Genomic DNA, 72,089 nt, shown 5'->3' with positions numbered 1-72,089 from the left:
ATTTGCTATACCGTCTCTTTAATCATCCCCTTGACAGAGAAGGATTTAAACATTTTGTCATATCAATGATCTCTGCAGAAAAGTGGGAAACCATACTGACCTGATCCAGTTCCTATGATGTATATGTTTTTAAGTTCCAGCAGATGAACAATTCTGCTTACGTCAAAGACCCCACTCATGCTTAATTTTCAGCATGTGTTTTAAAAGCTTTGAGTAGGACTATAATCTTCAGGCATTTCTTTCACTGTCAGCTTTTCCCCTCTGCTGTTGGATTATAAAACAACTAGAGATTAGCTCTTTGTGCTGAGATTGGATTCTGCTGCCCTTACAGAATCTGAGCAAGCCTTCCTCTGGTGAGGAATTCACAGGAATCAGTGCAGTCAAGTGGTAGTCAACCTTGAAACTCTTTAATTATAATTTTCAAAGCTTTCCAGACTGGTAAACAGGCTGCTGAGAAAACACTAACCCTTGCAGACTTTAAAGGATGCAAGAATAATTTTTCTTGAGACAGAGTTTTGGTACGACACAGGCTGGAAATGTGAACGTAATCTCCTTCATGATTTTGAATGCCTCTTAAAAACACGCATTGACCACACTGAGAGAATCTAGGAGGAACCCCTTCACTTCCAGTTTAGGTCTTCCAAGCACTAAATATAGCTAGTAGTGAGCTATAATAATGGACAACTACAAGCTGTCAGTGTCTCGAAGGTTTCAGGACACTTACAGGACCCGGTTGCTGTTAGGCTATGAATTAAAGCAGATGTTGGCAGCTGTTACTTGCTTCTTCTCTGTTCTTGCCTGTCTTCTCTGAGGTTGCTGCCTGAGAATTACACAGTAGCTCTTCATCTTGCTGTGTTCAGCCACTCCTTTGCTTTGTCCCTCTTCGATCTACCTTGCATTCCCGAAACATTACAACTCCTCTGTCCATTTAAAGGTCCATTATTAATCGAATCATGGATTTCCATATTCCTTTTGCTTTGATTTCCACACTTTGGATCTCCTTCACTTGCCCCAGTGATTTTAATTTACTCTTTTAATTAAGGAATTTGCTTTGCTGTCTCTTACTTCCTTTCACTAGTCCCTTCACAGAACATCACCTAATCTAATTCAGCATAGCTTTCCTAATCACAAAACGTTTTTTTCTGGAATACTGCCGCCTGGTAGGAGGCTGTGGACCATATAAACTGGTGCACATTGCTCTGGGAAAACAGTGCAGCATCCAGTTTGTTCATGGCAGCTTGGCATCCAGGAGATGCTGTAACCAGTATGACCAGAAATGGGTAGGACATAGCAGCCCTGATGCTTTCTTTCAACCCTCCCTCAGCCTCCCCCCACCTTCCCTCAGTTCTCTAACCTTCATCTTTGCTGTGATTCCTGCATTGTGAGCACGGACTCGTAGAGCATGGGAGTGTTCACGTTTGAAGGGGCCTCGTCCTGCCCAAAGCAGGGACAGCTCTCAGATCAGACCAGTTGCCCAGGGCTTTTTCCAGTTGAGTATTAAAAACCTCCAAGGATGAAGACTGTGCAACACCTCTTGGCATCACCTTCCAGTGCTTAACTGGCTTAATAACATCTTTCTATATCATGTTTCTGGTGTGTTGTCAGGACCTTGGCGTGCTTTGCTACCATTTATTCCCTTGCTTGGTATTTACGTGGCAGCCTTAGTGTATCAACTGAGGGATATATTCTAAGCAGTACCTGACACTGCTAGTATTGGAATCAAAAGCACTATTCATGGATTAAGGCTGTATCCGTTGTAAAGAAAGGAAATGCACTCTGGACCTGAATCAGCTTCTGCTATTACCCAGTTAGGTACCCAAAGTATGTCTCAATTTGTTCTGCATAACTTGTTAGCCTGATGTAGAAACGCTGTTATTCCCTTTTCATTTAAAAAAAAAAAAAACAATAAAGACCAAAATTTTCAAGCTGCATGAATGCAGTTTTAAAAACATACATTCATAAATATTTTTCTACATCTAGTGATGGTTAAAAATATTTCTAAGCTTAGTCCAGCATTTATTTAATTAAATATTAATTATCTTGTACTATTTCTAGCCAAATTATCAGCTCTAGCAGAGAAGTGGAAAAAAGAGAGAGCATTTTAGAGTCATGAGACACATCAACATTTTTAAGGAACATTTTAATAAAAATAGAAAGAAAAAGAAAACATCATGTTAATAATGGCAAGGATGACTGACATTTTGGATGCTGAGACTGTCTTTGTCTTTACTTCCTTCTGTGAGCTAATATTTATTTATTTGAATTTGCAAAGAGAAATGAAATAGTAGCCCAATGCAAGCTGAATTGAGGACAGAATTTTTTGGTAAGAGTTCGTGTTGTAACACTTTCATCTGTGTTCAACAGCTGACTACTTCTGGAGTTATCTCACTGGATCTTAACTTGTAGCAGTGTAATGTACTATTGTTTCAAAGTGATGAAGAAGCGTATTCAGTTAGCGTCTCACTGGAACTGTGTAGCTTCGCAGTACTCAAATTTATTTCAGTCTGACTGTAGGAAAGCAAAAGCATTAGAACATAGCTTCAGAAGGATTTTCTAAAATACAGTGAGACAGATTTTGCCGCTTTTACTTACTTTAAGTAGTATCTTTAATGAAGGTGGCAGGAAATAGCCATGTAGTACAGCTGTATTAACTAATTGTTTATCTGATTTCTGGAATTATTCTTCACATTTTCCCCTTCTCTGTCAAGCTTTTGTAGTAAATGATTTTGAGTCATTTACTAACATCCTACTTCCTGACTTTCAGAGTCATTATCTCTTTGTTGTAGTTGCAGTAATGCATTGTGCCTCTAAATTACAAGGCTAGATAAGAGCGTCTAAGATCCCCTTTTAATCACCAATAGTCTGTCTGGCAGAGCAGCTTCTGAAGGCGCCTTATTGACAAAAAGTGGCATTTTAACACCTGTTCATCTTAGTGCCCAATTCCCCTCTTTTTGCCTGCAGAGCTAAATGGAGATCTCCTTGGAATGCTATTGTTGTAGTAACTTTTTAAATAAAAAAAATAAAAAAATAGCCCAAATTATTCTGGGAAAGTACCTGCATTTTCATACTAATCAAAAATCCTATTGCAACTTGTTTGAACAAAGCTTTGTCTCTTATCCTGCAGCACATCTATCTCATCCGGCACAGTTTCTGATTCTGTAAGGTTGATTTTGACCCTTGATTTCGGCATGATTTGACTGTTTTGTCAGTACTTGAGATTGTAGCTTTTTCTTTTTTCCTTCAGTGGTCTTTGTCTCAAGCCCTAGAACAAAGCTTAGAGACTGCAATGTCAGTTTCCAAGACCAAATGCATTATTTTTAGTAAATGTACATGACAGCTGGTTAACGGATCAGAAAATAAATCCCCTCTTAAAAAACAAATGTTACGGAAAAAGATGGGCATAGGCTGTGCATATTACCACGGCAGTTTTCCACATGCCCGTTTGTCAAGTCCTACAGAGGCTCCAGCACAGGACCACACCTCCCACTTCCCTTTGCCATCACCTCTCCACCGGAGGACAAGCAGTAGGGAAGGGAGTGAGTTCCTGTGATGCCCGTGGTACACAAACACAGAATCAAGCCCTGGGGAGCGCAGCCTCATGTGTGCTTCATGGCAGGATCGGCTGTGCCTGTGTCATTCCTAGCACGTCCCTCTAGCCTCTTCCTGAAGGCTTCCAGTAGCTGTGACCCCAAAATTTCTTCACAGAACCTAATCAATCAGAATCTTCCTTTCTGACGTCTAACCTAAATCTCCCTTTCAGCTATGTAGACATTATTATTTTGTCCATTCATAAAGGGAGGTGAAGTCCACCTGCCAAACTCAGTCCATAGAGGAAGATGAGATAATCTAATGACAACTCCCCTAAAGGCATGTGTAACCAACTATAAATATGCCATAAGCTGTGTCCATCAGCTGCCCAGAGAAAGTCTCTGCTGCTTTGTGCTCAGACTCTTCTATTTAGCAGAGTTGAATGAGATTCATCTACTTTTTCAAGGCTTCGCAACCCCTGGGTAGCAAGTCTGAAACATTACAACTATATTCAGGAGGTGAACTCCCGGAAATATCAGATAGCACACGAGACAAATAGTTTCTATATCATTCTGAAGAATAAGAAAAGACTGTTGGTGTACTAAGCTTTTAAAATAAATAAATAAATTAGGTCCAAATAAAAAGAACTATATATATGTAATTTTTGATCTTACATTTGGAGCCAGATGTATTTTATATGGCCCAGAAAGCCGGTCTCTGCATCTTTTTGTGGGATCTACCTCATAGCAATTTCCAAACTTGAAGCTGCATTCCTGCAAGCGAACATAAATGCAGTTGCAGGTAAAAGAGCTTGGAAAACCTCTGTCACAAGAAGAAAGTCTGCATTAAAAGTATTCAAAAAGTAAATCTGACAAATGCAGTATGTAAAGCTAGGCACCCTTTTATTCACACCCTATTTCATCCTTAAAGAATGAGGTATCACAATAGAGAAGCTTTATTGGAAGCAGTTTTAAGCTGGCATTGATGTTTTACTATCTGGAAATCAATTTCAACCTGAGACAGTGGAGCTGCTGCTGATAGAGATACAAGATCCTGACACATGAGTTGGGCCTGCAAGAATTCATGCAGGCGGTTAACTTCATGTTTCATCATGATGCCCAACAGCATCAGTGAGATGATGCTTTGTGTACAAGTCCTAGAAAGACTGGCATCATATTGAACACCTTTTGTGAGGAGATAAGCCTCTTCCAGCCCCAAATGAATGGGTAACTGATTCACTGATCTCATGTTTATACATATACGTATTCAAAGAACAAGTCTTCAAGCTTGCTGAGAATGCATGGAGTTCGACAAGTTTATTGCTGTGGATTAATAGGCTTAAGCTGAGTAATTGGAATTTCCAGATTTGCTCAACAATTCTGCTAAAACTACTTTAGTCCCTAAAGCACGTAGCATTTATTCTGTTTTTTCAGCAAAGTACAAATATTGATTATGAGATAGCATGTACACAAAAATCCTACAACAATAAAAACCCCACCCTACAATAAAACAAAAAATCTGTCAGTTTAAGTTTACCAGAGGGTCAGTGCAAGGAATTTTTGAGCCTTCATTAACTGAGCTCCATACACAGAGGTTAATTCAACTTGACCCATTGATCGATGGAGTGATAAATGGATTTAAGATGCAGTTCCATTATGTGCTTTCCTCTGTGGTGAATCCAGCATAGAAAGTCTCTGTGCTCTCACCTGTGTCTCCCGTGGAAGTGGCTTCTCCCCATTTTTAGACTGCACTTCTCTGTTCCTTCAGCTCAATGACAACTGCTGGAGGGACGGCTGGATCACTGGGTTAGGAGACACCCTACAAATCACAGCTTTTACTCTACTTGCATCATTGCACTGATTCCCCAATGTGGAGCTTAGGTCTCCAAGCACCACGAAAGCTGAACTGCAGGGAGGGTGAAACACAGCTTTGGAATCTTCTTATGGCAGCTTCATCAGAGGAAATGAGGGAACCCTACGTACCCCTATGCCACCCCCTCAGGGTGCAGTCAGACTAGACAGCTGACCTCATCCTAGAGTTTGCTTCTTTTGAATAGCACAGTCCTTCTTCCCCTTCCTTGGATCCACCACCATAGCTTATTTGCCTTCCCTGCCCTGTCCTCCACCCCCGGGTCCCCCCTGCCGGATCCCGGCACTTCTCCTATCTTTGCTCTGAAAGTTATCTATCTGCACAGCAAACCAATGCAGCCAGACAACCTAGCAGGCTCACTCACTTTTCCTCTGCTGGGCTGGATCTCTGCCACATTAGTGATTATGCCCTGAGGCTGTGCTTTCAGGGACATTTGCCAGGGAAGCACTGCCGGCTTGGGCATTTCTTTTGACAAGAGTGGCTTCCCTGCTCCTGTGCCATGCCTGTTGCTGCATTGGTCCTGCTGTTTGCTGGACATCACAAGGAACCATGACAACAAATGATCTAGAGAAAGAAACATCCTTCTTTTTCTTTACGGTTATTTTAGCCAGAGCACTTCACTGCTATTGCGTCTCACACAGTCCTGCAAACAGCTGAACCATGGGACAGAAATTACGGATGCCACCTAACAGCTGCCAAAGAGAAATGTCACAGGAGCTACAGCTTCACAGTGATGCTGAAGAGTAGGTTGTGGTTTTATTTGTCTTTTTTCTTAAAGTCTTCGTTTTAGACTTTGTGTTAAGTCATCTCATTTTGGAAAACTTTTCTTTATTTAGAACTAGTAAGGATTAGTCATCAGTCTAATTGGGAAGAGCCAGGCAGTACCTTTTGACAAAACTGTGAAAATAAGCTGACAATTTCCTTGCGTTTTCCAGGTCTGTTAGTATCTATGCTGTGTCATTTAATGAACTGTTTAAATCATACAGTGACTCTTATTCTTGATCACTATATGCCTTATGGGTTTATCAACCTAACAACCCTTTTTCTTCTCCCTTCAGGTTTTGAGAGTTCAGTCCTGACCTTTGACTAGATGACTGCTACAGGATTTATCCTACAGTTCTATGTTTTGTCATATAAACTGACAATTCAGCAGCTAGCCCCGTGCTATCACAAGTACAAATGACTTGGATGCGAGGTTCCCAGAAAGGGAGTGAGAATGTGGGATTTAGGAAGAGAATTAACGTGCTTCCTTTTGTCTCTCCAGCAAGCATCCTTTCCTAAACATAATGCAAACAAAATTGGAAGGATGTGGAAGATTATGTCCTTAACAAGATTCATCAAGGTATAGTGTCATGACGAACTATCGTAGAGGAATTGCAGCCAGATAATATGGAATTAGTCATTAGTATCACAGGATATGTTATCAGGGCTTCTTCATTCTTGCAGGTTAGGAAAACAACTGGCTGGACATCAGAGATTGAGCAAACCGTTCCTTGACACCTTCTTCCTTATTCCACATCTCCCCTCCTACCTGCTCTTGGTTAGTCTCTCTGATTGCTCTAATGTCCTCTTTGGTGAGGTGCTAATAATAACAAGGGTGCTAACCTGCTTTTCTTCAAAATGTTAAAGTCACAGAGCATCGCCACGGTGCCAGGGGTCAGCCGCTGGTCAGACAGTGGGTTGCAGCAAAATGAGAGGGAGTGCACTTGCAAATTTTCTTTGGTTTTGGCTTGCTCTTTTCATTTGTGTTCAGGGACAAAGGGAACTGAGAGTAGGAAGGGGGAAGAGGAGAAGTGAAGAGAAGAGAAGAACAGAAAAGAGCAACCAGTTGAAAACATTGGCATATATTGTTCCGACTTGGCACTGCTTTACGTTTCGTTTGGATTAGTGGCAGAGTGTTTCTGAGCACACCTCTGAGGCTGACAAGATGTGGTAACAGCAAAGAAACTGGAACCCAAACTCCACCTCCAGTGAACTCACGAAAAATGAACTCTATGGCTACAAGCTTGCATGACTTATGCCTGATGGAGGCGGTTATTCTTTTATAGCCATAGCTGTCATTTTCCCCATTTAGGGATGTCCTTTAGGAAGAATATAGCAGTAGAGCTAGCAAGCTGCAAATGCTATACTTTTATGTTAATGGCTAGCAATCCTTCTTATTTTTTTAAAAAGCAGAAAATACCGATACTCTATTGAGTGAAATTTGCTCAATTTAAATGGCCAAATAAAAGGTTGTATCTCTGTTCTGCATACTGTAACAAGACAGATATGTTTAGCAATATAAACCAAAAAAGCTCAAAAGAGGTCATTCGACAGAAATCAAACATTTCATATTGCTTTTAAATACATGGGCTAAGCCAGGGAAGTTTTGGAATGAAGCATCATGACAACACAGGTCAGAGTGATCGGTCACTAAAACATCGCCCTCAATCTGATTTTTTTGACAATGTAAGGTACTATTTTAGATCTGATGTATCCAGCTTGCTCTCACACATGCACACATGAGGAGGCTATTTTCTAGACAATTGCTACATTCCAGTTAGCCTATACTGAAAAGATGTCTGAAAAAAAGACAAGTTGGCAGGTCTATTTTGTGAGTATATGTGTTTTCTTCCTATGCAGGTATGAACAGCCTACATCTAAAATAGCCTCTCTGGGAAGAAAAAGCCCATCCTTCATCCATTCAAGAAGAAATACTTATTCCTCTCCCTAAATTCAAAGAAAGGAACAGCTCCAGCCTTGCACTTTGGGCAGACAGACCATCCACTTGCCTTACTTTTTATTTTGTATATAGCAGAAAGGCCTGATCTGTTATTAAACCAAATTGAATGCATGTGCTTTACTTCACATAATCCTTCACTGTCTTTCCCCTATTGCGATCGCCAAGAGATAGGTTCTAAGACATTAGCCAAAAGCAGTGTTTTCTTAAGAAAAAGGCCAAGAACTGCCTAATCTCTCTGAAAATTGTTCTGAGAACCCATTTATTTAGCTCAGGAATCTTCTGTCAGATGCCAATAACAGCCACAAAGACTTGAATCAGATTATATGAAAGGACTTTCTCTCAATAAAATTAAGGTTTGAACCCCTCTCTGTTATGTTGTTCCTGCCTGCAGCTCCTTGAATTTTAAATACACCTTCCTTGGTCACGTTTGGAGAGGTCATTTCCCTGGTACAGCTCACAGAAGTCCTTGAGAATATGGGCTCACTACTATCTTTTTATTTAGGAAAACAGGAGAGGCACATTAAAAAGACACATGAAAATCAGGCGTATCTATTTATGTACAAGAATATTGAGAACACAAGATGTGCCCCTGGAGTTTACCCACTGCACAGCCACAGCTAAGCACCATCATAGGATCAGCTTTTGGGGCATCAGTACAGTGGAAAACGGAGCATGGTGCAGAGCTGCTAATGCTGACTTGTCCACGTTTTATCTGACGGCACCATGCAGAGAAAATTGTTTGGTCTTTAGTACCTCTTGAAAGGGCTTGATAACCTGTAGCAGCTTAGGAGCAGCTGTCCCTGCTTCTATTTCCACAGGTAACGCAGGCTTTGGTGCGCAACCTTCTCTGCAGTGAGAGGGACAGACCATGCCTTCAGTCCCTATGCAAAGGCTGCCCCTCCTTCCTTATCCGATTAGCACATTTGCGGAGAACTGGTTTGCCAGGCCCTATGTTGATGTTAAGTTAGTTGGTTTTGTACTGGGATATCAGCTCTGCTTCTGCTGTCTTATAGGAACTGGTCACCATCTGTCGTATCTCCGCACAGTGAATTCTGCGCTGCTAACAGTCTGGTTATCACTGACTGCAAAGTTCACGGCACTGCTATTTCAACAAACAACCCTCATCTGGGACCCCTATCTATACAGATGTAATTTGAATAATTCTTAGGACAGTGTTTGTGCTCCAAAGAGCCAATCTACGATGTTCTACTGATCTTGGAGTTTGATAGCAATTCTGAATGTGCTACCCATAATCTTTAAGCCCTTTGCTCCATGGCATATCCTGCACATGCCCTCAGACCTTCTTTCGAGTTCAGTACAAATGGTTCTTTCTCACCACCTTTGCACCTCCAAAACAAGTCTCACTCCCAGTGATGAAACCGAGCTGGTAGACTTCATGACAGAAACAATATTGTCATCTGGGTAAATGAAGCTGACCAGAGATGCTTATTTTCCGTCTTCAGAGGGGAGTGGTAGCAGAAAATTCTCTCTCTTGGAATCCTCTGAATTTGGGATTATATCATGATCTTAAAGCCAATCTCATGATTTTTCAGTACCTCTACTTGCCAATCACACAGAGGAAACCTGTCCTGGTCAGAAAGTAAGACTGTTTATTAGGCTACACTATTCAAGCAAAAGCCAAACAAGAACAGGAGAGATTAGATAAACTCATATTATATCCTTTCTCTAAAGAAAACATTTCTGTTGGCTACTGTCCTAAGAACTGTCAAAGTGATGGCTGTAGGAACGTACCATATGGCTTTATGATCTACTTCTCTTCAAGTGGAAATACTGTATGCACTCCCTTGAAAAGGATTGGGAATTGGTATTTTGACAGAACACCTCAGAAAAGCACTATGTCAAGAAACATAGTACAAAATAAAAACAATATACTAGTTAATGGTTCTTTTATTTTACATTTTCTTTCTTTCTTTCTTGAGAAGCAATGTAGTTTCAAAGTAGCTTATGTATAAATCTCTTTAAAAAATCCTTCTTTGATATTGCTCCATTTCCTCTCCTTTGACTTTCTCTCTTTGCTTCCCACACTCCTTTATGGGGTTTAGCAAGTGAGATGCAAGTTACACTGACGGAACAAACATGATAAATTTCTGCTGCCCTATGAAATTTGTTCACTAGAGTTCCTCTGCTGCTGCGAATCTTAATGCTGTTCTCAGGCAGCATTTTCAATCCATCAGATACTGTACAGCTGCATATGTGCACCACAGTGGGAAGATTTATGGGTTCCTATTTTTAGGATTTCATGTTTTGGCACCTCCATGCTGTTCATTTGCCCAAACTATACTCTGCTAATTAAACCTTAAGACCTAAATTATAACTTACTTAGGGATGTTCAGCCAATGAAGTAATACGATTGTCTGAAAATTTCTTGCTTGCATGAATTTATAAATGAAATAGCTTTCTTACAAAGTAAAGATAGTATAATGTCATCTTTTTCATTTTGAAAAGAAAACATACATTGCTTTTTACTAACCTTTCAATACACAGTTATGTTATTTTTTGTTATTTCAGTATATTTAATATATGTATACATTTGATTTAATGTATGCATACACTTCATTTCAATGATACAATATTTTTAACTTGAAAAACTCTGGATGAGAATGTTTTAAACAGACATACCATCTTGGGAAACCTCCTTTGTAGAGGTTAAACAACAGCTGAAAATATGAAAGTTAAAGGAAAGCAGCAGGATCAGTTTTATGCTGAAATGGCACTGGCAGCCACTGGAAACTGTTGTGTCTGTAAGCTGAGCCTTAACTTACTTATGCTAGTATTCATCTTGCATTTTGGCACATGGTATCTTTCATAATTAGCCATGTTTAGCACGCAACACACGCAACTTGTAACTCTTTTGCCATCCCTAGCAAATAGTGCTATTTACCTTAACATAATACAAGCGTATCACTTAATAATCATCTCATGCAGTTTCATTTCACCTAGAAGCTGAGTTCTCAGTTATTTAGTACACATTGTTTAATAATATGATGCAACATTGATTCTCATCCACAGATGACCACCACTTTTCTTGATTGAAAGTGTTAAGGGTGAAAATTAAATTATTTGAAAATGTTTAAAACTTTTACATTAAGATGGTGCTATTACAAAGTTAGGATTTTTTTTTTTTTTTAATGCAGGACAGCTTTAGGGCTCATGAAAAATGAAAATGAGAAACAGAAGAGAAATCCTTGATGTAGAAGATGTTTAAAGCAGACTTCAGTAAAGCAGTGAGAAATGAAGCCATCTGAATTCAAGAAACCCGTGATGAACTGAGTTTAGGACTAATGGAAGTCTAAGTTAAATTTCTCATCTTATTAGGATTATGCATATTGAATGAAGAAATAAAATATAACAGAAAGAAAGTCTTACTAACAGCCTGGAATTTCCTGGCATTAAAATGAGATGAGTGGATGTGAAAGGCTAAGCTGGAGAAGACTAAAAAGATACGTTTGGGGCATGTTAATACAGACAGTACTGCTGTATTCCACCCTCCCCAGTTAACACACAGGGAAACCTGGACATGAATCTTTGTCTTTTTCCATTTAATGGGAAAATAGCTAGTTCTGTAGCCCTTTCTCCTTTGCTTATGGGACAATATAGAGGGTACTTGTTAAATCTTTACTTTGAGAGAAAAGTAGACATCAGAGACTAGAAAAACTCAACGGTGTGAGAAGGGAAGTAGTTGTTAAGAATCATGGAAACATTATCTGGCTAAGTGAACCAGAATTATCACCAAAACTGCTGTTTTTATTTCTGCTTCACTGCCAAGCCCTGCAACTAGATCCCTTATCACTCTCCCTCCTGGCCTCCCACATAAAATAAATGTAAAGAAAATTCATTGCAGAAGATGGGCTCTTCCCTTCAGTCTTGAGAAGTCTAGGTAAAAATTATACACTGCATCTTTGGGCTTTACTACCTTTTCTAGAAATCCCAGGGCTGCCACAGCCCAAGGGTAGTGATACCAGTGTGAATCAATGGAGCTATTTAACTGACAAGGTAAAAGTGTCATGAAAGCATTCTGTGAATCCCAGTTATTCTGCCTGGTTTTGGAACAGATCGTTCTGAATAGAAGGAAGGAGCTGTAGCCCTCAGCAAGGGCATCCTCATGAAGACAGTCTCTCTGTTCCCCCCCCTGACTCCCCACTCTGGTTTCCAAGGTGCTGCTACTTGGACGATTGTATCTCACATTTCTTACTGTAAGGTACCGCTGGGTTGTTTTCTACTTTCAGAAACAGGTCTAATATCACCATTCTTAAGTGACCTATTTTCTAATCTACTTGGTAGGGAGTGGTGGTTTTTCCCGTCTGGATCTACAAAATTTCCATGCACTGGGAACTTGGGAGCTGGAGGAGCTCTAAGACTAGGTTGTGGAAGGGTACTATGCTCTGCTTAAAGATGAGCCACTTGCTTTAGCTTAGGAACAGCAGTGGAAAAATGGATTAAAAAGTCCATGCTTTTTCTCTGCACTGGAATTTAAAGAAATACATGATACAGCAGTTGTGTCAGGTGCTCAGATACTTACACCATCATCTTCCAAAGAGATAGTTGGTACATGTCCATATCCATATCCATCTATTTGACTGGCAATGAGATTTAGTAGACTGGGCACTGAAATGGATACGGCAAGTAGTTATTGCTTAATTCTGGTTAGGTGACAGCATAAATCCTACCCATGTCTCTACTTCCCTTCAGCAAAATAAGAATGTCTCTCTATGTGACTGGGCTGATGTTGTGTTGCTTGATATTAGACAGAGAAAATGTTAGATGCATAGTGAATGCTACTAGCATTTTCAGCCCATTTTTATGTATGCTACATCGTGAAAGTTTTTTTAACACAGAATTTAAGATTAGATGATCCTAATGTTCCCTTCTGTCCTTAAAAATGTGTAAATCCATCTGACTGAAATGACACTCTCCAGGAAAGAGGACATCTAAGAACTGTGTTCCACAGTCCTGTCTACTAGTATACTCTTCCTTCCTAAATTCAAAAGTTCAGGGTGTCACTGCAATAGCTAATGTCCACAAATGAGCTCTATTGTAAAAGCTAGAAAACTATTATTGCAAATTAACATGGATATTTCATCAAAACAACATATTTATGGGTAAGAATATTTTTGCCAATGTAACCTATGAACAGCAAATCTTCAGAGTTGTCATTATATCCTTGGAGATCACTAATCATAGTTGGCAGAAAGGACCAGGGTAAAAAGAATATACGTTCTAAGAGTCCTCAAGCTGGAATGCAGAGAGGATTTTTTTGTGCTCTAACCTTCATCTCATCTGGAGATGACAAGAGGACTGTTGTTATTAGCTATAGAAGGCTTTCAGTGAGTTCAGTTTGTTGGTGCTCTCCCTTTCTGGCTTTATATCAACGACACATAGTATCTCCAGTGGCCCAAGCAACTCCTTTGATCATTGTTGTATTCAGAATATATGCACCATGTGGATAAAATGTCAACAATTATTTAAGCACAATATCCTGCACTGTACAATGAAAACACTGACTGCATGCAGAAGATGAGCAAATCTTCACACTCTCTTTGAAATATTGTATTAAGTAACCCTACGATACCTTATTTCTATTCAAAGTCACAGTAGTTGCTTCAGGGCATAATTGGTTGGTTCATTCTTCAGTGCTGCCAGTTATTTTACAAAATCATAAAACTGACTTTATCTCTGTAGTCTCTGTATTGTACAGGTACTGATGGGATTATGTTTTGTAAGCACACTTTCATTAATGACATGGACACTGAAATTTTTACTAAATCAGGGGATGTGTTGTTTGTTCTGTGGAGAACATAGTTTGGAGAAAGTTTGTACTATGACAGTTTTCAAATCTCTTTGAAAACCAAGGGATGTTTGTGTGGATTAATTAAAAACATATTCATTTATTTGATAACTGTATGCAACTATTTTCATTTGAAGCGGAATATATTTGCATTATTGCTTTTAACTACATATGGCTGGTTGGGACCAATAACTGAATAGAGAATGGAAATAAAATGATTAATTTCAAGTTGATGTAAATTTTTTCTAAAAAGAGAAATAATAAATATTTCAGTTATTTGCATATACCTATATATAGAATTTGATGCAGTTACCATGGACAACATACCCTATAAGAGCCTGCTATTAAAAGCCACATTTTCAGACTGCTCCATGATGCATGTACACCTGCTTTAATTCCTCCACAATTATTTAATCATTTTCAAGTTATCAATGCATTTTACATGCTAACAGAAATATACATCTGAGTTAAAGACAGGGCAATTTTATCTGACATATTAAAAAAAAGTCAAACTTTAAATCAATTTTAAACCTGACAATAAAAAGTCAGCTATATTATTTTTAAAGTTACTTGCTGTTTTGAGTGCACAGAAGCATGGGACTTTTTTCCTTCTAATATATTTCTCCAACAGCCTTCAAAGCATGGCAAGAATTGCTTTTAAACAAAGGATCCCTGTAGTGTGAACAGCAGTTATCTCCATGTAATTAGAAATACATGCCTTTTGAGTTCACTAAAACAATTAAAGCAGGTTAAATACTGGGGACAAATGTACATTAATATACATTCCTATTTAAAAGAAAAATTTAATTTGGCTGCATAGCTGCTTTTATGCTTCTTGCATAGCTTTATCTTGAGATTTAAAATCCCTTATGTCACAGATAGTTGCAATAACTGATACTTTCATCTCACAAGACCTACTTGGCTTCCTTCTCATTTCAATTATCTCAGACCATTTCAAGTTATGAAGACAAATTCATGTTTGAACATTCTGTTGACTAAAATGCTTCATTAATTATGCCTATATAATATATAATAACTGGACAGAGGTTCAATGGAACAGCTCTAAAATGTGGTTTAGGAGCCTTGCAAGAAATGCAAAAGGGAGGAGACCTCATATGGACTTTGGGAAGGTGGAGCAGAGGAACTTTGGGAATAAGGTGTCAAAGACAAGTATTTTCAATGTTGTAATGCAACGTGAGCACACATACCTTGGTGGCTGCTGCTAATGGTAGTGACAGAGGCTACAGCTTTCTCAGTCTCTCTTGGTACCTCTGTGCTGAGAATTGATAGTAGATGATACCAGAAGACTGCTCCAGAGGCTCCTAATGGTTTATATTGGCTCCGTTGCTATTTAAGCTTGGGTGATGCTGGAGCAGGAATGAAAACAAGTTTCTACATTTTATAAGAATAAATTATATTCTGAAAAAAATAGCCTCAACTTGCCTGTGAACAAGCACCTCAAATCTTGAAATGCTCACAAACTGATAATCAGAAAAATGTGTGTGAACTTAATAATCATATGTATTCAGTTTGCCAAACAGACTGCTCAGAAGAAATAAAAGTGACACTGTTTTTATAATATTTTTGAGTCAGAGATTTGTTGGAACTGCATATTTCTCACAGTTTTACTTGTCACATCAGCATTTTCCAAAAATTCTAAATTTCCTGCCTTATAAGTAATTTCTGTTATGGCAGAAGAACCTTAAAAATAGAGGGCTTTCAATATGAAAGTCTACAGATCAGTCTAAACCACAACAGCAATTAGGTTCATCTGCATTGCTTTTGTTAAGCTATTTCCCCAGCCCCATTTCTTTTACCTTTTCCTCCCTTTGTATTCCTTTCCAGCTTCCCCTTTTCTACCACATGCAGTTGTCTCCACTGTTAAAGTTTTTCACAGGCTGCATCAATTTGGAGTCCTTTCTTTGTGAAGAGCTTACCCTCATGATGCTTATCAGTCTTTATTTACCACTTCTGATTTTTTCCAATAGGTGGTGAAAAAGGAATACACCTAGATACGGTCTGCCAGATTTTGGTAGCAAGAACAGACTGCATCTCAATCAGCTTATTGTATAGTTACCACAGAAATAATTTAGCAAAGTAAAGATTTGTAGTGCCTATGAGTGATGCAAAGTCAACATAACTCTAAGAGAATTGACACTACTGTTGTGAATGCACCTTGAGGAATATCTTTAAAATTGTGGATTTGAAGAGTGGTCTATAATGTGATGATATAAGAACGGAAAGAAGGTTGTTTTGTGACCTCCCTGCATAGTCATAGTCTTCAAGGACCATGAATGACTGGTGTTTTTTTTTAAATCATATATATGCCGATAAATGCGTTTCAGGTAGTTTTTCTGGTGCCACCCAATTTGTCCAAAAAATCCAAACTACAATCCCAGTTGAACTAGCTGGGCTTTGTGAATCAAATTATCACTGGTGGGTTGTGCCTGAAGAGGTTACAGCATCGCAGCCATTCGCTTGGCTGCTAACAATTGTTAATCAGCCACTTAGTACCACTTGCTGACATTAAATTTGATATCAGGCAAAGCAAGTTAATCTCTTTGTAAGAGACAGCCTCTCACTCAGTTAGCTGGGAATATATTTATAAGCCATGAAAATAGTGTGTCAAGATTTCAATATTGTTGGTAAGCATTATGGATGAGGAAATAACCCTTACCAGACATGTCAGGAAGTGATTTGCTCTCAGTAATGCAGAGGGATTACAGCATACAAAGAAATAATGTGCTTTGAAACTTCAGTAGGAAAGACATTTTTTTTTTTTTCTTGAGGGAAAGATGTGCATATCCTTGTGAGTTAAATGAACTTCAGCACAGGGCAAAGAGGGTGGGAGGGAAATTCAGTGCGTGCTGTTGAAAGCTGCAGGAAGTGTTTTTGCCCTGAAAAGGGGTTGTACATGGTAGGATAAGGAATCTCAGGGTGCGTGACTGGGCTGGGAGTGAGAAAGGTGTAGAAAATGGTTACTATTTACATCTGCTGTACTCCCTTCTAGTTTGGCGGGGTGTATGGAAAGTAGTCATGCTACCCGACGTGCCAGAGAATTCAAGAGGCTGGCAGAGTCCTTGAGACGAATGCCACAAAATGTCCCAGTAGGAAACCCAGTTATTGCCTGCCTGTCTGTCCAGCCAAGGCCTAAATAGTGCTTGCTCGTGATGGGGTCTTCATGTTGCTTGAAAACTGTTGCTGATATATACGTTTAAGCCACTGCTGAAACATAATATTGGGCTTTCAAAGATTTACAGTGTGCCGTGTGAAAGTTGCTCTGAGAACTTCACTTGGAAAGGGATGTTTTTGGATTCTCTTGCAGTATTTCAGACCGATTGTCAAACATTGCTACTAGATCTCCATGAATTTTCATGGTGTCTCCATTTCTCAGGGAAAGGCAAGAAACCCCTAAGTCTTAAATCTTCTTGCAGCTTTCTCTGTATCAAAATATCAACATGACACAGAGCTCTCACAGATGTAGCTATGAAGGAGTACAGTCAATGAACTTGAACCACTGTAAAACAGGTTAGTCTTCTACAGTAGTGAGTGCAGGTTCTTTGAGCACTGTAATAATGGAATGCATATGATAAATCTGACCTGCAGATAAGGTGATTTTTATTGGAAAATCATCATTGCCATATTTTAAGTAGAAGAGAAAAAAGTTGAAAAAGAGGAACAATAACTGGCAGAGTCTGGAAGCAGTCTAGATAGGAGATTGCACATGACATAGTCCTAAAATATTTCAGCAAGGATCAGATAAAGATGGATTATATGTTTTAGCTAAACACTTTTTTTTTTTCCTGCCATAAAGAGTAGATGTAGCTTTAATGTCCCATTTGGGAAATTTGATTTCTTTTTTCAAATTCTTCTTCTGAAATCTCCTTAGACATTTCCACATTCCTTCCAGAATTAGTTCAGTGTTTTTAAACAAGGTGCTCTAACCTGAGAATAGAAAAGGATATTTCCTTCTGAAAATCAGAATGAAATTTCTTATGATGTTCAGATTGATTTTTATTTTCAGGCAAACTCAAAAAGATTGCAAAAAATCAAACCTGCTAGTAAATTAAAAGAAACTCCATAAACATCTTAGTTATTCACCTGCCAGAGTAGTAGGAAGTTACTACTGTTGTGGTGATGAGGTTGGGCTAGCATTTAGAAGGGAAAACAGAAAGGAAAATAGACTGCAGATCAAATAAGTAGGATACTGAAACAAAACTCAGGAAATTTCTTCTGCTTCTAATGGAAGGTTCCAGGAATTGGGTTGGCCCTAGAAAGGCTGACATAATGATAAAAGACGGTGTAATACAAGTTTTTAAACTGTCAAGGTCTGTTATAGTTACCCTCAGTAAGTTTGCAGACAACACAAAGTTATGTGGGAGTGTTGACCTGCTTGAGGGTAGGATGGCTCTACAGAGGGATCTGGACAGGTTGGATCCACAGGCCAAAGCCAATGGTATGAGGTTCAACAAGGCCAAGTGCTGAGTCCTGCACTTGGGTCATAACAACCCTGTGCAGCGCTACAGGCTTGGGGAGGAGTGGCTGGAAAGCTTCCTAGCAAAAAAGGACCTGGGGGTGTTGGTTGACAGTCGGCTGAATATGAGCCAGCAGTGTGCCCAGGTGGCCAAGAAGGCCAACTGCATCCTGGCCTGTATCAGGAATAGCGTGGTGAGCAGGACTAGGGACGTGATTGTTCCTCTATACTCGGCACTGGTGAGGCCGTACCTCGAATACTGTGTTCAGTTTTGGGCCCCTCACTACAAGAAAGACATTTTGATTCTGCAGTGTGTCCAGAGAAGGGAAACGAAGATGCTGAGCAGTCTGAAGATCACGTCTCATGAGGATTGTCTGAGGGAACTGGAGTTGTTTAGCCTGGAGAAAAGGAGGCTCGGGGGAGACCTTATCACTCTCTACAACTACCCGAAAGGAGGTTGTAGCGAGGTGGGGATTGGTCTCTTCTCCCACATAACAAGTGATAGGACAAGAGGAAATGGCCTCAAGTTACCCCAGGGGAGGTTTAGATTTTATATTAGGAAAAAGTTTTTCACGGAACTGGTTGTTAAGCATTGGAACAGGCTGTTGAGTGAAGTGGTGGAATTGCCGTTCTTGGAGGTATTTAAAATAAGGGTAGACGTGGTGCTGAGGGACGGGGTTTAGTGCTGGGTTTTGGCAGTGTTAGGTTGATGGTTGGACTTGATGATCTTAAAGATCCCTTCCAACCTAGACAATTCTATGATTCTATGGTTAACCAGTTCAGCCTCAAAATGCATCTGGAAAGAGTCCTTCTAATCCCATCTTCCAGTGGCAAACCAAAAAATAAGCCAGACTTTACAAAATGTACAGATCCCACTTAGATGTAAATTTCATCTCTCATAATCAGTTATTGCTGGAACCTGGATTTCAAAAGACCAATATATTTTGATATTTTATTGAGAGCACAGGATTCTTAAAACCTGGCCCATAATCTGCTCTGTTGGTCAAACTGGGTACAAGAATACTTTCAACATCACATAAGTTTCTAACTATTTGTTAACGGATGGGTCCTAAACTACTAAAAATGGGAGTATCTCAAAGGTTTGAGTTAAAGACTGATAAACTCATATCCCTTATGAGTCATCCATAAGAGTTCAGCACTACAGTTAATCAAAATCTGTGTAAGAGCATAATTCACTGAATGTAAGCAGCCTTTAAAAAGAGGTCAAATCTTAAGTTTTCGAAAGGGCTTTTGTTTTTGTCTTAAAATAAAAAAAAAAGCACAGACAAAAACCTCTTGGGTGAAGTTTAATTAAAGGTGATGTGAAGCCAAGTGCAAATATATCTTCTGAGATTAAAATTTCTGCATCTCTGCACAGGACGGGTACCCAGTGCCATGTTTAAAATGCCAATTATTAAGTCTGTCATTAGGCATCCAATTTGGCATCCAATTTGAAGTCAGTGCAACTTCTGCAATTAACCATAATGAAACAGGTTTGGACCTTAGTTTTGTTGGTATAAGCAAAATAAAATCTGAATCCTACTCTCTCTCTGTCTTAAACGTTCTCCTTGGATGGGGCTGAAGCTGGCAGTGCAATTGTCTGGAAATTCCCTAACATTCGGTTTAATGCACCTGGGATGTCTAAGTTTTGTGTTATGGTGGCTGGCTTTTGAAGAGGGATAATATCTTCTGAATTCTGCCTCTGTAGTTTTGTCAGAGGAGAATATTATCATTGCTGATGGGGAAAACAAGAGAAGAGAAAGAAAATGACTCATGCTGTATTCGAATGTAAGCTCTGCAGCTTTTAAAGCTTTAAGCATGGGATTACTTAAAGCGGTGCAGGAGGCAGACTGAAGCTTTCCGCGAGTCCTGCGAGCAGGCTGGGTGCAAGCCAGCTCCATGCTGGAGCCCACAGCTGTGTCGGTGTGGTGCCCTGTCTGCGGGACAAGTCCGGATGGGCATCAGCGCACCTCCAGGAACCAGCTGGCCCAGATTGTGGGCTCGCCCCAGTGTGGACATGCTCTATCTCTGCTACTGAGGAAAGCTTGCCACTTGTAGAGCCTGGAGAACTTGCTGCATGGTGCAGTGGGTGCACCAGCTCTTGCTGAGCTACTGCTTATGGTTCCTGTGGCAGTCTTCTGGACAACTGAGCTGTCAGACACTGATGCTTAAGCAATGGAAGCAAGACATGGCATCTCCTGCTCAGCACTCCCCCAAGTCTCTGAGTAGTATTGGCCCGATCCCAGAATCACAGAGTCACAGAATCACAGAATCATCAGAGTTGGAAGGGACCTCTAGAGATCATCTAGTCCAACTCTCCTGCTAAAGCAGGATTGCCTAGAGCACATTACTCAGGACTGCATCCAGGCGGGTCTTGAAAATCTCCAGGGAAGGGGACTCCACAACCTCCCTGGGCAGCCTGTTCCAGTGCTCTGTCACCCTCACTGTAAAGAACTGTTTCCGTGTATTTGAACGGAACTTCCTGTGTTCTAACTTGTGCCCATTGCCCCTCTTCCTGTCACTTGGAACCAATGAAAAGAGCCTGGCTCCATCCTTCTTCAACCCACCCTTTAGATACTTGTATGCCATAATAAGGTCTCCCCTCAGCCTTCTCTTCTCCAGGCTAAAGAGTCCCAGCTCTCTCAGCCTTTCCTCATAAGGGAGGTGCTCCAAGCCCTTAATCATCTTAGTTGCCCTTCGCTGGACTCGCTCCAGCAGTTCCCTGTCCCTCTTGAACTGGGGAGCCCAAAACTGGACACAGTATTCCAGTTGTGGCCTCACCAGTGCAGAGTAGAGGGGGAGAATGACCTCCCTCGACCTACTGGCCACACTCTTCCCTATGCAGCCCAGGATTCCATTGGCATTTTTGGCGACAAGGGCACATTGCTGGGCCATGGATAATTTACTGTCTACCACAACCCCCAGATCCTTCTCCTCCAAGCTATCTCCCAGCAGGTCAGCCCCTAACCTGTACTGGTGCCTAGCATTCTTCCTCCCCAGGTGCAGGACCTTGCACTTGGTTTTGTTGAACCTCATTAGGTTCTTCTCTGCCCAGCTCTCCAGCCTGTCCAGGTCACGCTGGATGGCAGCACGGCCCTCTGGGGTGTCAGCCACCCCACCCAGTTTGGTATCATCAGCAAACTTGCTGAGGATACACTCTGTCCCCTCATCCAGGTCATTAATGAATATATTAAACAAAATAGGACCAAGTATTGACCCCTGGGGGACACCACTGGTTACAGGCCTCCAACTAGACTCTGTGCCGCTGATCACAACCCTCTGAGTCCTGTCCCGCAGCCAACTCTCAATCCACCTCACTGTCACCTCATCTAGCCCATACTTCCTCAGCTTCCTAATGAGGATGTCATGGGAGACGGTGTCAAAAGCCTTGCTAAAGTCAAGGTAGATGACATCCACGACTTTCCCCTCATCCAGCCAACCAGTTATAACATCATAGAAAGCTATCAGATTGGTCAAGCACGATTTACCCTTGGTAAATCCATGTTGACCACTTCCAATAACTTCCTGTTCCTCAACGTGATTGGAGATGACATCCAGAATGAGTCGCTCCAATACCTTCCCAGGGACAGAGGTGAGACTAACCGGTCTGTAGTTCCCTGGGTCCTCCTTCTTGCCTTTTTTGAAGATTGGAGTGATGTCGGCCTTCCTCCCACTGCAATTAAAGCAATTTCAGCTGCATGATGGCTTATCTTCACACAGATGCCTCAAAGGCAAAATGCAGTGTGATTCAGTCAAGCCACTAACATATCTTAGTCTGGGTGGGATATGGACTACGGGCAACAACAGTTGACCACCAAAGGAGGTTAAAATGGCCCCTCTGTAACGAGGAATAATTTTCGAGGAATTAAGCACGTAAGGAGGGACAACAATGCACAAAGACCTCCAGCAAATTATTTCCAAATTAAGACTCTAGTTAACAGAATTAACAATACAAATAAAAAGGATTTTATTCTCCCCAAACTCTCATGCTGATTGTCCTTTTATAGTGTTTTAATGCTTAGGAATTAAATCAAAAGTTAGGATCAGCAGTTACATTACGACTAGTCATTACAAACTGCCTTTGCTTGTCAGCTGTCCTGACATCGTCGGTTGTGTTTAAACAGATAAGAACTAGTAATCCCACACCAAACAGAATAGTAAATAGCAGGACTGTCTTCTGAGATTTAGCACCAAGCCACAGACTGTTAATGGGAGAACAGAAGCTGTGAGAGGGAGCGAGTCCTGTTCCAACTGCTAATTAATCCGATATATAAATCCTCAAAGAGAGATCTTGTGCCCAACAAAATGAGGCTCTTGTTTTCGTGGAAGGTGCTTTTCTAATAGCAAAAGAGAAAATAATAATAATTAGCCAGTTGACTTGGAAGGCTTTATGTGGAAAGTACACAGTGTTATGTGTGAATACGTTGCCAAATGGAGAGCTTTCTTTATTTATTGGAGTGTTTGGAGCAACAAACTAGAGACTTTGCATATTAGATTGCAATTTGCATATTTACTAAAATGCTTTGCCTTTTTTCTACTGCTTACCCTCCCTTCGCTCAGAAACAACCCTACAGCAGAGCAGCCACATTTCTTTGAGCCAGTTTCATCTGCTGACACCAGTGGATTTGCACCACTGATGAATGTGGCTGTTTGTGCCTCATCTTGGTAATGATGGCAGCTGTTAGGCTTGACCGTGAACTCAAGAATCCCATCATCTGTCACCGTGTTTCTCTTCCCAACAGGGTTTTTGTCAAAATAGTTACACTGGGAGGACAGCACTGTGGTGCGCACAGCAGGCCTCCGCCTTCTGCTCTAATCCAGCACAATGGTGCGAAACTTTTGCTTGCATTTTCTTGCTAGCGGGTCCTACAATCCCAGACAGAAAGGTGGAATAAGCTGGGCAGAGAAAACACTCTTACCAGAAAGAATCATCGAATCATAGAAACATAGAATGGTTTAGGTTGGAAAGGACCTTGAAGATCAACGAGTTCCAACCCCCCTGCCATAGGCAGGGACACCGCCTACTAGACCAGGTTGCCTAAGGCCACGTCCAGCTTGGCCTTGAACACCTACAGGGATGGGGCCTCAACAACCTCTCTGGGCAACCTGTTCCAGTGCCCTACCACCCTCAAAGTGAAAAACTTCTTCCTAATGTTCAATCTGAACCTGCCCTCTTCCAGTTTAAAGCCGTTCCCCATCTTCCTATCGCTATATGCCCCAGTAAAAAGTCCTTCCCCGGCTCTCCTGTAGGCCCCCTTTAGGTACTGAAAGGCTGCAACAAGATCTCCCCGGAGCCTTCTCTTCTCCAGGCTGAACAGCCCCAACGCTTTCAGCCTCTCCTCATAGGAGAGGTGCTCCAGCCCTCAGATTGTCCTCATGGCTCTCCTCTGGACACGCTCCAGCAGGTCCATGTCCTTCTTATGTTGGGGACTCCAGAGCTGCATGCAGTACTCCAGGTGGGGTCTGACGAGAGTGGAGTAGAGGGGCAGAATCACCTCCTTTGACCTGCTGGCCACACTTCTTTTGATGCATCCCAGGATACGAAGGCAGAGCTTCAAAGAAGAAGGCAGCTTCAAAAGAATTTTGGATTTGTTTGAGGCAGGAAACTTGGTGACTTCAGGTTGACATCGAAAGAAAACCCTAGGCAGGGCATGGGGGGAGTTGTAACAGTATATGTGTGTGTCTATCTGTGTCTGTATATGTCTGTGCACATTCCAGTGTTGTTCCTGCGTGTTTGGTTTATTTTTCTTTGTGATTTCTGTTTTAATTTCTCCCCATTCCCTTCTAAGAATTTATTCTGTCCTGCCTCATCTAGGACTATTAGTTAAGAAGAAACATCAAGGGACAGCATGTTAAAAATTTTGTGTATTTGTGGCTAATGCACTGCAAACAAACAGAATGAAACAGGGAGAAATGCACTAAAGCAACTACCTCTTCCTTAGATTCAGAGAGCAATCACATTGCCCATCCTATGTGGTCTACCACGGTTTTGAAGACATGCAACACGTTGCTAAAGGATGACCTGCTCAACCTTTTTTGATAAGAATGAACACTTTGGGTTTAGGTGATCATCACTGTCTTTTTTCTCTGACTGGTCTGATATGACTCAACTGGAAGTAGAATCCAAAGAGAGATATTTTAACCTAATTGCTAGGAAAATTTGGCAGTGCAGTATGGACAAGGAGAATTTGCTTGGTCAGCAGAATGTCATTCGGAACCTGAAATGTGTTTACTCAGTTGAAACACTGAATGATGTGCAAGTCAAATATTTCAAATGTTATCGTTTTCTAACCCTGCTAATAGTCTGCTTCTTTTTGTTGAGTGTTTACATTGGGTTGATTGAACAGTTTTGACTCTGAATGCTAACTGCACTTTTCTGCTTCTGACCCTCCAACGGGGCAAGTAACAAAGTTGGTTGGCCTTGGTTGTTATATCAATAAGTATAAGCAAGAGCCTCTCTGCATACCATGCCTGGGCATCAGCTATAAACATAGGTCTTATCACTCTGAGAGCGAACAGTGTCTGCACAATATGCTGTTAATTTCAGTAGTTAGAAGAGGCCCAGCTAAGAAGCACAGTTACTGAACAAAATTGGTTCTGTTTCACCTCCAACCAGGACAAGCACCGTCTTTTACCCTAGCTTTTAAAAGCTGTTACTGACTGTGTAAAAATATATATTTTTACTAAAATATGCCTGAAATATATAACTGAAGTTACTGAAGAAGTAACTGCTGAAATCTTATCTTCTCCAGTGTTACTAGAAGATTTAAGATGTCTATATATCATTTCAAACTTTCTCATTTCTGTTACAAATGGTTAAATTCTTGCCTTTATGAAAATGGGACAATATAAACCTACCCACGGCAGTACAACAACGTGACTAGGTGCAGGCAAATGCAACACACTGCCAGAAAACTGCGAGTGTGTGGAGCTGCCCTGCCATTAAGTTCAACTACACAAATCTATGCTACAAAGAACCTGCAATCAAAATGAGAGAACAAGTTATAAAGAAACAGGAATTGGACTTTACAATGGGCTTTAGGAGTGAAGAACATAACTTCCTTTAAGAATTTCTCCCATTTTGCCTTCTTTGTAGTCTGTTCAGAACTGGTGGTATCTCACAGGCACAAAACCAGGACAGCACAGCTCCTTCTGCATATCAAATTTATACCACCACATTCCAGACAAGATAATCTTCTGTCATGGAGCTGTTTTTATGCTATACTGATTCATGAACAGACTTAAAGAAAGGGCTGCATCAGCGGACACGCCTGGATTTGCAACACATATTTTACCTCCCGGTGGTTTATAACACTGTCACACATAATTGAGACCTTTATAAATTCTTCTAGAAACAGGCTTCCTGGACTACTAGAAAAGAAGATGCTGCAGGGTACCAAAAAATGCGTATGATAAAATCTGGGATCTATCTTCTAGCATAATACAATCCATCTCACTACATTTTTATATTTTAAACATACTTGGACCTAGCATTGAAAACTCAATCTGTCTAAAGACCTTCAGCATCTGTCACTGCCTTTCACTTCAGAGAGCCACATCCACCCACAGAGAGGAGATGTCAAACACAATAAAAATGTGCAAAGAACAACAAAGCTCTAAAAAAATCAAAATAGAACTTGATTTATTTTTTAAAAAGAAAAAAAATAACAGAGGGGAGATATTGTAATTAATTTCTTTTGTTCAAAGAATGTCCAAATTAGTGAATGTGCATTCTGTATGTCCGGCTAAATGCTAGTCTCTTTGCTCATTGCAGCACTCACAATTACAGGGTTTGAGGGTGAGCAGGTGGGATAAGATCAGCTAGTATCACAGCAGGTCTTCCTAGAACGTCTCCTGGAGCTTCTTGCATGAATGTAGTGAATTGCACAGTTTAAAAACGTGAATAAAAATAATCTTCATAAATGGCAGACTTGAGCATTAGCTCATGGGATCCTTATCCGTTTGCACCCTGTTAGTGATGTTTAATGAATAGGGCTAAGAATGGGAAATGCTGCCACAGTTTTGCCTTTTCTTCATCAGTTACTGCTTCCATCCAGTACTCCGGTGATGTGTTTGTGATTGAGTCTGCCAGCAAACTGTTCAGACTGTCTCCCTATTCAGGATATCCTGGTGTCTAGGGACCTAAGAGGACAGAAGTCTATAATCTCTAACCAGGTTCTGTGACACTCATTTCCTCTATTCTGCTAGTTTTAGAAACACTCTCCACTGGAGCTGGAAGGAAAACTTCCAGCTCTTCCAGTCCTCCAGGTCCTGGCCCAGAAACTTGAACAAAGCATTTTCAGTGAGCTTCCCAATCCCTTGCTGTTTCCCGCCTCACTTTTCTTATAAAAGTCTTCTGTCAGACACATAAATCTTCTCCCAGCTTATTTGGGCAGCTCCTTGGAGGCTCACTGTAGAAAGAAACAACTCAGTCACTCCTTCAGCTCTCTAACTTCCTTCTTGTGTGACCTGCAATCTTCCAGTTTATCCAACGGCTGCAAAGCACGCACTCAGCTGCAGCTGAGAAAGGATGTTACTTCTCCGTTAAACTTTTAGAAGCTGGACAGCACTGGATATATGTTCTCCTAATCATCAAACTGAAATACATGAACTGAAATGGCTTTTAAAGCAGAACTGTGCTTTTCCCCCCTAATTAATTTTTTTTTTTTTTTTGCTTTTTTTAAAGAAAATAACAAGGGGCAATGACATTCTGTTGGTCAGGTGAAAAAGGATTTCTAGCAAAATTTTTTTCATGATATTGTGATATAGTCCCTCACACTAGGACAATGACTGGACACTAAAACACTACAAAAAAAGCCACGTTAAACAACTCTCTTTGCTCTCTAGCTAAACACAGCCAAAAGTTGGGGGAAAATCATTTGTGCAACATATAAATTAATTTCCTTGTTATGTACTGGCTCTTCTACTGCTTTCTGTTTCTATCCCTACTTGCATATTTCCACTTATGTCAGCTAACTTTGAAGGAATTATATGATGTGAGCCAGCAATGTGTCCTTGCAACAAAGAAGGTTTGTGCCATCCCAGGTTGCATCAGACAAAGTATTGCCAGCAGGCCGAGTGAGGTGCTCCTTCCTCCCTACTCCACACTGGTGAGTCCACACCTGGAGTGCTGTGTCCAGTTCGGGGCTCCCAAGTACAAGAGAACCATGGACATACTGGAGACAGTCCAAGGAAGAGCCATGAAAGTGATTAATGATCTGGGGCATTTCTCATATGAAGAATGACTGAGAGAGCTGTGATTGTTCAGCCTGGAGAAGAGATGGCTCAGGGGGATCATAGCAATGTACACAAATACCTGAAGTGAGGCTGCAAAGAAGACAGAGGCAGTCTCTTTTCAGTGGCAGGACAAAGGGCAATGGGCACAAACTGAAACACAGGACATTTACTCTGAACATCAGGAAACACTGTTTTGCTGTGAGGGTAACTGAGCACTGGCACAGGTTGCCCAGGGATGTCTCCATCCCTAGAGACAGTCAAAAGTTGTCTGGACATGGTCCTGGGAAACCAGCTCCAGGTCACCCTGTTTGAGCAGTCACGTTGGACCAGATGACCTCCACTGGTCCTTTCCAACCTCAACCCTTCTGTGATTCTGTGATGTAAATGGTTGTAACAGTTAGACATTGGATACAACAAACCCAGATCCCTGCCAGCTCCATGATCCTACTGAGAGAAGCAGTTCAATTTTAGCGCGTTTTGCCCAGTTAAGTGGACCTACAGAACCTTTCTGCAATGGTGCAAAAAATATGTTTCTTCAATGAACATCCAAATTCTCAGACATAGCTTAATGCTAATGGCATGGTTTGATGAGCTCATGTTACAGGCAGACCCAAGGAAATATGGATTTCCCCAAACTCTGTGTGTGTGATGCTCAGAAGTGTACCCATACAAGAAGGAGGCTTTTACACTCCTTTTTGGTTTTGTCTTATATCAGGAGAAGCAATAGCATGACATGAGGTGATGGCACCAGACTGTAAGGGGAGGTAAAAAAGGATGAAATCTTAAGTTTTCCCTCTATATGTCAGTATAGGTGAGTCTAGGAAAAAGTATTCTCCAGAGAGCTATATCAGAGATGTTGTTTCACACTGCATCTAACCTCAATTCACACAGGTTGATGCCAAAAGCCACAGTCCTGTTCTCTCTCTTTTTTTTTTTCCTGAGGCATATATGCTCCTGCCTCCTCCCTTGAGTCAGATCTGGAGATCACGTGGCTGGAAGGTGAGCTCAAAAGCTCATTGATCTCATGAGTAAATGAGTAATTTTTTTTGGCAGGCTCATTTTCTTTCGGATTAATTATCTGACCCCATTTATCCAATGGCAGTGCAATTGCTAGAGCCAATGAAAAAAGAAACAACCAGGAGTAGAACAGGACCACACCTTCTGTGATCTATAATTAGACCAGACTATAAATAGACTCATTAGGTCCAGTGCAAAATCTCAGAAGAAAGGCAACTGCAGGGGAGGACTTGTGATTTACAGAGTACCTTCCCAGGGCTTTGTTTGGGCTGGTGCAGCTAAGAGCTGCTTCTCACATAGTGCAGCAGTTTTGGCTACCTGTGTTATCCTGGAAGCAGAGACTAGAAGTAAAGGCAAAGCAGCATCAGGGGATTTTGGGGGAAAAGGGAGGTGTAAATGCAAAGGACAGATAGATAGGTCTAAAATGTGTTTATTTTATGTCTTTGTAATGTTTGGGAAGCATTTCTGTTAATACCATACAGTGGAGAAAATTTTGTATTTATAATATGATACAGATGTCTGAATCAAATAACTGTGCTCATTGGTGTTGAGGTGAACGCTCACCCTAAAGTAAGGCAACGAAGTGTGTGTGTGGAGCTATAGGGAAAAAATAAGAAGTCAAAAGACTTTGCTTTTGCTTGAAAAGCCGTGATGCTTTTAAATGTGTCCTGCATGCCAGAGAACTCTATTAGCTGTAATGTTGTGGACCATAACTAGAACTGCTGGTGAAATGGAGGCTGGCTGGAAGGAGTTTAGGGCAACAAAGCCAGCTTGGAGTGCAAGGTCCAAGGTAGCTTGTACTGAGTCCTGCCAGCCAGTGAGGTTTGATAGTCACAAAATGTGAACGCAGTAGGCTGGGCAACGACCTTACCAGAGGACAGGTCTGTGAAATAGTGTTAGTCATAATTTAAGATTGTATATATTGTTCCATTTACCTGCCTTTTATCTGCTTTTCTTCTTTTAACAAAATATTGCTTAAGTCAAGTCATTCCTGTTTGTGAGTGGGGAGCATCACAAAGCATAGCTTAACTTCCCAGCTTTTTTGGCCAGACAAGAATCGGTGGTTTAGAAGCACCCCCTCACTTGGTCCTGTTGCTACCAGTAAAGTCCAGACAAAACCAGGTTACACAAGTAAACCTGAATTAATACGTTACGTTCTACTACTGGTACTTAAACTAGCAGGTAAAGAAAAAGCACTGCTTGACCCTGTTAAGTATAACAGGGTCCTGCCCATCTCATACTACAGGCTTCTGGACACCTCTAATCTTAATTGCAACTTAATACAACAGCGGCATGCTTTGGATCAATGCAGCCTGTTGAGCTTTCAAGAAACTTTAATAGTAATATGAGTTTAATAGAAATGTTTCTATTAAAAGAAAAGGAGAGCAAGAAAAAGCAGAGACTTCATTCCAGTAGTGTATGTGCCTGCCAGCTTGTTCTATTGAATTTTATGTGCTTTATAAACATATTTTATACAGTGGTAATAGAGAAGAAAAAAAGGGTAATATTTTTCTTTGAAATCTTCTTGTAGATATTTTGTTTTACTAAATAAACTCCTTACCACATTGTGAAGAGACTAACTAGACAGTTGTTCAAATATTGTTCTCTTTTTAAAAATAATAAGCCAACCTTAGCTTCTACTTTGAATTAAGAAGGGAGCCATCAGGAAAAAACAAAAACAAAAACAAAAACCAAAAAATAATCATAAAGGCCTCAGTTACATCTGTTTTCCCATCTCGCTTTAGACTGGTATTGCTCCCTCCATGGAATAGCCCTAAGAATACTGGTGGAGATGTATGCCTTTTATCTACAAACGTTTTTACTATGTTATTGTCTTAGCCCTATCAGTGCGGAGTTAAAAAATGGTCCTGAACACTGCGTTTCCACTAGCAGTTGTATTGATGGAGTCACAGTAGACTTCACATTGATAGGGTACTTTTAAGGAGAAATAAAGGGCGGTTTAGACAAGCCCAAGGGTCACATTATGCAAATTAAATGTGCTCATTAACCTTTCACATAGTTGAAAACATTTGTTACCTGGTTACCTATTACCCTTTCTCCTTCCTCCCTGTCCCAAAACTCGAAACCCTGACACTTCTCATCAAAGATTTAATTTCAGGGAACTACAGCCATTGGCCCTCTGATCATTAAGATTTTATTACTCTCAGAACATATAGCATGATACATTTCCTGGTAGACTGTTAAGTAATGCTTTCAATAATTAAAAATCCATAAATAATTAAAACACAACATTATATTTGTCAACATAAATGAACAAACTATGTCCTGTGAACAGCATTCTGAACAGATATGAGCTTAAAATATGCAGTAATGTATTCAATAGCTATATTTAGGAATAAATCTTGCCATCTTAAAACAGATTTATATTCATTCATCCAGATAATAGGGAATGCAGTGATTCCCAGCAGATATCATTGTCACAAAAAAAAAAAAAAAAAATTATTTGTATTACAGCTGGAAGCAAAAAACCCTATATGAGACTAGGGACCCATAGGGGGTAGCACTTTACGAACAAAACAGAAGACGATGGGCAACCTGTCCTGAAGAGTTTGCGTATGGGATAAACAACATGCACAAAGTCTTGGAGAAGATGCAGGGGTGAAGGGTTATGAGCAACTTATGGCCTTTCAAAATAAAGTCACGTGACAATTTGGGAATACATGTAATAAAAAGGGTAGATGTTGTCAGTCAAGAACTGAGAGGACCTTTCTGAAGTTATATAAAATGAAGGGATTCAAAACTAATCACATTTAAAGAAAATAGGAGCATAAAAAAGAACATTTTGGGGGTAACATTTGAAAAACACACAATTTTTTTTCACGTAGATCTGATAAAATCATGTAGGTACTTTTGCATATGGAAGAATAAAACCGTATGGGAGAAACCTTGAACAGAAGTTAGAGGATTTGTAATGACTTGTAATTTTTTTTCACTGTTTTGTCATTTTATAGTACTCAACCAAAATATTCCTATCACTGTTGTCTCTTTCTTGGATTTACTATACGCTACTTCATCTGGTCTTTCAGGATCTTCCTAAAGAAATTAGATACTTAACCTCTTTAAACTTTCTAAAAGTCTTAAGCATCCTCTTTGATTATAACTTCTCACTTTTCTTGTAGAGGAAAAAATCACCTCTTTCTCTGACCATCTCTGATTTCCCACCTTCTTTCTCCTGTGTGATGTTTTGATCCTATATTCGTTCTTTCAATAAATCCCAGAACTACCAAACAACTTATTGTATTTTGTGTTTGCATGAATTACCTCTGACATTTCATCAGTAGACAGTGTGCTTTTCAGCTCTGTAGGTCTGCTTGGCCCAGAAGTGTTAAAGAACGCTCTGCAAGACCATAATCACTGAGTACTTGCAGGAAATATTTCCAAGGCTTGTCTAGACCTGCTGATTTAAGACAAGAGCTCAAGCAGGAATGTTTAAAGTGTTCTTTTACAAAAGAGTCTTCCTTAAATTAATCAAAATCAAGAAAGAGATTTTTATTTTGTCTTCCATATGCTTAGAGCTCTTAGACAATTCCCTTCCCTCTGACCTGCTAGCCTTGAACATTTGTTTTCATACATTAGGTGGAGAATTAGAAAACCTTTGCATAAAGGGAAATGGAATCAAAGTTTGAAATATGAAACAAGGAAAGATTTCTGAAAGTCACCTATATAAAGCATAATGTAAAATTTAGCAATAACAAAAATACTGAACATTTTACTTAGGAACTTAAAGACAAAGGAGAAACTTTTTCACGAAAAAGCCCTTTACTTCTGCACAGACACCTTCAGATGTCTATGCTGTTTTTGCAGCGAGACATCAAAATCCATGAAAAACAAGTTAACCATCTGTCCTGGTTCCAGCAAGGATGGGATTAATTTCCCCAAGGAGCCGGCAGGGGAGGCAGGTATTCCATACCACGTGACCCGTGCCCAGCTATAAGAGGCACTAGCCGGAGGGGGGGGGGGGGGTGTGTGTCAGTCGCCACCCGGGGGTGCGCGTTCGGTCGGTGCGCGTTCGGTCGGTGCGCAGCGGTACTGTAATTGCGTTCTTATACTCCTTTATCGGTGTTACTGTTTTTCTTTCTTCTTCCCTTTGGGCTGTTCTGTTAAATTACACTATTTCAACTCACGAGTTTTGCCTTTTTCTGCCGATTTTTCCCACGGCTGTGGGAGTCAAGCGAGCGGCTGCGTGGTTCTTTGTTGCTGGCTGAGGCCAAACCAGGACACCATCTCAGAATTTTTGGTGGCCCGCAATAGTAGGCAGGGACTCAGCTGGTATAAACTAATACTGCTCTTCTGACTTATACTGACTCAAATTGGTGAAGAACATGGTTCAGACACATTAGAGTCGCCTCTTGTTTTGGTGTTGAACTAAATGAGAACCACTCCATGTTTTCATTTTGTGAACAAAAGCCATTCTCAGGAAAACCTCTTATTTTAATGAGAGTTAAAATAGAATTTATATATGATTTATATATGATTTGTATCTTGCACCTGAGTTGCAGAAATCCCAAGCACAAATACAGGCTGGGCAGAGAATGGATTGAGAGCATCCCTGAGGAGAAGGACTTGGGGGTGTTGGTTGATGCAGAGTTCAACATGAGACGGCAATGTGTGCTTGTAGCCCTGAAGGCCAACCGTATCCTGGGCTGCATCAAAAAAGCGTGTCCAGCAGGTTGAGGGAGGTGATTCTGCCCCTCTACTCTGGTGAGACCCCACCTGCTGCATCCAGCTCTGGAGTCCTCAGCACAAGAAGGACATGGACCTGCTGGAGGGTGTCCAGAGGAGGGCCACAGAGATGATCAGAGGGCTGGAGCACCTCTCCTCTGAAGACAGGCTGAGAGAGTTGGGGTTGTTCAGCCTGGAGAAGAGAAGGCTCCGGGGACACCTTATAGCAGTCTTCTAGTATCTGAAGGGGGCCTACAAGAAAGCTGGAGAGGGACTTTTTACAAGGGCATGTAGTGATAGGATGAGGGGCAATGACCTCAAACTGGAAGAGGGGAGATTTAGAATAGATATTAGGAAGAAATTTTTCACTATGAGGGTCATGAGGCACTGGAACAGGTTCCCCACAGAAGTTGTAGGTTTCCCATCCCTAGAGGTGTTCAAGGCCAGGCTGGATGCGGCTTTGAGCAGCCTGGTCTAGTGAGAGGTGTCCCTGTCTATGGCAGGTGGGTTGGAACTAGATGATCTTTAAGGTCCCTTCCAACCTAAACCATTCTACGACTTTATGATTCTGTTTTAGTTATATATGCAACAATAGGGCATTTTTATGTAACAGAAATTTGCACGTAATGAATTATTTTCCCACATGGGCAGGTGTTTAATTTGGGGCGAAAATTTAATGGCAGGGAGGTGCTGAATGAAAGGATATATTAATTTTAAAATGACAGCTGTTGTAGGATTATAGGCTTTGTGGTTTTTTGTTATTAAGAAGCTGGAACCGTTCAAGATGAAGTTAAGTTGTATTTTTTACATGTTTTTCTGTGCAGATCAGCCCACTGAGACAGAGATTAAATAAGATCTAAGGAAAATAAAATTAAATCCTAACAATAACATCTGGCTAAAATTAAGACATTTCTCTTTTTTAAGGGACACTTTCTTCTTCTCAGTCTTCATTTTATGTGCATTCTGACTTTAAGCTTTTATTTCCTATGAGAGCCAAAATGACTCTTGGATTGGTCAGTAAAAGGCTATTTAATATGTCACTCCTCTGAAATTCTGCATTCTCTTTCACATCTCTACTGCTTTTCACTTACCCTGTATTAGAAATGTAATCTTTTTTCTTCCGCTGGGTTTATGAAAGATGCAACAAAAGTCTAAAATCTTACTGTTGAAAAGATTTTGTTTAGTGATTGATTTGCATCTCAAAATACAATCTGTACCCCTCGTGTAACTTTCAGATCGTCTCCTAAAGATATTGAGGTTATAAAAAGACTTTATGTATTGGAGGAAAAAATTCTAAATTTAGAAGTGCACAATCATCTGATTACAATATTAGGTTTCAATAAACATTAATTTTGTACTGGGACCTGGAGAACACAGCAGTACAGAGACATTTGACACTAACCCAAAAATGGTACATCAGAATAAACCAAACAGCATTGTGGATATATTTTGCACAGATGCAAAACCAGACTGTTTGAACCTAAACCCTTATGTTCACCCTCTCAGATTTAGCTCCAGGCAGATTTGACCATGCTGGGATGTGCCTCTGTGTTGAATAGGCACTGGATGGTGTGGGTTTTCTCAGTAGCTATGAGGATACATCTTTCAACCATAGCTGACCCGATTGCCTGGCTCCTGTTTGAATACATTCCCTTAAAGAGATGTGCTAAGGTAACCATGTCCTCTGCCCATGCTTCTTAGACCCTGGTCTTGCCTGGGTGCTGAGGCACGCTAACACCTTTACCTGGATGGAACTAGTTTATTTCAGGAGGGAAGAGCAGGGAAGGCTAACCAGGCTTAAATAATTTCAGCCTTGTTTTAACCTAGCCAAGACAGAGAACGCTTCTGAACTTGAGTAGAAAGTTTTCTGAACAGGCACTGGAAGGCTTGAGCTAAAGCCTGAGTTAATCATACAAGATTAAATTCGAGATAAATAAAACGGGGATGAGCAGTTTTTTCTCTGACCTCTCTTTTGTGGACTCAGACTAATAACTTTAGGCCTGTACTATCTCACTTACTGTATATTCATATGCTACCTTGCACACAGAGGCCTTAATCTCATTACATTTTTGAGCAGTACTGCTATACAAATTTCTAATATTGATAGTTGTCATTATAACTCGTCTCGATGAGGGAAAAGTTGGGCATCCTTGGAAGGAAGCATGCCCAATCAGATGATGTATTGTGTTAACCATCACCAACCCCCTACATGTATCCTAGGAACATTCAGATTTTGTGCTCATAATGCCCTGAAGGCTTTACTTCAGTTATCTCAACTTATGGTTGGGGATACCAAGGCATAAGGATTTAAGTGAGTTGTCTGATGCCACAAACTGAAGTCAGCAGTTAGGAGAGCTCATAACATAGGAATTTCTAATTGCTCCACTTTTCAGCACGAGATGATGTTACTTTGCAACTGAATGCCCTATATCAGTCCTCTACAGGAAAGAATGAACATAAACAAATTCTCCAACCTTTACTTTTTCCGGTGGTAACAAAGAAGTAAGTTACGTTTTGGAAATGCTAGGCTTTTCTTTATTATCAGCCCTCAGTCAGAGCTTCAATTATGTTCATTTGTCACTAAAAAAACTCTACTTGAATGAATAATTCACAATAGATAATGCATTTGTTGAACTTTGTCTGTTTCCCTACTTCTGGGCTTTTTAAAGCAGTTATAAAAAAGTTTCAAAAGAAGATTCCAGACCTAGAAACACTTAAGTTGAAGTACGTGAGTAATCTCATTGACTTCAATAGGACAACTCAGGTGTTTATAACAAAATACATATATAAGTGTTACCAGCTTACTGGAGTCTTCTTTTGAACTTTGAATATGAAAATAAAGAGAATAATTTTTCACCAACATTTGAGTTTAAAATTGACTTTTAGAAAATATTGCATCTAGCAAAGGTTTAATGTACAAATAATCACAGATGATGAATATGAACAGTCTTGTGCATGCTGTTTATTCAAAATTGAGGTTCAAATGTGAATAAATGATTATTTATTGAAATATTGTTCCCTCCATCCGGATTTCTGATACAAATCTCCCCAGAACTATCACTATAAAATTGGCAGGAAAGATCATCTGTGGTTACAGGAGCAAATGATGGTCAAATCCTTTTCTCTGATATATAGCACAGAAAGAAAGGGCCATTTTTTAAGGCTCATATTGTTTTCTGCTTGGCACCTCAATTAGGTTGATTTTTCTCTCAAGTTCATATATGGTACTCAGTAAAAACTTAATGGAAATCCATGGACAATGAAGTACATCAGAGGAACAAGGAAAAGGGCCCATTGTTTTCATTATGATTATGCAATAAAGCTTTATATTTCTCCTTACAGTGTTTCAGCAAATGACCTGCAAGATTTTTACTTTTTGATATTTTGCCCAATCTCATATTCTGTGCCATTCCAGTAAAATAAGACAGGTTGCAGTTTGGCCTACAGTATCTCTTAATGTATTTCCAGTCAAAAATAAGCTGCTGCAGATGAAGTAAAAATGTTCCACATGCCACATTCCTGCCACCTTTGCACGAGAAGAGTAGAAACCAGGCAAAACATCAGTGTTTCCACAAATTCAGTTTAAATCGCATATTGTGTTTATATGTCTTTAGGGAATGAGGAAACTTGGTTTCATTTCTTTAAAGCACGGCTAGTGGGAGGCTGTTATGTTTTTGTAAAGCTGTAGGAAGACTAGATCTAATCATGTTTTGCTTGACCCGATTTTTTTTTTTTTTTCATTAGAGTTGGATCTATTCCTTATAATCTTTAAGGAAGTTTCCCTAAGAATGTCAGTTTTTTAAATGTCTGATATGGCCTATGTTCCACTGAAGCATTAAATTTTGAGGGAGAGGAGAAAAAAATTGCATGTGTATTTGAACAAAGTGCATCAGCCCACTCCATCATGAGAGGCCATATATGTATTCCAGTTAAGTGTTAGGTCCTTGATATTCTGCGCTTGAGGAAAAAGGAAGGAAATTTTCTAGCAGATGTTTGACTGGAATAGACACGAATAACTTCTGTGGCACAGGGATGCTGAATAACATAGATATATGGGTCAGATGTCTCTACCAGCACTCCTGAGACATTAAAGTTGTGAACTTGTTCATAGGCTATATGCTGTAGCCTCTACAGTTTACAGCCTGGACTTTGTCAGTCTGGTAAAATGGCTAAAATGACAGCAATACAAACTAAGCAGAAATACTCGTTCAGGAAGAGTTTTGTCTCCTTCTGTTGGGTCTTATTATAAAGTGGTTTTAACAGCTGGGGCTACACATGAGGTTCATCAGCAGACTAGAAGCCATTAGGCCAAACCCTCTGGAATATTTATTTCCAACATCTGGAAACTGAACTGATTCTGCTGCAGGCAGCTAAGTTTCCTATGCTATAAAACCATGAAGTCATCTTCGAGGCTTCTGGTTATGTTAACTGATAGAAGTGATTGGGAATCGAAGACAGGGCTCTCCTGTGTTGTTTCAAAAGCGAATGTGATCCATTAACAGCCATTGTCAAATTTGACAGATAGTCCAAATAGAAAGTCAACTTTTTAAAACTTAACTGTCCCTAAATACTTGGAAAAAAACATGTTTGAGGCCCATTATCTGCAGTGACAGTTTTAGTTGTTTAACACTATCTGTCTTTGCCTTCCCTTTTCCACGCTCCTTGTTACTGGGTTCCAGATACTTCACATTTTGTATGTAGAGCTTTGCACAGGAACTTTCTTTTGTTAAAATTGTAGGTAAATTAGAGGAACTTTTCTTGAGTTACAGATCTGAAAAACAGGTTTGAAAAAGCATCTATGCTTTTGTGTCACTTCTATGAAATAACATGCCTTAAAAGTTTGCTCCTTTCAGGAGAGTAACTCTAAAAAGCCATGATTTTTAGGAAAAATCACAGTGACAGGCTTTCAGCCCTAGCAATTGAAGACTCTTTTCCCTATGAAAAATGGCAATGAATGCCTTTTAAAGATTTAAATTGAAAAACAGATTAACTTTGATGCTGGATGCACCAAAAGCACCAAGGGAGCCTTAATCATGGACTTTCTGGACACAAAAAGGAAACTTACAGGGGTTTTTTTTGTGTCCTCTGGAATATACATTTTGCAGGTAATCATCGTTTAGACATACCAGTTTCCGTCATGTTTCAGAGTTGAACGAGAAAAGTTGAAGTTTGTATAAAAACTGTAACCCTGAATATTTAATGAGACTCTCAAGTCCATTTTGTATTATACATAACTTTATATTTGGGTCCTCTGCTGAACTAAACTGGTGTAATTCTACTAGGCTGTGGATAGTGACGGATTTGCATCAATTTGTTACATCTGAGGACTAAACTCTTGCAGCCAGTCACCATACATTTTGGGGGAGAGTTGCGGCAAGCCCCACAGAAAAGGCAACAGGCAGCCTATTCCTTCCTTTCCTGTCCATCACCCAGAGGAGGACTATATGAGCCCTGAAGTTTCTAAGTTTGAAATGACATTAAAAGCTGGCATAGCAGTAGAACTTCAAATAGCTATTGACATTTTGTCTTTATTTACGATGGTAGTAGCTTCAAGTTTTGAGGCAAGCTGCCATGTAAGCAGTAATTCAGGCCTATTGCCCCTGAGGAGCCCTAGGTGTGATTTAACTGGATTGCAGATTTAACTGGATTTTTTTTTTCTTTTAAATTTCAGAACAATAACTGAAGTGGCCAAACAAGAAGAGACTTGTGAAATAATTCATTGCAAAATGCCAGACCTATTTGTTCCCTTAGCTTTCACACCCTTTTGAGACCAAATTTTTGCTGAAAGGTTTTTACATGATATGTGAATGGATTATGCTAGAGAGACAGGTATACGTTCTCATATCTGCATCAAAATGGGTGTTGAATCTCATTTCCCAGTTTCAATACTTGTACTTGAATAAGGGTCTTACAGTGGTAGAAATCACTGTTTTGTTAAATTTCAGAGAAAATAGAACGTAAAACAGCCTCTCATGAAAACTTTCTGTGGAAAACACATTTAATGATTTCACAAAGTCCAATTAACAGGTATAGCACTAGATGTCAAATTCCGATAAATCTCTATTGTAGTCTTTGTAGCAGTCACCAATTTAGATTATCTGAGCATCTGCCTCATGGTTTTGTTACCGTGTAATAATCAATATTTGTCATTTTCTCACAAGAGACTCTTTCTTTTGAGATCCTTTGCAACCTTACAGACATCTTAGCTTGCTAGCATTAAGGCCATCATTTTAGATAACAAAAATCTGGGGGTCTTACTAGTGACACCTCTTTCTTTCTTTGTTTGCCAGACAAGATGATTTTGAATTATACCCTAAAGGCAAGATTCTGATCTTGTCTATGCAGGTGGAGTTACCTGATAGTTTCTGGTATCAACAGCATTATAGTAGTACAGACCTTCCTCGGCATTCAGAGCCCTCTAGAGTCCAGCTAGCATGGAAACTCCATACTCAATTCTGGCAAAGATATCAGGTTAAAGGTTTATCTGTGCTATGTTTCATTTATATTTTTAGATTTAAAATGCCACTATCTTTTCATAGGATGACACTGAGAGGTTCTTCAGTGGAGCCTGAAGAAAACTTCTAGGTTTTGTGATTTCGGTGTAAATCACGACATAAATATGTCTACACATTCTTTGTAGTAGATAGGTCAGACTAGCTAGATGAATTTGAAGTAAATATACAGGAAGCATCAGACCAAGCAGAGAAGCTGTGTTCATAAGTCACCCAGACTGGATGGCTTTCACCTGGGAGCTCTGAGGGAACTCAAATGTGAAATTGCAGAACTGCTGACCAAAGTACACAAACTACCACTTCAAACACCCTCTGTGATGGAGGCCTGGCTGATTGCCAGCATAACTCCCATACACTGCAAAGTTTCTAGAAGGTATCCTGGAAACTGCAGACTGGCTAGGCTGACCGTTCCCGGTAAGATGGTAGAGCCTGCAATAAGGAGTGAATTACCCGCTTCCATAAGTGAACAAGGTCTTCTGGGAAAAAGAGGCAGCAGGGCTTTCGGGAAGGGAAGTCTGGGGTCACTGATGTGTCAGAGTTTTGTGTGGGTGTCAACAGCACGTGGATAAAAGTGATCCACTGGACCATGCATTGGAGTTTTCAAAAAGCCTTTGGCAAGTTTGCATGCTACAGATTACTAGAGAGATGAGGTTGCAATGGAATCAGAGGAAAGGTTCCTTTATGGACTGAAGGCTGATTAAATGGTAGGAAGCGAAAGGTCAGGCTCAATGGTCACTTCCCAGGACGGAAGAAAGTCAGGAGTAGGGTGCCAGAAGGACCATTGCTGGGACCACAATTATGCTACCTCTCTATCATTATGCATCAATGGCCTGGTGAAAGGAGTACACAGGGCAATCTCTAAGTTTGTGGGTGATGCTGGCTTCCTTTGTTTAGTTGAATACAATGTCAATGGCATAGATCTAGATGAAAGGACAAAAGGGTGGCAGGTGAAGTTCAATGAAGCTAAGTGTAAAGTTGTGCCTACATGGAATAATAATCTAAACCATGCCCACATGGTGCTGAACTTATAGATAGCAATTACTGCTTAGGAAATCGATTTTGGAGTCATCATTTTCCATCTTCTGAAATTGTTACCTCGATGTGCAGTGGCAGACAAAAAGGCCAAATGAATTTCTGGCCACTGTCTAGAAAAGTTCCTACCCAGACCTTGAGTACTGTGTATTACTCTCGTGTCTGTGTTTGCAGGATGTAATAGAGTTAGACAATGCACAGAGACAGACAACTAAAATAATGAATGCAATGGGGTAGCTAACTTACATGAATTAACTAAAAAGGCTGTGACTGTGAGTCTCTACTTTAGACAGCAGAAGTCTGAGGGGGCATATGTTAGAGGTTTACCGAATCATGAAGGTGGTAGAGAAGGTTAAAGCAGAACTGTTATTCAAAAAATACCACACTACTAAAGCCAGCAGGAACTCATGAGCCCAGCTTTAAATGGATAAAAGGAAGGACATTTTTCCATGTCAGCTAATAGAGCATGTTGCCAGAGGCAACTGTGGAAGGAGACAGCATCAGGAGACACAAATGGAGATGAGACAGACTCACACACAGTTGATTCATCGAAAAGCAGACCCTAAAGGGACCAGGTGAAGCTGTAACCAACAATAACCCCAATGCCATATTCTGGGTATTTGGGGTAGGAGGAGGACATAGCTACAAGAAGTGACCAAGCCTGTGTGCTTTTCTTCTGAGCACCATCCCTTATTACCACTCTTTTTGTTGATTTCTCTGACCCTTAAAATACATTGAAATCCTCCCTGGGACTTCAGTGAGAAGTACAAATAAATTGGTTAGGGACTGCAATGGACAGAATAAAGGGAGGAGGTGAGAATCAAGGGGTAAAAAGTAATAAAAGAACCCAGGGAGCTAGAGAGAGACACCAAGCACAACACTAATTAGTTACCCTGACAGTGTGTACTGTTCTTTGAAGGCATTGAGAGAACAAGTAGGTGCTGTGTAGTGGTGCCCTCTTCCTTGGGACATGAGAGGGACTCAGAACAGAAAGCAGTCAAACAATTCACAGCATCCTGCTCACAAGCTCAAAAGGTTGATGAGAGATTGCAACGTGGTGGATGAGGATGGATGAAGATGGTGTAAAGAAGAAAGTGAGAGGAGAAGTGCAGTCAGGACTTACATATGAGGTCTGGAGTAGCTACGAGAGGGATTTTGATGTGAAACACTAGATGTTCATGTGTACATGCAGAAGGTGCACAAGTGAAGGGACTCTGCAAACATGTCTGTGTACGTGGCTTCATATAGTGTTTTCCAGTTTATGTCTCCATAACCAAGAAATTCGCTTTAATATACCATCTCTCATTAATCATACTGCCTAAAAGTCATCTGCTAAAAATAAACTGTCCATGTTATGAACAATTTGGCAGGGTCCTGAGTGCATCATCCATCTCTCATGTGTCCCTATCAGCCTGTGACCATCTTTCTCTGTAATGCTCCTCTGCAACCTCTTCCCCTCCTGGGTATGACACAACTGTATGACCTTGGACGAGACTGCTGTGACAACAGTTAAACTGTGAAAAAGAGCTGTGAGAAGCCCTCATCTGTGGTGTCTCCTCATGTATTCTCTATGTGGTGGTTTGGTAGCTTCGTTTAAGCTCAGATGCTTGCTCAAACTACATTGTAGATATGATGTGCCTGGCCTTGTACCTTGCTAATCCCGGACTTGCCTTATTGCCTTCACTTCTGGCTTGACCTCAGACCTCCCTCGTCACTGCAGACTTGTCTGGCAATCACTGGTCTGCTGGCCGCATGTGCCTATCGTCACCAGATCTTCTCTGCACTACTTGCTTGAGTACTGTGAGCCTGTGCCCCTTGCTAGTGAGGACACTGCATCTGCCAGCCTTGTTGGGACCCTTGGCTACGCAGTTGCCATGCAGAGCAGGCTGCTCTTGCTGCTCCCTGGCAAGCCACACTTGCCTACAGCAGTCACTGCATTTACTTTCTTTTAATTACACAGAGTGGAGTGGAAATTTGTGACTGGCGTCAAGAGGAACATCATTCTTTTGTTCTTGTCGATCCTTACAGAACCGCATTTTTAACTGGCTCACCGTTAACTTTGTTTTTCCCATATTTCAGTTACCCAGGTTAAAAGCAATGCAGTTAAAAGGCTGTAAGTTGTATGAATTGCTTCACAATAAGTCAGACTGAAACCCTGCAGCTAAAGATCCAAGCTTTGTCTACGCTTTAAAGTGAAGGAAGTATCCAGATGGGAGTATGTGTAGCTGTGTATCCTTAGGGTTTTTTTCTCCTGTTGACACTCGCCTGAGCAGCCACTAGCTATATCTCCCCAGTTCCCATCCACAGCTAGCTATGCCTGGGCTCCTGAAACATCAATATATGGCCAGTTTGTTTCAGACCATGAATCGTTATATCGATGACAGTAAGAAAATAAGGATCCTATCTGAAGTTTAGCAATGCAACAGACTGACCCAAAGTAAGGAACTGCAATTGCCTTTGCATGATTTTGAAAAGAATAAGGAATAAAGAGTGCTTTTTGATCACTGGGCTAAGTCTGGTGCTTTCTGGCAGTCCATCTGGAGGAAATACTACAAAATGGTGTTGTCCTAGAAAGTGCAAGAGAAGTATTGACCTTGGGTCCCTTTCTGTCAAGCTTGAAAAATACTCTTCATTGTTGCCAGTGAATACTGAGAACAATATGAACAAAGAGAATATCACTTACAAGATGGTGTCAAACCGCATCAAGCAAAATAACCTGAAGGAATACCTTCATGTTATATTATCACATTTTCAGCATGCGTTGCCTCTTGCATTTAGAAACAGAGGGTTTATTTTTCTTCTCGGAGAGAGAAAAAAAAAAAAACCAACACTGACAGCCCTTTGTGCTGAAGGTTACATTATTAATGAGTGTTGGGAAAGGGAGAAACTTTATATAAATACACTATCATTGCAGTTAAAAGGTGCAGAACTTAATGTTTGAAGACAGAAAAATAAAGGGATAATTGATTTCTTTAGGATCTTTAAAAATACATGTAGATGCATGGAACCAGATCTGACCTGAACTACCAGCAGTGTTAATTTAGAACAATTCTTTGGAAATCCCCTGGAATTGTGGTAACTCCACAGCATTTATACCTCAGATCAGAGTATGTATGAGTATGGGTGTGAGTAGGAAAGTAGTGAAAAAACACTGCTGCTTCTTATTTTGGATCTGAAAAGACCTTGTAAGAATGTAGCCGCTACAAAATTACAAAGGAGGGAAACCTCTGTCAGAAGTTATAGATTTAAATTTATGATGAGTCGTAGAGCCTCAGCCTGGCACTTGTGGGCTGTGCAGCATCACCGGCAGCTGCCCTCAGAGACAGCTGTGGTCGTGTGTACAGACGAAGGCTCATCAGGAGTTTCTAGGTGCAGAGGGGAACACAGTCACACTCTTTACATGCTGTCCTGCATTCAGACAGCCAAGGCAGAAGGTTGGTTAGGGAACCTGTATTTGTGTGTTCACCACTCATGGCATGAGGGCGTCCAAACATTTTTTGATACAGGTCGCGGATGCAGTTCTTTGTACATATTCATGACAAGAGATATATCTGACTTGCTCTTAGTCACACGCTAGCTATAACACTCACTTCCAGTGAGAGGTGCATATCTGAAAATATTTCAGCATGGGAAGTAGGCATAGGATTTTTTAAGAACTCACAGTACAAACAAAATCGTCAACTTGAAAACTAGTTAACTTATGTTACTTCGTCACCATGGTGGTCTTACCTACTCTGTCCTCCTTTCTATAGCCAACCATTTGTAAAATCTACTCATTGTACTATCTGTTACATTTAGATTATAAGAGATCTGAGATAAACAAATAACTTTTATCATCTCTCTTGACAGCACTTAGTTCAATGGGATCTAATGTGGAATAGAACTGCAAGATGCTGCTGTACCACAAATGATAAATAATTAACCATTCAGGTAAAAAAGTCCTGTTAATTTCTTCTCCAAGGATACCTCAGCTGTGTTATAACAAAAAAAAAAAAAAAAAGTTGGGACACTTATTCCATCATGTCATAGAGAATGGGAAGGTTGTTACGAACTTCAGGTTTCTTTAAATCATTTTGAGCATCAGAGCTCATAAACTGGGGACATGCAACCTAATCTCCCTACCTGCTAATATTCTCTAAAGAACATTTTGATCTGCTTTTACCTTAAAAAGTGATGAGTATAGACCATTCCTTTGCAGTACCTCAGTCTCACTAGTAGGAAGACTCCCCTGATATTCGGCCTAATTTTGCCCTTCCTTAATTTAATTTCTTCTGTTTCTAAACCCTCGAGTCCCTCCATATAACTCTTCTCAATAGCTGTCATTCCTCTCCAGATTAATTATTAGGTGGCATTTTTTGAACCTCTCTGCATGATGTTTTTTATCCTTATACCTCTAAGCATCTTTCTTTCCCCACTTCCCTGTGATCATCTGTATTTCTACACCTTCCAAATTAACACTGTCTGAAAAAACACATTTCCATGTTGTTTGCCCTGTGAAGGATATTGCAAAGGCATGCAATATTTAATGACTATTGTACATTCTTTCTGTTTTTCTGATTGGTATAATATAACTTCCAGGGTGAGAATGATGGGCTTTCTAGGAGGAACTGACACGGAAGCAGGGAAGCAGGCAATGGTAACAAACACCTCCCTTTTTTACCAGTATTTAAAAGGCAGTGGAAGTAGGAAAAGAGAATCTCAGACTTTCATTTTGGGCAGGTTGCACAAAAGGCTATCCCAGGGCCCCACACTCAAGTTGACTACAGCGTTACCAAACATAAAGCCAGTCTTGAACACTGAAACCCTCTGTCACAGATGGAAATATTTGACACAGTTATGATTTAGCAGCAATTCAAAATTTATTAATGATTTAAGGTAGATCAAGAGGTTGAATTTTAGCAGTGCTTGATCATTAATCGGTTTAGAGGTTTACAAAGTGAGTGAAAAAAATTATTGACCAGCAACTTAATTACAGATTCAAAGATAGCGAGATTCCCACTAGCTTACTATAAGGTATTTCAAATCAGTACATATACATATGGGCAATTTCAAATCAATACATATACATATGGGCAAAAGCACAGATCACAAATTAATACATATACACATAAGCAAAGCATATAAGTGCATGTGTGCACACACGCACAGAGGTCTGATTGCTAGAACCAGGAATTTCTTAAGAGCGGGCGACTCTAAAGAGCTGACAGATACCGTTTTAAAGTCCTACATGAGCACGGGCGGATGGAAGACCATTCACATCTGTAAAACTAATGTGTATATCACAAACTTATAGGTGGAAAGGTGGATGGAAGAGGGGCTAGCCTATAGTCTGAATTTTCCTTTCTCAAATTTAGTGTAAATACTCTCGCTGCGTTGGTGTTCCTCAACGGACAGTAGTTGAGGCTCAAGAAGGATTCTCTCGCCCTGGCCTCGAGCTGTCAGTCTGAGTGGCATTTCAACTCAGGGGACATATTCGCCACAGCGCGCTGTGATCCAGAAGAGCTCAAAGGGTCTTTACTAGAATCGCTACTTATAGGATCCAAGATAAATGACTTTTGTCAGGTACTTTTCCACTCGGGCCCAGGTCAGACAATGGAATATTTTGGTACCTTCCACCGGTTACATGAGCCCAGAACTTGCTAGATCTCGGGGTCCTGGTGTTTCCCCTCTCTGTGGCCACGATCCACATGTTGTCAGGAGTGATCAATTATGGTTATTATCTTCAAATGCTAGGACCCACAGGGACCAGGCACACTATTGTGTTCTGGTCCGTTGCTCTCCTTTTCTTTCTTTCATGTTAGACCGTTATGTTACGTTCTGGTCCATGGTATTATTGTGTGGCTCAGGCTGGGAGGGAAATCACACCAAGTACTGAGTGGCCTGAAGGCGGGGGGGGCTTGCACCACCACCACCCTTCTTAGCAAACGTAATAAATAAACCTCAGTTGCCTAACACCAGTCTCATACTATAGGCATGAATCTCTTGTTTCATCTTCATCTTTAGTCTGTGGTATTGCACTTTATTTTAAGACTTAATTGTAAATATAACATTTCTCATGAAATTATTCTATGCAGAAAAAGTCCTGCCTTGCATCTGTCATAGTCTTCTCATTTGGTAATTCTGTCCAAAATGTAACGGCAAGAGTTTCTTTTTGTAAGCTGTGTTTATTCCTAATGCCTCTGCTATCTTCCAAATGGTTAGAAACTGTTATTCATTCCAGTATTTTAAAAGGCATTGAAGCTAGACTTTCTTGACAGTAATTACTACGATCTTTCTCTTTTTGAAGGCTGACACCACATTTCTTTTCTGTTATCTACCAGTACTTCTAGCCCAGTTTCATTTATGAGAGCACAGTAGCAAGAAGAGAATTATAAAGACTGAGATTTAAGTGACAAATTCCTGCTGCAAGAGAGCTGCCAGAACTGTGCTGGGGCGGGAAAGTAAGTTCATCTGCCACACCATGAAAGAATCTCTCTCATGTACATGACAGTAGAAACTGATGCAAAAGGATGTGCGTACACACTGAGCCTTTTATCTGACTCTTAATGACCAGTTACAGTCAACTGCCTTGTCAGCTTATTTATAGAGCCCAGTTATGGTTTCTCAGAGATGCAAAATTGAAGTTGTATGGTGCAGAGGAAGTACCAAAAGTCATTCAAAGCACTATCCAGTTATCCCAGGATGCAGGATAATCACAAGATTTCACCTCTTGCTCCTTTTCAGTTTCTGGTCCATAGATGATATCATGCTTTTTCTCTGGAGCTCTTCTGGTGGCAGGTCTGTTTGAACTTGCAGTTTTGTTGAACTAACTCTCTGCTTTCTATTTTTGCTGTTATGCCTTCGTTTCCACCTGCTCTTCCTCCAGAACAGAATGCTGGTTTTCCACCATTAGACACCTTGCCCTACAAGCATGTGCTTTTACAGATCGGTTGGGGATCTATACTTTGGGCTCTCTGGTTCAGCAAATTTCTGTACCTCTTGAATTGCCCATAAGCCAAATCTCTTCTCTTGTATTTTGTCTTTAAATCACACAGTTCACCCTTGCCTCCAGGTCTAGCCCTAAAACTTTATTTCTGTCAATTCTTCTATATGATGCTTCACAAAATAGTATCTTCCACCACATGATCACTGAAGGAGAGCACCTATTTGGGGTGTCTGTATCCAGTTACAGTATCTTTACTGCCTACTTCATTATTTTGGTTACCACAGCTATTGTTTCAATAATCTTTTTTTTAAATTTATTTTTAACTTTTTAAAAAAATGGAGAAATCCTCCATAGTCCTCAACTCTTATTCTTTGGTCATTGGTTGGTTGTCTTGTGAGTTTTTGCCTTGGTTAGACTTATTTCCCTAATTAGTCTCGCCACTGAAAATTGTGATCAAAGGTCTTCCTCACATGGTTAGCTGGCAGACTTCTGCACTACTTATAACACACAATACCCGACAGAGCAGCGAACTATCAACTGCAGCAAACTCACTAGCACACCGAAAGAGAAACTAACTTACCAATCAGAGAACAAGGATATTTTTTTTTCCATGAAAGATAAGAAAATTCAAACTCCACCTTGTCCCTTCCATACATCAGCTGTCTGGCAATTGGTTTCTCTGTATTGCAGTTACCTGAATTATCCTTACAAATAATCTTGAGTGATTTCTGTGTAATGCTGACAATTGTTTCTGCTTCCTCTGTGCCGCAGAACTCGTCCTCACTGTGCTTCTGTGGATATTGGTACTCAAGCCATTTCTGGATTTGAGGAACACTCCCATGTGAATCCAAATGATTTGCAAGGGCAGTCCATTTCAGTGCCTACTGAAATAAATGAGATTATTTCTTTGGCATTCAATGGGCATTAAATAAGACCTTTACGGAATGGTGGAATATTTCTTACAATTCAGAACAACTTAACGTAATGAGAGACATTGTTTTGCAAGTGTAAACTCTCAGCAGTTTTCCCCAGAGGAAAATCTAGGACATATAAGGAGATTTGTCGGGTGTTTTATTTTTTCCTTAGTCAATGCTGATGATAAATTCATAAAGAATTCCAGACTCCTCCAGGGAGAAAAGATTCAAATTGAAAATGAAAAGTTACATGGACTTGTGTGCATTCAAAGCTTGTATTAATTTTAAATAGGTAATAGGTACTTCTAAAATTCAAAATACCTTGGCAAAAAAAGGACAACAAGTATGTATTCGAGAGCAATTGATTAAAACTAGCCGCAATTACAGGGACCCATCCACCCATGTAAAAGATGGAGGATACAGCAAGAAGAGGCCTTATATCATTGTCATTCTATCAACTAGTTACAGCTTAATAGTATGGAAAAAAATAAATGAGACTGAAGAGAAAATGGAGATGAGAAGAGCAGAAGTGTGGGAGGAAAATGAAGGAGAACAGAGCATGGTTTCTACCTGCTCTGTGTGCCAGAGGGGTCGTTTATAGCTTTAAAGTTAAGGTTCAAAACATCTAGGGACAAATTAATCTCTACTCTTAGCTATTCAGAGAGAAATGGAGTTGAAGTAGGGGTACAATTGTCCTCTGGACTCCTGGGAATTAAAATCCATATCCCAGCAGGAATGGCTAAGGCTTCCATAATTTTGGAGAAGATGATGGACTTCTGTGCAGTTTACTGCTCTTGGGCCTTTCAGTTCCTGCCCTGAATCCACTGATGGGCACTACCAGCATTCAGACCCCAGCACAGGGACCACCTGATAGGAAGTTTGTACAGAAGATGACAACCATTGAAGGTAATAGCAGCAATGCCCTCATCCCCAGGTGAAACCAAGTGGCACCACTGAGAGACAAGGGCTTGGTTAGAGCAGCTGGTAGGGCAGGATTGCACTGGTTTGGTGCATTTCCTCCTGTGGGACCCTCATCAAAGCCTGAAGCCCAACCTCAATCAGTTATTGGTGAATATCCTTGCTGTTCTTATGGGCACGTTACCTCTGCCCACAACAAAGAGCTAAACCTAACTGGGAGTTTTAGAAACCGTCCTGCAAGCTCTGACCACGTGGTAACGTTCTTTTGCTGTCTGAGGTAGAAATTCATGTCAGTGTCTGCTCCTAGCAATCCCTCTTTCATCATCACTAATACAGACATGTATGCATGTCTTAGTGGTTATTCTCCTTTATTTTAGTCTGGCTGTTGCATCAGCCAGATGAATTCACTGCAATGATATATAATATATAATCAGATCTAAGTTTGGACCTGGATTCCTGAGGTTCAGGTATATCAGAATTTAGAATGCATTCAGAATGATATTTAGTATAAAACAATCTAGAAACTGAAATGTTTGAATGTAAAAGTTAAGTCCTATCTGTTCTCCCAACAAAGATTTGGTCCTAAGATAGCTAGAAGTTATATGGGGAGAAATAGAAAGCTTCAGCAGACTGTAGCCAATTTACCACTGCTGCCAATACTGAAATACAGCTCATTCTGAATTAAGTTAGCAGTGATATATGGCACAGTAAATTTGCCTGTTATGACTCCAGGACTAAGATGGTTTTGGGAAAATTGCCTAAATAAAATTCTTACTTGTAATTTATTAATTTTTTAAGGTTTAGGTTTGCTGAATATAGGACTTTGCATAGAGTATAGAAAAAATGGGTGGAAAGAAAAAAGGCAGACTGGTCCTGAGTTCAGGTACTAACAGATTTGGTTAGTACCAAATGGTGACTTTAATTAGGCATGTGTTTGCGAGTACACGGTTAAGTACATTAATTAATATTCCCTTTTTCTCAATGTCAGACCAGGAGGGTCTGTTTCTGAGTAAACCTGAACTTTTAAAAATAAAAGCAGGAAAGATTTGATGATAATGTCCCTTCTGTTCACTCCCTCAGCCTAGTCTATGTTAAAACCCAGTCCCTAAGGAACTGGAAAACTCCTAAACCCCACCAGAAGGTAATTTGAATGTGGGGTGCTAGATTATGTATAAAATCAATGATTCCCCCTGAGAAATATCAGATTCAATGCGAGACTGAGATGAAGTACCCTAGACACACTCTCTTGCACTCAGGATGTTACTTTCAGCTTACACTTAAACACTGGAAGTGTTAGAGGTGAATATTAGATTGATTCTGCAGGTCTTTCAGTACAAGGAATGCTTGCCTATTCTTCCAGATGGGCAGCAATAGGGGAGCTCAATATTTAATGGAATTATCCAGGGCTTGCAGGAAACACCTCAGGGCCATAACAAGTTGAGCTCCCCCACTTAGCACAGAGTGCATTTGTTCCAACGGGTCCTTCTTTTGATCTTGTTCTCCTTATGCTTGAATACCCAAGGTAGAACTTGTTTGGCAACCACTCAGGAATAAAAAAATCATTGGAAAGAATGGTGTGTAGACTTGAAAATTTTCATTGGACAATCTCATTGGATTCCAGGCCTAACTGTGGGAGTTCAGGGAGTCATTTGCAAAGTTGCAGACCATGGAAATTCTCTAGACTTGCTCAGTGAAGCCCACGTTCTTCTCAAACTACAGTCAGTGATAATTTCACTGAACAACCACAGAGTCTAGAAAGCTTCTGATGCAAACCAAAGCTAAACATTATTGTTTTACATTCATCATGGATTAACCTAAAATAAAAATAAACAATGGCATTTTCTAAAACTCATAGACCCTTTTTAGCCAGATGCAAACCTAAAGTTAAAAGGTTACGATCCCAGGTGTAAAGAATATGACCAGAGGTGGAAACATTGTCTTTTTAGATTTTCAAAGGCTCCAGCATATATTGCAGTACCTGAAGTCATACATCAACTGTCTCTCTGCTGCCTGCTCCTTCCTAAAACAATAACGGTTTACACCTACCTAGGAAGTCTCCTTCCTGTTACCAAGCAACTTCGGGTGCAATATCTTCGGCATGGTGAAAGAAATACTAAACCTGTTAAACCCCCCCAAATATGTACCGGGTAGCAGACATTTGCAGAGTATACTTGGATCAATTACTCTCTCAGAAACATGAGTTATGAAGACACCTTAACAAACAAAGTTGATTTTAGCTCTTACAGTCTTTTAGAACAAACCAGTTTTTCTTCCTTCAGGTTAGATTAGCAAAGAGAGTTAGCTCAAATTGCTTGTTTTTTATAACTGAAATAGCTTTGTGTTTCTTCAGAATAGTCACTCCAAGCTCCTACTTCCTCTTCTGCTGCAACATACACTATCCCCGATCTCCCCCACCTGTCTTTTCATGAGGTACACCTCCTGTTTCCTTTTCTCACCCACCCTTGCAGAATAAGGAGTTTAGGGGTTTATACCAAATATGGCAGTGAAATCTAAATCTCATGATTTCTCCCTGCTTTTTTATTTATTTATTTATTTATTTATTTATTTTAGGGCTAACTGAAAGAAATTAAGATAAATTCTCTGCCTTTGCTTTCTGGGATTAGATTCCCTTTTCCTTTCCAACATACATGTGAGCTTCCCGAAGTGAACATTTGCGTTGGCTTTCTTGATTAGCAATTCTTGTTAGCCTCTGGCTTTTTGGCAAGTCAAGGCTTCAGTAAAACATTTAAAGACTTGATCAGAATTTAAAAAAAAAACCAAAATAACAAAAAAAAACCCTGCTTTTCTTTTTTTCTTTGCTAATCTTGTTGCAGTTTCACTGTACAAACGGGTGAACTAGCAGCAGTCACAAGTGTAGTATATTATGCCAGGCAATGTCATGGGAATGAGTGCTGAAGACCAAAGAAGGTAGAAGTGATTTTGCTGCCAAGGAAACTGTGACCTGGAAGAGGATCTCAGTAACCCAGAAGGGTTCTCTGGTAATTTGTAAACCTTAAAAGTGATACTAGGATTCCCTGAGTGCCTTCTGGTGTATGGTGTCCTGAAAGATGGTAAGAATTAATAGCTAACCACTGCCAAAAGGGGATGTCCTTTACCCCATTCCCGCTCTGACTTGTCCTCCATGCTCCCAGGCTCACGGGTGCTTGTTTTATCCTCTTTGACAGCCTCTTTAATTCACTAACTCCAGAAAAAAAAAAAAAAAAATCTGAACATTTTCTGTTATGACAGTGACTCAAAGTGGCTCACAGAAGATGTGATGAGCACTAGAGGTGGAAAAGGGAGGGGACAGAGCTGGGAAAATAAGGAAGGACAAAGGTAGGAGAACAGTTAAGGGAAGGAAAGGGTGAGGACAGAAACAACCATTCTTTTGTGTCAGCAAGTATAAGATTGGTACAGCTGTCTGTGGAAGCAGAATTGTCTTACGGGGTGGCTAAATAAATGCTGTCTATTTTTCTCTGTGAAGTTTGGGGCTATACGGTATGATATATGATGACAGAAACTCAACAATGGCAAAATGCTATAATTTTATCAAAAACCTTGTGAAAAATTTTCCTTTAATAAACTTCACTGGAAAGACAAACAGGGGAACTCATCCACAAAATCCAAACAGAAACACTGCCATGCAGATCTAGGGCAGGCTCATGTATATACAGAGAACGCAGCCGAGGCCTCTGGGGGTAGTGCAATTCAAATATTAAAGAAAATGATCAGAAGACCTCAGAATGAGGCAGGTAGCATAATTCAGAGACCTGGACCTCTTCCTAGGTCCAGGGAATGTGACACCTTGTTGGCAAACTGATTGCTCTTCCTTTCCTCCCATTTCTCAGGCTTTTCTCCTAATGAAATTTCAGGAGCATTCAGGGCTTTTAAATGTAGGAATGACTGACTCAGTATACCAGATTAGCAATGAGTTCAGCTCAACTCTCAACCTTTTAGTGCCTCGTTCCCTTGTCTCAAAGTTCCTGGGGGGGCAGTAGGGGTGGCAGAGAGAGTTGTCTTTGCATTCCAGGAGTTCCCCTGTGCAGTGGGATTTTCTTCATGATGTACTTCACATCTCTTCTATATTGTTTATAAAAACTTGAAGTCGGTAGATGGAAGAAACAGTAGTTCAACCATCTATTGAAGATGGATTCATTTTTCGTAAACGGGATGTACCTTACCAGGTAGACTACGTGATTATGAATCACACTTTTTCATCTGTATAGTTTGAAAACATAAGCCCAGCCCAGAAAAATCAAATAAAGCAAAATAAAAGTATGAAAACATTGTTGAGCAAGTTTTGATGCAATTATTTTCTTGCCATGGGAAATATAAGTACAGCCAAACAATCTATGCTTTTTAATTAAAAAAGATTGATCAAAATTTTCTATTAGATCCAAAAGGGAATTAGCGTATGTGTTAGATTTTTGGATTAAAAGTTAAGTGCCATTTTACATACTTGCAAAGAAAGAAAAGACAGAAAAATTCCAAATGCAATTGCTTGGTGTATTAGTTTCTTGATTATCTTAGAAAAAATTATTACAACCCCCAAAAGCCATTATTTAACATATGGGAAACGTTTTTTCTCATTGGAGATTATTTTCTAGAAACCGTTCAAATTACAATAAAGCAATTCATGTTTTTAAAATTATTTCATTTAATCAAGGTGCCCAGTTTGAAACCAAAAGATTCAGAAGGTCAGATTATTTATTATCTGACCAAGTTTTTGCAGTTCTGGGGGGTTACATTAACTTCACGGCAAGTGATTATTCCGTCACAAATTGAATCCCTGCATTGCTGATTATTTTCTATTTGTACACGTCGTAATTAATATAAAAGAATCACAATCATTCTATCAAAGCAGTTACACTGAGAATGATCGAGCTGGTAATTCACTGGACATTTTGACATCTCCTCTCCTCAAACCACTTCCAATATGCCAGTCATCTTTTTGGGGGAGAGAAAAATTAAATGGCCTTGTTCTTCTGCAAGTAAATCTGCAGCAGTCAGGTGGAGTTGTAGAAAGTGCATTCTTAAGTATAGAGGACACTCCTACAGCGTAGTCTCTTTGGTATCAATAGCAGTTTGGCTCAAGTTATATTTCCATACCTGCTGGTGTTAATCTAACCTAGGGTGCTTATGTGTCCTCTGGACTGAAGGACAGATTCCTGGGTCCAGGTATTTAGTGAGGTAAGAGGAAATGGAAGTCAGACAAGAATTTGTCATAAATGTTACTCAGGCCTTCGAATGCAGCTTTTAAATTATGGCCTGTGGATGCTATTGCAGAGGACCTGACTCCGCTCTTACACCAGCATAAATAATTTATTAGACATCTGCACAATACTGGTACAAAATAGAGAAGAGTACAGTCCAATATGTGTGGTGTTCATCTTCTGCAGCCATCTTTTCCACCTTGCTCTATGAAAACTTACCATGAAACAAAAGGTACAGATGTAACCCATTTTCACCCTTTGACCCAACTGCAATTTCTTCACGAGGTTGCACTGTGCATTGCCATCACTAACCATTCTAGATCTAAACCAAAGAATTTTTCCTCCACTTGGCTTCGGAACAAAACCAGACCATAACTACTAACAAGTTGGCCTCTGTGTTACTGTTGCACTGAAATATGGGTAGCTGTATTTGCATATCAGAAGATTTTCTGAGCAGGATGACCTTGTAAAAACCTCAGAGGAGGCAGAGTGACGAAGATCTGGGAGATTTCTACAAGAAACATTTTGCTTCAACATAAAATACGAATCAAACTCCAACTTAGATTTCAGCTCTCAGAGCTGTTCAGCCTCACTTGATGTTTAACATCTAGATTTAATGAATGTCTCTGGCAATGTGGACTACAAGTCAGGAAATTTATAACCATTTTGGAAGCAAGAGACTGGCGGTTATTATATTTCTAAGATGAGAAGGAAAAGATCATAATAAAACATTAAGCTTTTTGTCATGAAATGAGGGAGCAGGTGTAACTAGGAATAGACGAATCTTTAGTTCATAAACATTAACTCCCAGTCAGAGCAAGATTTAAAAGTCTAATTGTGGAATAGAGAAACAATATATCCTGCATGTGCTAGTTATTCTGCTCCACTAAAAATAGGTTAGATGTTTGTATTTTCAGAGCCCAACACAGTGAGGTGCTGAAAATTTGTTGTTAGACAGAAATACTTGGCGTAACCACTGGAGTCAGGAATCTGAAGAAGGATGTACCTTTAGTCTAAACCCATGTGTGTTACAAGGTTCTAAGGACCAAATCTAACCCAGATGTATTTTAGCAATGTATTTGGGGATGACAGGTTTTTCCATGAGAACCTCTTGACAGTTCAGGTCATTCACAAAGTTATTTGTGAAATTGCAAATCAGACAGCCAAAACCTGTATCCAATTTCAAAGAAGAAAACTACTTCTTTTACCATTTTTCCTGCAGGGAACTCAGACGCTCTTTTGAGATCTGAGTCCTAAGGACACAGTTAAATCTTGGAAGCTTTAAGTAATTTCACTTTCCCCTCAGAGCACCCTCGTGTCTGTGAAAGACTGGAAGGGGATGGAGCTCTATCTTAGGTTTGTTAGGCTTGGCTATAGAATGACAATCCAAAAACCATGTGAATTTAGGGGAAAACATACCACCTTTTTCTATGTTGAAGAGGCAAAGCTCGCTTTTTCAGTCTAGCTGCTCCTCTAGGTTGTATTCTTCTAGAGTGTTCCATGTTCATTTTGGCTAGTTTGCCTTGGGATTTCTGATGGCACTTTAAACATTGCAGGCATCATTACATTTGCTCCTTTCCAAGATGGCGCACTTTACCTCTCTGAAGTGTAATAACAGGTAAAGAAATCTTTTTTTATGTGTTCTTATGCAGATACCAGAGCAAGAGTTTACCTTTCAGGGACATCAACAGTCCAATCAAATCAGAATTGTTCAAATTAGGTTTAATAAAAAGGCAAGCATACCACTATTTACCTATCATTGAACTTCATATGAAGAGTTTAAGATTTTCAGGGACCCTTAATACAATTGGTTTAGAGCTTTGTTTAACCCAAAAAAAAGGTTGCACTGACCCTAAAAAATCATCAGACCATATCAAGTATTTCTCTTGTGAACTGTCCTGAGAAGTCTGTCACAGGATTTGTGAAAATGCCATTTAAACTAAAATTAAAAAAGAGCTTATCAACTAGAAAAACTTATTGAAAAAGGAAGTTATGGGGCTTCAATTATCATACTGAAGCAGTTGAGGCAGCATCATTTGCTTGTGCAACATTCGTTATTGTGATGCAGGTAAATCAAAATGAATCAAGAATAGGGTGCTTAAATCTTGCCCCCTACATTTCAAAGTATTATTGACTCAGGGTTTCTTGGTTCCATTTTGGCAGTTTATCTAGGCTGACACATCACATCCATTATTTTAACACAGTTTTTGTGTGTGTGAATTATAACTACTCTGAGTGACTGGCTGCTCTGCAAGGTAATAGATGTAGACAAAGGCCGCCTGAGGTAGAATACTTTATTAGGTCAATTAATATACCAGCAGCATCTTGTTCCTGGGTTAATCATTGGTCTGAACCTTTACTTTGCATTTAAATGTGGGCATGGCCATAAAAATGACTCAGGAAAATGACATTTCAGTCATCTACGTTTATTCTCTTCCCATGACTTACACATCAAATTTACTCAGTTTGTAAGTCATAACTTGATTTCCCAGCTGTCAAAACACCAAGCTCAACCTGACATCAAAAAACAATCCAGCTGTGATCTCTCTCCATCTGCACAACACTAACAACAGTCATAATTCTGAAGTTGCAATTAAACTGATGATGTGGCTTTAGGGTTTTTTTTTCCTTTGTTTGTTTTGTTTTGGGGTTTTTTTGGTGATGCTCAAGGCAGAAGAACATCTATTTTGCTATCCCACAGGACTTACTAATTGTATTAGTTTGTATTGTCTGTCGCTATCCCATAATTCATATGACAAAGGGTTCTTTCTGGGTTTTGGAACCATGATTTCACATCTTTCCTTTCCGAAAGGGTGTAGAAGAAAAGTCAGATAGACCTTTCTGTATGAATGGAAGGGAAAACAGTCATTTAAGCTAAACAATAATGTTTGTGAAAGAGTGAACGTCAACAAAATGGACATGGATAAATTTAGACAAGGAACTTTCCATAGGATTACCTGGCACCAGGAGCTGAAGCAAGAGGGGAAGCCCTCTGAAAGGTATTCTGCACAGTTAGCCTCGTAATTTTGTGATGCTGTGTCTTTGTTATTGGGCTAAACTTAATCCAAAAGGGTTAAATTCTACTTTCCTGCGAAAGGTGCCCTAAGAAGTGGGTTGATAGAGGCAGGTTCTCAGCAAAATGCTGATCTTTCTGTGGTATAATTTTAGTCTAATTCTGCTGACACAGTGTATGCTGTTAGGCTGCATACAATCCAGAAGAGCAGAATTCACCTCAGCAAGCATCAAATAGAAATTAATAGCCTTAGAAATGTCACTGGTGGTTTTGGGTTGTTTGTTTTGTTTTGTTTTGTTTTGTTTTGTTTTTCCAATGAACTTGTAGAAAGCACAGTGAACATTTTAAACTTGTGGTGGCTTCCATTAAAAAAAGTCAAAATTCACCAGTAGTTGCTGCCTCTCAGCATCTGAACTACTGCAGTTACTTTGTCATCTCAAAGTGTTAAGGAAAGCATTGAAGATACCTCTGCATTTCATATGCATTGGTAAATTATGACCTTTTAATGGCAATCACTTATACCAAAGCTACATATATTGGCCCAGAGGGCTACTTCTCTGAAAAAAAGGAGCAGCTTTTGACTTAATACCTGAGACTAATAAATCAATCTTCATAATTTTATTCCAGAAAGCAAAATGAACCACAATATATTTAAGTTTAAAACAAACGTTTTGGAAATATGCTCTTAAATGTGTAAAGCTTACTCTACTGCAGCAGCATTTCCTACTGAAAGGCAAGTATTGTTATCTGGAAGCTTCAGTATTTATCTCTCTGTTCAAATATTACACAAGATTTATAGTCCCTGTGTTTTATATCAGGCTGCTAATCAGAAAGCTTAAATCAATATTTCAGATTGTTAAGTACCTTTAGAGAACAGCTTTACGGTGGTAAAGGAAGCACAGCAAAACAGTCTGATCCTGCAGTTTCACCTGACCGCCAAACAATGCTCGGAAACGGCAACACGAGAATGGCAAACTGCATGTTGTAGCCTTCAAGAATGGCTTCAATTCAGAGTCCTGTAGAGCAGAATGAAGAAATGGCAGCTTGCGGACTGTGAATAGAGGCAACATCACCCCATATAAAATATAAATTTGTCATTTTTTCCCTCTGTGTTACTATTAGGTTATTATCAGGTCATGCAAAGGTATGCACTAATGCAAGACCCACCAGAGAGGTTTGAAAAGTCCATGTCCAGGATAAGAAAAAGGTTCCCAGCTCTCCATTGCAGGGAGATGTAAGGCATTTTAGTAACACCAAAAATATCAGACAACGCTTTTTCTGGTCCGCAGCAGAAAAGAAGGTGCAAAGGCAATTTTATATATAAACTGTCTTTGTATAGTTTTGCTACATCCCCAAGCCAACAGCCATATACATTTTGAGATTTTCTGATTTCACTTCCAGAGGAATTGCCCATTTTGATTCAGATTGCTGGCCTATCTTGTCTAAAATCCTCTCTTGGACAATGATTTGTTTTAGGAGGGGAAAGATCTCACCAAGCACTTGCAAGTTATGGACTTTCACCTCCAAAAGGGAAGAGTCTCTTTCTGACCCCCTCTGGTGACTAGTTTAGTCTCCTTTCCTACTAACGTCGAAGTAAAATGTCTTGCTGTTTATTTCACTATGATCAAAACTGGGTAATTGCAAGGTGAGGAGATTAAAGCAATTCTCCGCTGTAAATGCGTGCATCTCAATTAGGCTGTTTTTCCTTTGAACAAAGTGGGAAGTCAGAACAGAGTTACACCTGTAGTTTAGTAATAATTAGTAGCATCTTTTCCTTGAAAAACTGTTTTATGTAAGGTATATGCTCAGTTCAGACCTGCTCCAAACAGGACAGGAAGATTCAAAAAACACCTCAGACCAGCATGGACTTTCTGCACTGAGCATAATTCATTCCTGGATAAGGAAAGGAAGTTTTTGCTTTCATTCATTCATTCTGGTGTTTCCAAAAGGAATAAAAAAGAACCTTCTTAAAATTACAATCTCCACAGAAGTCTGCAGTATCTCTTTGGCAGAATTGGTAGAACGGGCTTAGTCTTTCACTTTGGTTATTGAGATGACTCTAAGCCAAATGCTGAAGCAGGGGTTGAAGTCAGCTCCACCACTTTTAGCACTTATAGCCCAGGATTTCCAATGGGGAATGCAATAACGCCCTCAATATTATTTATAGACAAAGAAATTGTGGGAGAACCAACAGGGGAATGAACGCACAAAGCTCAAGGAAATGACTCTTAAAATTAAACATTACTTTAAATTATCACAAAATAAATTCCTTTTAAGACAATCGTAACTTTTTTCAATGTGTACTTCAGTAACACCTAGAGACTACCTGCAAGATGAGGTCTATTACTGTAGGTATGACACACATGCATAGTTAAAATAATTCTAGCCCCAAAGAACTGAGAGTCTAAATAGAAAATACGGGGAAAGGAGATATTATCCCCCATAGACAGTCAAGAACTGAGAAACACAAAAAATCAAGACTGGCTTCTCTCGTAAAACTTTAGACTCTACTTTCCATTCCAATTCAGTGAGGACAGAAAGGCACCCATGAAAGGCGATTCACTTCACCTCAAATTCAACTGTTTTCTGATGGAGCCTTTCTCTCTACTACTCTTCCTCTCTACATTTACTACACACATAGCCTAGCATACATAGCCTTCTCGATCAGGCACCTCACGTCAACACCAAATATTAAATGTGATTGACTCAGATCTCTCAAACCCCACAAAATCTCATTTGAAGGACAACCCACATATCAGCTCAGCACCGCAATCAAGAGGCAAGGCCAAAATCTTTGGATGTTTTTTCTCTTATTGAGAAGATTTAAGCCTGATGTGAAGTGGTTATTTATTGTTTTAAGCACAATTTAATGTATCAATTTGGAACTTGTTAAAACATTTTAAACTTCTTAAAACAAACCACTTAAAGATGACAGTTGGTTTTTTTTAACATTAATAAAGTTATAATGCTATGAAAAATACTATAACCCAGAAATCCTAGAAAAACTGGCAATTTAATCTCATAAAAATTTGAGTCTAACAAATGTTTTTTGAAAACCAGAATTTGCTGAAGAATTTACATTAAGTATGCTACAAAACAAAATCACTGTGTAATTAGTGACTAAAAGCTTTCAGAAGTGACATCTACCTCCAAGTAAAACATTTTTCACCTGTCTTACTATGTGTGGAGAATGTAAGATGGATGAAAAAGTAGCTTTTGATTTTTCTCTTATTTTTCAAAATGTAATAGTTGTCATGTGCTAAGAAGAGAGTTATTGGACATTATCCTCAACTGCTCTTTTAAGTAAGGCTGTTAAGAAAGAATTTTGCTGTGCTGACAGCAAGTTTTCTACTTTTTTCCACAGAATGATTATTACTGGTAATACTAGAGTACCCAGTGACAGATCTTTTTGTCCTACAGAATGAATGGCATCAAAATATTTTCCGCTCCCAGAGAGCTTAGAGTTAGAGGAGAAGACAAGAGACAATGGAGAGATCTAAATGACCCACTTTTGGGGTCTTCATAAAGCATTCCTTTACTGCAGAAAGCAGAAATTTCCCCTGTCTGAACCGTGGCTGTGGCTCAGCCAACCGAGCCAATACTGGGAGCTTTGTTTCAGTACAAAATGATGTTTGGGAGACAGAGCAATGGGAACAGGCCTGAGTAATCTTTACAAATGAGGAGATGTATTGAGTGCTTTTTACAGCATGGAAGTGAAAGCCAAGTGTCTGTCACAGCAGTGAAGACAGACAGTGTCACAGCGTGAGGAAATACTGCCTGCAGCTGCACCCTGCATGCACACCCTCAGGGCAAATATGCATTTGTCAAAGCTAGAAAAAAGCAACTTGCAGTAGTTCAAAGTTCATCAAACAAAGGGTGCTGGGATGAGAAATTTGAGTTGCTTACATGAATAGGAAAGGCAGTATCTTAACCAGGAGAATTTGTGAGACTTTGTTGTTCCCTAAAAGTGCGAATCCAAGGAGTGATTAGGAGTACTCTGAAGGTACCAGCCTTCAGAGTGGGCACCACGATGGCAGTAGTTTAGACAAGGGCCTTGTGACAAAAAAAAAAAAAGCAGAAATTCTCTTCTTACCATTGAGATTGCTAGTGAAACATCTACAGAGGTGACATGAGTTTTTGTCCTAGATGGAAGTCTGGTCTGAAAGAGAAGGCAAGGTGCAGGAATCACCAATGCAAAAGGTCAAATTTTACACGTGGGTGAGGGTGTCCAGGGAAATAGGAAAAAAGGGAAAGAGAAGGGGAGCAGCCACAGGGAAGCTCAGGACCTCAGACAATTCTGCAGGGGGAAAGGAAGATGCGTGGAATAACCCAGCAGAATGCACAGCAAGAATAAGTGACCTGCCACCAAAAAAATCATGAGCACGAGGCTGAAGGTGTGTCTGATGTGTCCTGGGCTGGCAGTGATCTAATCACTGGAACATCCTTCCACCCGCATAGGCTAGGATGTCATCTCAGGATGGATGAACTATTGGTGTCTGTTGAGGAGAGGTGTGAAAAATGAAGCTCAGTTGCTGTCTTTCATCCAGTGTCTTGGAGGTTCCTGAAATCAAATAAGATGAGTGCAGCAGGGATTTTCTATTACATTTGTAACAGGTGACATGCCTAATAAGCATAACTACAGTACATTATTGAAATTTTTTCCCACTAGGGTAGCTATCAGAGTGCTGAATTTCATACTATACGTACCACCCATGATAATTTGCTTGGTCCATTAATCAAGAATACTTCCTTGAACTCTGGGGACATGTCAGTATATATAAAGCTGTAAGAAATAAAGTCAAAATTTTAATGATTTTGTATGATTTGTTAACTTAGGATTATTTTTTTCATATAAGCCACTAGCAAAACTTTAATCAGCATCCATGAGAAGATAATCAGACTCCTTTCAATAAAACATGTGCTTCAGAATATTGAGTGCCATCATATGCCGATATTATAGGGCCTGAAGAAATCATTGTAGAGAGTGCATTAAGGTATGTGTGTACGAAGTGACTGTCACAGACATTGCCCTGTAGTATCAGGCCATGTGGTGTCTATCAATCTACATCCCAAAGACAATTCTTCTCTGTGCCTCCCACACTCTCTGCCTCAGATCAATTTTGTGGGAGTGTAATTTGAATGAGACATTGTCATTCCTCTATTTTCTAAATTTTCTTTGTGACTGCTCCTCGTGAACAGGCAGCAAGTTCAAAATAACTGTGACTGTGGCAGAAATTCAGTTCTTAAAAAAGGCAGGAATGAGGTAAGATCAATTAGTCTGTATAGGCTGAAAGAGAAAATGAGGTTTCATAGCATATTTTAAACTACTGATGTAATTTACATTTGAAGATATCTGAAAGAGATCCGTTTTCAGGTTTTGGCAGATTTGTGTACAAAATACAAGCATTTGCATTTTTTTGTTTCAAAATGCTGTATCCCTGTGGATATCCAGATGTTTCTCTTTGCTAAAATCAGGTCAGTAAAGAAAAAAAAAAAAAGGCTGTAATATTTTCAACAAACATTAGGAAAACCCTGAACTCAAACATTAAAAATAAAGAAACAACAACAATACCAGGATATTTTCTTACACCAACAATGTTTTGTTGTTTTGGTTTTGGTTTTTGTTTTTTTTTTTTTTTTGTAAAGAACCATTTTGGAGCAAGAATCATTACTGAAAAATTTCAAGTAGCTCTAATGCTCTAGATTTATTTTCAGATATGATATTAATCTTTTCAGAAATAGAAGATAGAGGTTTAGGTCTAGTTTGCAAGTGTTGTTAATCAAGAATAGTTCCACTGAACTGAATGGGGAAAAGCCAGTATAAAAAAGCTTTGAATAAAATCAGAACTTTAATTCCCTTTATTTGATTTTTTAACTTAGGATCAATCATTTTTAGTGAAATTTTCATCAGCACCCAGGGGAAGATAATCAAACTCTTTTCCATAAAGAAGGTTTTTCAGGGTATGGAGCATCTTTATGAACTTCTTATCTTGGCTTGCTCACAATCTGCCTACAGTATATTGCCTTGAGTGTTTAAATCAGATTGTATTATTCTTTATGGAATGATATGTCTCCAGCCTGAATCTGCAGAGAGAGAGGGAGAGAGCAAGCTTTTGTGTGCATGCACAAGTGTGACTGAGTGTCTCTCTTGACACTGGACTGCACAAAGGAAGCAGGATGAGTAGCTCGGTGATTGTACATTGTGACAACTGTAACACATTCAACAGTTTTCTTGCACAGGAGTGAGGTCTGAAAATCTTTTTCCCATCTTTGAACAAGAGAATATTGCCAGGACATGAGTCCTACTTCCTGATTCTTGCTAAGCACCATCACAAGATCATGAAATTTTGCTTTAGAGTGATGGGAAGGGGGAAGATGGTGAGCAAGGCTCACCAGGGTGCTTCCCCAGGGCACTGGCAGCTAGCTGGATGCTGACCTCCTGGCGGTATGTGGACTGGCCCAGGACAGCATCCCATGGGCCTTGCCACACTTCCCAGAGCCACCAGGCAATTTTTAGACTTTCGGTTATACAACTCCTGCATGGATGAGAGGTGTAATTCATCCCATCAATCCCAGTGCTGAGGTAGGGTTTTTTCTGTGTGGTCTTCTCCTGAGTTTTTCCCCAGTCTCATTTTAAATGAGTCAAAACAGAAGCATGTGCTCCCCCAGGGAACAGTTCTGCAGTGTGAATGACCATCAATATTAGGGAAATTTTCCTCATATTTTCTTCTGTTCTTAGAATTATTATTTCTGTGTTTTTTCACCTTGCACTCCTCTCCAGCATAAACAGTCTCCTTGTTATTTTAAAGTTACAAATAGTACGAAGTAACTGAAGATCTTAAATTATGAGTAACACATTTGGATTATTCATTTGTTCCCCAAATTGCCCAAAGGATTTCTATTTTATCCCTGCAGTCCCTTGATCTTAATGTTTCCTTCACTTTAACATCCTGATATTATATATATTTTTCATCTGCTTCAGAATTAGACAGACCAGAAGTGATACCTTTGCCAATTCATCTTCACTTACACTTTCTTCATTCAGCCTGTCAGACACTACTGCAAAAGGGAGACAAAGCTGGAACATGACAAATAGGCACTGTGATTGTTTTCAACATGCCACAAAAAAGTAGGACAAAATATCTTAATGTTTTCCTCTTTCCCCTCATCCTTCATTCAGCAGAGATTTGCTGTCATTTATAAAGGTCACTGGCCTATGAAGCATCTGAGAAGGCAAAAACTTTTTCTTCCTCTCCAAGTAGATATTCAAGCTGCAGCAATAACATAAACCCTTTATTATACGATGGGTGGCTGAAGCCACAGATGGTCACAATCAGTTAAATAATGGATTTTAGGGGACTGTCTCAGGTTGTTTACGCCTGCCCAAACAATCCTGTCCTATAAAACAGATAAAATGATGCTTTTGTGTAAGCATTTTGAAAGCGATGACAGCTCTGACAGTTTTCATTGCAATGATCCGGGAATATTTTTACATTTGGTACTTTAACCCTGTGCAAAAGGTCAAGATAAAAATCAATAGATTACTCTGTCTCATGTTGTACATGTCTTGTATATGCATTAAGCAAGTACGGTGAATCAGCACACTCATCCTCTTCACAAAACAAACCTGTTCCCTCACAAAGCTCTTGGGAGCTTCTAACTCTATGTTTCAAAGGTAAAATATTTTCATTTGGAAAGGCAGTAATTGTGGTGTACAATAGGTACTATTTACCTAACTTATACCTCCATCACCATCCACAGGCCAAGTACCATAAGGAGAACCATCTCTTACCACGCATTGCTTTTCCTCTCCATTGAAATTCCTGATGGAGAATTAATCTAAGCAGTGTAGAAGACAGAAGCATGAAGTAACCTATGTACTGTTACCATAAAGTACTATAAAAGCTTTTTCCCATCAAAATATTTAAACTTCTAATCAAAATATTTTAGCTTTGAAATTTCTGCTCTTTTCTTTCCTCATGAAAAATGGCCAAGAAAAAAAATATAATAAAAAAAAGGTAAAGTGTTTTGACCTGTTGTGTTTGCAAGCCGTTGAGAATGCTGTCATTGTACTAGCAACGTACTAGGAAAATACTTCCTTAAATTTAAGTACTTAACTTTAAGTGGCTGAGTAGCCCCATTTAACTCAATGAGGCTGTTCAAGTGCTTAAAGCTAAACATCCATTTACAGAGAACAGAGCATTCAGTACCTTGTACCCACTTGAGACAATGAATGGAAAGAGTATTCAGAGATTTTTTTCAAAATTTGTTTTTCTGTTCATTATAATTTCTAGTCTTTAAGTTGGTTAAACAATATGGTAGGATTTGAGTTGACCCTGTTGACTTACTTTTTTGGTAGAAATAAGGCTTTTTCAGGTTATGAGGCAATGATGCATTTCACAGACTTCTGAGGCAGCAGTTCAGGAGAACAGGTTTTTGGGAAGGTAACATCCAGAAAGAAAGGCAAGTAAACTCCCTGAAAACGGGAGGCACCACCTATGATATTCCTCAGGAATAAGCAACATGAAACAGGAGGTGCATGGCAGAATGAATGCTTATTCTGGATGAGCGTGCATAGAAAGCAAGCACCATACCTGCTTTAGGGAAATACAGAAAAGCCAGGCTGTTTAAGCCTGTACTTCCGAAATATGAGTCCAAGGTGCTTGTTTTAGCAGTTGCTCTGACTCGCTGATAAGGCAGGGATTGTTAAAAAACAACAGCAGTTTCTGCTCGCCTCATCTCTCCTCTCCCTAAAAAAAAAAAAAAAAAAAAAAAAAAAAGCCAAAACCAAAAGCCTTACCCACCAGTCCAGATTTTCTCCTTAAAATCTTTCTACAGTTTTCTCTTCAGAAACCCTACTGCCTTCATTGTCTTTGTGCTACAGAGGCATTTCAACTATGCCATTTTGTTTGTGACAGCGGTAAATGGGTCCAACCCCCAGGAAGACATAGCAGTAGTTAGGTTCCCTGAAGACTAACACGGGATTTCGGTGACTGAGCCTAGCGTGTGTCAAGAGGAGAACCCTGCACATCAAAAAAGAGAGGTATGGTCTGCCCCCATGTTAGAGGCACGGTAAGGCTTGTGCACATGACCTCACATGCAGGGAAGAAAGTGGATCTCGAGTTCTTACCCACAACCAAATACGCAGAGACAACTGTCCTCACCCTGTGAGCATTATACACGTGCTTAACGAGAGGGCTCACTTAAAGTCTGCCTGTGTAGACAACAGTTTGCAGGAGTAAGGACTTTATGACGGATTTTTTATAACCCTCATATGGAGTAGGGGTAGCATTTGTTACTGAAACTGATTCCCTCCACCTTGTTTTTATTGTGATAAATTCTAACCAATTTCGAGACAGCAAGGTCAGGTCTACCTCAGCCTCTCTTTGACGATCCCAACATTTCTAGCATTTCAGGACTTGGCACTCCGAAGATAAACTGACATCATTTCAACAAAGACATTTTGGTTTCAAATTTTAACAGCAGGTAGTTTTCTGAACAGTAAAACAGCTTGGCGAAGTTTAAAACAACAACACCACAGGCAGAGCATGCTATACTAGCTGCATTTGACATCCTCACACCTCACCAGAGGAGACCGGCAAAAAACTACGAGTCTGAATGCACTTGACACACATCATCACTCATGGAAATGTAGGAAAAGATAAAGCCTAGGAAAATTTAAGGCAATTTGAAACAGTGATGCTTGAGATTATCTGAGGATGTTCTTAACCTACCCAGCAGCTCTTTGGATGACATACAACAAGTAGGATATAAAATTGTGACTTTAATTGGAAGGGCCTTATTTTTTTCTGGTCTTTTTCTTGAAGTACTACGAGAATGGCGGATGTACTCTAAGTGATAGCAATAGGTATAAAGCCAGTATAGGATGATTGCTGAAATTTTCACTGTTGAACGGACATTGTTGTGACTGGCATTAAAACAACATCCCAGAAATCAATTTATTTTGGTGTTCTCCTGGTCATTAACACCACTTCTAGTGTAACAGGCAATGACAAGAACAAGCGCTGGTCCTTGACTGCTGCATTTCATTTCAGAAGAGAGTGAGTCGGCAGTGAGTCAGCACGGCAAGTATTGTTGAAAATACATTGGTTAAAAAAAAACAGACCAACCAAGGCATTTCAAGGAAAAACTGTGTTTGTTTGTTTTTTTTTTTTTGTTTTAAGCATGTTCCCCTTCAGCCAACATCAGGATGTGAACGCACACTGGAGCCTTCACAGCAGGATCAGTGCTTTTTCACAGAACCCCACTGGTGTCATGTAGGTCACATATCCACTGTTGGCTGTAGTGTGGCACCTGGAAGGGCTACATAACTCTTGAATATACAGACCACCTAAAACCACACAGGGACAACTGGGGTCTCTCTAATGGAATTTGGAATTTTTTCTCCATTTGTCCTTGTAACAGCTTGAGAAAAAACATGAGCTAATTGGGTGGGTCACCTTGCAGATACTTCACAGAAGTATTATGTTTGTATTTTGCAGACAAGCACCATGAGTTCATGTCCCATGTAGGTGCCTCTGATTGGTTTAGTAATATGGAGGTGCTAAAATTGCTTTGCGAATCTCACCCACAGTGGTTCTGGCCCAGATCTTCAAAGGAGTATAGTGACAGATAGAGAGTTCTTTATAGCCGTGAACTCAAGCTCATGTGAAGCTCAAATCCATGGATCTAACTCCAGTGTCAGCTGGAGCTGAATTACCTTGAATCCTGCATAAGTAGGTCCGTATCTTATAAGAGTTAGTAGCAAAAGAAGCAAATTGAACTTTTTCCTTCAAGAACATTTGTGAACCGTCTACAGGACTACTTTCCTCTCACATAGCTTCCATTTTCTGCAGCTGCCATCATTGGGAACACAGATAATAGAAAGGGAGAAGGCGTGAGGCTAACCCTCCATAACTTTATTATTTCTTCATGCTGATTTTTTTTTATAGAGTACATTTTTTGGTAAACTTTTTCTCAAGCTTTTTCCAGTGAAAAATAGACAGCACACTACTTAAGTTTAGCTGCAGTGACTCTAGCTTCCTTGAAATGTCATAATTCCTGTTATAAATATGCTTCCTTATGAAAGGAAAGTGTAATTATTTTGCTAATATGCATGAAAATAGCATTTGAGAAACAGAAACAATATGGTACTGTTTGACTTGGAATTTACTCCCCAGCTGTTAATAACCTGCCTATGTCTCTGGTGGAACTGTGAGTTTGTTATTCCTGTGCTTACAATAAATAGCAACTGTTTCTGAAACTAGGAGCTGGTCCAAAGGGAAAAAAAGAAGCCCAGAACACCTAAACAAACCCCTTGAAGTCCATATTGTGTATGTAAATTAGTTCCCTAGAGCAGGAAGAAGTAAAAAAATCTCATGTGCATCTTGTTGTATTGTTTCAAGAATTATTTAATTTTTGGAGGGAGCAAATGTTTATGACAACCTTTTTGAAATTACATTTGCAATTACCTTTGCCTCCTATTGTTAAATAAATAATATCAGTTATTAGCAATATTATATTTCCATCAAGTTTTCCCAAAGCCATACGCATGTAATGGACCAAAAGAGTGTCTTACTTTGAAAGACACTTACAAAGTGACCCTGTCCCAGATTTTCAGTTTGTCATAATTTGTAAAAAAACACAGCAACTGAATACTACATGAATTATATCTAATGCCTGGGCATTCTTGACAGTCATTTTGATATATACGTTTTGGGTACAATTTTCTAAAGTATTTAAATGACCAAAGAGTGAAGGTTTAATTTTCAGAAAGCATATGTACCAGTCAAAATCTGATTAGACCTACTAATGTCCACTTCTCTAAATTTCATGAAAAATAGAAATTACGGTTCTTGAAATTTTTTTCCTTATTAGATTTTACTTTAGGCAAGTAAAAAAAATTGCCTACTGACAAGATTATGTAATTGAATTCGCCACGCAGACTCTCTCCAAGCAGCACTACTTGGTCGCTTCATCGCAAGAAAATTGGCTTTGCTGAACATCCTGAACATTAGCAAACTTAAATGCCTCAAAGCATAAGACAAAGAATCAGGACACCACCAGTACTTACTAGCGTTATGTTCTTTTCTTCTATTGCTATCAACAGAGGCATTTCACTGGTGTAATCTGTAGTACATACATTTATAAAGGTAGGTAGGTATATGAACATCTTTAATAGAACTTGAACTTTTGCTCCAAACTTGCATCAAATTCATGTGTATTGATTTTATGGTATGAGCTGTCTCCCTAGCACAGGAAAGTCCCATAACCTGTCCAAAAAATCTACATTTATCTGTTGAAATAATTAGTTTAAGTTCCCCCTTTCTGACTTTTTCCTCTGCTTTGCTGAAATGACACATCCCCAACACTAACAAGGTACAGACATTATGTTAGAGGGTTTGTTTTTTTTTTGTTGTTGTTGCAAGCATGTGACAGTGCTTGCAGTCCCCTGAGGGTTGATATATTGGTCAAATAAATCTTCCAGATAGGTAATAATACAGTGCATTCCGTAATCTTCCTTTACATGTCATATTATTTACCTGTACTGCTTATCAGCAATTGCATGTTTGCTGGGAAAAAAAAAAAAAAAGTGCTGTTGTATGGGCAGTTCTTGCTTAATTGACATGATTGCTAACTCGCAGACAGCAAGATTCTTGTTTGGAGGTGCTAAGAGGAGATAAGAGGCAAGCTGTTTGAAGTACTCCAGATCCCTGAGTGAGTTAAATCCTGTGCAGAGATCCAGAACATAGATTATGCATGAACCGTGTCCTAACTAAATATTATTTTCATAATTGAAGTGGACCTTAAGTGATGCATAGTTCTGTGTTGACAGCAGTGGGTAAGGTCAGGTGTGGTATTTACCCATGGGCCAGTCCAAGGACAAGGCTGTGCATCCATAGGAGGCGTGCAAAGGAACTCTGATGCTATTGTACAGGAAATTTGAATACTACCCCTGTGCTTTAGATTTGGAGACACAAAGGAAGTAAAAGAGGACTTGGTGTCATGCTGCAGAGAAAAATTTCTTTGGGAAATGATTTGTCTGCATGTTCTCCTGTTTCTGAGTGTGAACTGAAGAATACATGTGCACCACTCTTGAGGTTAACCCTTCCAAAAAGGAGACAGGGCATGACCTGTCTGCCCTTACTGGGGCAAGTGTAAGAAATGTATGAAAGCAAAGGAAATTGACTGCATTTTTCAAAGGCACATACTTTTTGTGGTGCATTGGTGCAAGAGAGTTTAAGAGCTAATGAGTAAAACTATTAGAATTGTAAGATGCAACTGAAAATATGCCAAGGAATATGAATAAAATTTATTACTAATAGATATAGAAGAAATCAGTAGGCTCAGAATTTAAGGTTTATGAAAACAATGCATTTAACTTTCCAAGTATATTTTTTCCACATTGTGAAAAAATTTTGTAATTCAGATTTAAATATTTAAATATTCTAAGAGTCTTAGAATAGTTGAAGCTGGAAGTGATCTCTGCAGGTTTTCTAGTCCACTTCCCTCCTTGATCAAAACAGGGTCAGCTAGAGCAGGCTGCTCAGGATTTTGTCCAGTTGGGTTTTGACCAGTTTGGTCCATGTATGGAGATGATGCTACAACCTCTCTGGCAAACCTATGCCAAAGTTTGAATCTGGTTTGTGAATCTTAGCCTGAAAATGAAATGGAATAGAAACAGAAACAGAGAATGAAAATTATTCTTCCATTTTCAATGTCTCATCTGATCAAAATGAGACACAAGTAATTTGCAACAATATAGCTTTATTTTAACAGCTCTTTTTCTGTTTTAAAATCATTTCCAATACTGTTAGTAACAAGAAAAAAACCCAAGCCATTTTGTTGGCTTCCTTCAGTGCATGTAATGAAAGTCTGCTCTTAAATAGTGTAAATTTGGTACCAGACCTTTCTCAGAAAGCCCCTGCAGATGCTGACCTTGCTGGCAGAAGCATGTGATAGAAGCACCAGAATCTTTCCACTGATTTCAGTGGGCTTTAGTGCTAAAACGGATCTCAGAACTTTTAAGCAGACATGAATTTGTCTCTTTTATATTTGACTGAGACTAGGCAATTATGAGAAAACAGTTTTAATATTTAAATTAGTCAAATGCTTAATTATGAAAGTGCTGAAAGAAGAATGCTCAGCCTCATTGCACTTCAATGGCTTGTAAATTGGCAAGTAGCTGTAAATTAACTCCTGGATTTCTTTAGGTTAATCAAATCA

The sequence above is a fragment of the Vanellus vanellus genome (genome assembly GCF_965231255.1).
Source record: "Vanellus vanellus genome assembly, chromosome: 2".
NCBI classification, from domain to species: domain Eukaryota; kingdom Metazoa; phylum Chordata; class Aves; order Charadriiformes; family Charadriidae; genus Vanellus; species Vanellus vanellus.
This window is presented reverse-complemented; position numbering follows the sequence as displayed.